Here is a 72,089-nt window from a genome sequence, read left to right as displayed (position 1 = left end):
TGTGTCTTATTGGCTTTTGAAAATCTCACTTGTTCCACTCTTTATAGGATGGCTTGCACACGCGCTAGAGGTAGAGGTACACCACGGGGTTGTGCCATGGCGGTAACACCAGCCCGAACTGAGAGAAGACTCTAAAGGCAGAGGTGGAGCCACCAAAAGCTCCATTATATCAGCATTCGATGGGCTCGGTACTAGCCCAACCACTGCCCGAGCCAGCAGCAGGTCTAGACCTACAGGCGATATTCATCCACATATTTGCTTCCACTAGGGACATGCGGCAGGCCTTATCTCTAGCAACTCCAGTACTGCAGGACCAACCTATACCAGTGGCATTGTTTGTTCAGCAGCCACAGTTATTGGCTGCTTATCATGGTGATTTGGAGGGAATCATGTAACTCTAGGAGAAGAAGATGCTCGGGGTGTTCCTTCGACTATCACCTCTGAGATTTTTTGTGGCTATGGGTAAGGATGCCCACGAGTTTCTGCTTACTTGCAGCGAACATCTACATACCTTTGGTTTGGTGGAATCAAAGGGAGCTGACTTTAATGCTTACAAGTTCAATGGTCTTGCCAGGCTGTGGTGGCGTACCTACCTAGAGACCAGGCCATCTTGATATCCATCGGTTGCTGGTTTGAGTTTTCAGAGGCCTTCTTGCCCAGTTTATCTAAGGACGTCAGAGATCAGCTCCAGGATCAGTTCCCACAATTGGAGCAGGGCTCTATAACAATATTAAAGTATGAGGCCCTATTCCACAAGCTCTCAAGGCATGCTAGTATGATATTACCTACAGAAGAGGAGAGAGTTTGGTGCTTCATCAGGGGTTTAAGACTCAAGCTACGGATCGAGACTCAATCTTTAGTCTCAGCAGGCCGCTCAATTCGGGGGGGTGGTAGACCATGCCTACACACTAGAGCAGCTCTATTGCGAGGCCTAAGGGGGAGCAGTAAGAGGGCTAGGCAGGAGGATAGCTATGATAGGCGCCGTTTTAGACCCCGGGAGTCCTATGATAGATCTCTCTGGAGATTTCAGTCAGGTTTGTCCAGCCGCCTATTCTACACTTCTCTTCAGACATCGAAGGTCGATAAGCACCGATAGAATCATTCTAGTGTCGGTCCAAGTTAGGGTCGAGGTGGTTCACAAGTGAGTTTTTCGGGTCGAGGTGGCCGACCTCCAGCTTTCACCAGACATGCACCGGGGTGCTATGAGTGTAGGGAGTTAGACTGGTCTCGTGCATGCCCTTAGTGTATGCTATCCTTACTAGCTCCAAAGGTAGGTAGACCCACGCCAGTACCAGCACCTCTAGTTATAGGTAGAGGATAGGGCCAAGACTGTAGGAGTTGTCATAAGGGTACATGAGGTGGTCCCTTGGGAGGTAGGTTAGGAGCTATAGTCAACGTGTAGGGTATAGGAGCCCAAGCTCATTTTTATGCAGCTTCATCTAGAGCAGATACTTAGTCCTCAGACGATGTGATCATAGGTACAGTTTTAATATGCCATCAGCCCACATCCACAATATTTGATCCATGCTCTAGATATTCTTATATATCTGTATATTGTGCCCCTCGGCTATATATAAGTCTAGAGCCATTAGTTGACTCATTATATGTTTCAACCCCGGTAGGTGATTCTTTTATAGTAGATCTGTTCTTTAGATCCTGTGTGATGACTATACAGGGGCGTGACACTAGAGTGAATCTCATTTTACTTGATATAGTGGATTTTAATTTGATTCTGGCATGGACTGGTTATCCCCTCACTATGCGGTCTTGGAGTGCTATGCCAAGACCGTTACCTTACCCATACCTGGTATTCCGCCGATGGTTTGGCAAGGCTCTTATAGTCACACACCTATTAGGGTGGTCTCTTTTTTTTGGGCCAGGAGGTTAGTGGCTAGCGGGTGTTTAGCATATTTTTCATGTGTTAGAGATGTGAGTAGGGAGGAACCTACAATTGATTCAGTACATATCGTCTGAGAGTTTGCAGATGTGTTTACTATTAATCTACCTAGTCTCTCTCCTGACTAAAATATCGGCTTTGCTATTAATGTAGAGTCGGGTGCTTGTCCTATTTCTATCCCACAATACCATATGGCCCCTACAAATCTCAAGAAGCTCAGTTTTCATCTTTGATCTCTTGGATAAGGAATTCTTTCAGCCTAGTGTATCGCCTTGGGGTGCCCAAGTCCTCTTCATTAAAAAGAAGGATGATACTATTCGGATGTGCATTGACTAAAAGTAGTTGAATGAGGTGACGGTGAAGAACCGTTACCCCTTGCCTAGGATTAATGACCTATTCGACCATCTTTAGGGTGTCGTGGTGTTTTCTAAGATTGATTTGAGATTCGGGTACCATTAGTTGAGTAATAGGGTAGGAAATGTCCCTAACACCACATTTAGGGCTGGTTACGGCCACTATGAGTTCCTAGTGACTTAATTTGGGTTGACTAATGCCCCAGTCGCATTCATGGATTTGATGACTCGGGTGTTAGACCATACTTGGACTCATTTGTCATAGTCTTCATAGATGATATTTTGGTATACTCGCGGAGCCGAGAGGAGCATGAGCAATATTTGAGAGTAGTGCTTCAGACTTTGAAAGATCAGCGGCTTTATGCCAAGTTTTCAATGTGCGAGTTTTATCTTGAGTCTGTAGCATTCTTGGGGCATATGGTGTCCAAGTATGGCATTATGGTGGATCCGACGAAGATTGAGGCTATTCGTGATTGGGTTAGGCTACCTCTATGACTGATATTCATAGCTTTGTCAGATTGGCAGGGTACTACAGGCATTTTATTGGGGTGTTTTCTACTATAGAGGTGCCTCTGACTAGGTTAAGTCACCAGGATGTACCATTTGTGTGGTTGGAAGAGTGTGACAGGACATTTCTAAAGCTCAAGGAGTTGCTTACCACCACACCTATATTAACTCTTCTAGTAGAGGGCGAGGTATTCACCATTTATTGTGACGCATCCAGTGTTGTTTGGGTTGTATACTGATTCAGAAGGGCCAGGTATTGCATATGTATTGAGGCAGCTTAAGTTACATGAGCGTAACTACCCTACTCATGGCTTAGAATTGGCGGCGGTAGTGTTTTAGCTTAAGATTTGGAGGCACTACCGGTATGGAGTTCGATGTGAGTTTATACTGATCACAGGAGCCTTCAGTATATTATTTGCCAGAGGGATCTTAATTCGTGGCAGCGCCGTTGGATTGAGCTTCTGAAGGACTATGATTTTTCTATTCTCTACCATCTGAGCAAGGCGTATGTAATAGCGAATGCCTTGAGTCGAAAGTCAGTGAGTATGGGTAGTCTAGCCTTCTTTTCTACTATGGAGTGACCCTTAGCTTTGGACATCTAGTCCTTAGCTAACCAGATGATTTGAGTTGATATTTCTGATTCCCAGTTTATGTTAGCTTATATGGGGGCTCGGTCATCTCAATTGGATTGAATTCGTAGCTTTCAATTTGATGATGAGGATTTAGTTTCACTTAGAGATCGGGTTTTGGGAGGTGATGCTGGCCTAGCTACCTTAGATTTAGATGGGCCAAAACATGCCTCGGAAGTTCTTCTAGTGCGGCTAAGATGTTGTGGCTGTTTGTTGTCCGCTTGGTGCTGATAAAAACCGTAAATTTACATTATTAACACCCTTATAACATTTCCAAACCCTTACCAAAACGTGGGAGAAGATAACCAAGTCATACCTTGCTAAAACTTATCTCGGAAGTTCTCTTAACATGCTGAAAATTGGTGGGGCTGCTCGCTGCACTTCCTGCTGCCCCAAATAATTACTTTACACTATTAAACACCATTAGGTAATCGTAGGATACCTTAAATAATTAATTCACGGATAAAAAATGGAGGGCCTACCTTGTTCTTGTGGCTGCCATGACTCTCTCTTCTCTCCCTCAAGTTTTCTCCAATTTTCCTTAAGTGTAGATGCTGAAAATTGATTTCCTTAGTCATAATTTCAGCATATATATCCCACTTTTGGAGATGACATGTGGCATCCCCTAGGGGTGACACGTGGCAGCCCCCCTAGGGCACCACCTCATGCCATGCCGCCACCCATATGCTGCCACATGGCAGTGGGGTCCACCCCCAAGTAGGTGTGTCACCTACCTTGCTTCCGAGTAGGTGCATCACCTGCTTGCTTCCGAGTAGGTGCTACGCCTCCTTCCATCTCTTCCATGGGTTCGTAATCTCATCTCACTTTAAGAACCTATGCAATCCTTGCTACGTAAACTCGACATGCACTCCAATAGCTTAATATGTAAAATGTCCCAAGTAATAGCTTTCATAAGTAAGTCGAGTCCTACGACTCACTATTTGACCTTCAACTTCTTCTGGATTCTTGTAACCCTATTTTCAATCTTCTCTATTATGGAGTATCTCATTCTCCTTTCCTTAGGATTAGTTGATAGAGTTATAGATTATCTGACTCACATGACGACTTCTAAGAAACTTAAAAGCCTTCCCAGCACTTAAGAAGCTTAAGAAGCGTTCCAAGGTACAAAAGTACGGGGTGTAACATCCTTCCCCTCTTTAGAATATTTATCCTCGAATATGAACCAAAACCTTCCTCCGGATCTTATACCAATTATATGGAGAGTTTCTCTGTCCCATTGCCATAACATATACTTTCATCGAGCAATCAATATTAGAGTTCCAAAGGTTAGGATTACTTGTAGACATAGGAAATAGGTACGGATACTTGTGTTTCATTTCCTCTTTCACTTCCCAGGGGGTCACCCATCCTAGTACTACTCTCGTCCAAGCATGCTTAACTTCGAAGTTTTGATGGGATCCGATGCGTTAGTGATGGTATGATCGCATCCATCCCCTATAGGATCTTGTTTGAAGTTTAAGCATTCCCATTTACATATGATAGCGTCAATTGATTTTCTCTTATGTTTGTAGTTCTCTTGTTCACTTCCCCCCTTTAGGGTGTACCCACGTCACTATCTGTTTGTGTTCTACCTTATGCCCTTATTTTCAATTTTCAAATGCGTAAGATTCTTTTTCAACACCTTTGGTATACCGCACCCTATCTATGCCCTCCTTTATATCACCCATACCTTTAGTTGCCCATGTACGACATGTTAACATAATCGTGAGGTACTAATCCAATCTAATCGTTGGTACTCAGTCATGTATACACAATATTTCTTTATGCTTTATGAGCTTTCATCTTTGTCGTGCGCCCAATGCTCACTTTCTTAACAGCATATCAAGTTTTCCCCAATAACTGGTCTACCTTAACACCATGTTGTTGTACTACCCCACTAACACATAACTATACGTTCTCTTTTCGCTCCGTCCTTGTATTCAGTTACTTATGTCTATCTTGGGTGCCTCTATTAGAACTTCCTTATTATTCCTTACTTATTCTCATAATGACCTTCATTATATTCACATGGTATCCTGTTAGCATTCAGTCCCATAGTATAACACTGCTTGACCTTCTTCACGATTCTTACTATGGGTTACATATCCTTCTTAGTTAGTCTTATCCCTAATATCTCACAAGCTAACTTATTAACACTTCATTTCCGTCACAATTCTTTTTCCCTTGTACTCTTGTCTTAATCATAATGATACTTCTTTCAACTCGTCATAGTTTATCCTTGTGTATCAATTCAGGCTATGCCTTAATATATCATTTTATCCGGATCTATCAATCTTCTCTAAATCATCTTCTTTGGCTTATAAGTCTTTTCCAACTTTGTTTTACCATACCAGTATCGACCTTCTAGTTTCTATATACATTAATTTAGCAATTAACTCATTTCTCGAGGTCAGCCACACTCGTATTTTAATCAAATCTCATCATTGTTATGGACACAACCTTTCAAGACATACTACAGCCCTATATCTTATTCGCTTCTTATTTCTAGGAAAATTTGGACAGAGTTTCCTCTATATTTCTTACTACCTCAACACCTGCACGCAGAAAATGCCAACAGTGCCTTACAGGGCACGCATGTATATATTCAGATCATATCATTAGCAGCCATACAGGGCGCACATATATAGTCATATCATCTCACATCGCAGCCACACAGGGCGCCCAATAGAAATAATAGTATGAAATTATGTACTTACCTCGTATATCCTCTCGAACTGCACTAGTTAAACTTCTCGGGCTACTTTTCGTTCAATTTCAACTTTACATTCCAATCCTTAATACCTTGCCTGACGTATATCTTTCGTGCCTTTGCTTACTTGTGTGTTTTGTACCTGCTAATATCATCAATCCCTTTCTTCCATAAGTGTCATTTTTCTGTTGCAGTCATAGGTTAGTATAAGGAATCTCATTGCCTATGACTTAGCTCTATTGCACAATCTTAGATATGTTCAATCCATTCACTGGAATGTGTTCCACCCTCTCTCAATCCGGTATATCCAGTATATATTAGTTTTATTGTTTTTCTTTCCATTAACACACCGATAAACAAGACTCTACTTGACACAGTCTGTAGACACTCCAAAGACGAACTGCTCTGATACTACTTCTATCATAACCCAACCCTGTAGGCCGTGACTGGGGTCCGACCTGTACCCCCTATATATAATTGTCAAATATAAGAACTATACACAAGAACCCTAATGGTTAATAACATTTTCATGTACATGTAGCCTCTTTCATTCATATCATATCATAAAAGAGCACGCAAGCAGATAAGGCTGTCATAACATAAAAACATTTACAACTGAACAAACTCACAACAACCCACATACAAATGTCTACAGACCTCTAGGAGTATCAATTGTATCATATGGTGGGACAGGGCCCCCGCCGTACCCCTGAATAAATGAATATATACATTCAATGACCAGCATCCAAAAGTTAGGCTCCGGAACAGTGAAGCAGTTCTAACATAGTTGAGCAGAAATCCTAAGCTGGCGGATCTCCAAAATGAACATCTATACCTGCAGGCACAAAATACAACCCCCCCCCCCTCCCGAAGAAAGAGGGGTCAGTATGATATATATACTGAGTATATAAAGCACGGACTGTAACAAGTAAAGCCATTACCAGAATAGAAGGTGCAAAAATGAGCAAAATATCCAGAATAATAAAATGTTTTTCATAACCACAGATAATGTATGCAGAAAAACATATGTCATATTCGGCCTCGTTATGGGACTCGGTGAACAAATACAAAAAGTGGTCGCTGCCCCTTCACTGGCGCCACAGCACATCATAACTCCAGAGTAGGGAATATCTCCGTAACAGATCATATCATATCAGATGGTCATATCAGATCATATCATATCATATGTGTACATGGAATATCATAACTCCACAAAACCCATGTACAAATCGTACCTGCCCTCTCACGTCAGGCACGGCGAACAATGAAGAGAAGTTTTCACGATAACAAATCCTGACCCGGGCTTGGTAAAGGAAGCATTTAGGCATCCACGAGTGGAGTAGTGAGAAACTATATGCAATATAAAATACAAAAAATTTCTAGAGACTCAATAGCGTAACTCCGATGCCAAGTCATATAAGAGAAATTGAGCGATAATCATAGTGCATGTCTTTCAGATGTCACGATGGTCTATGTCAAAATAGTCTTTCTGAAATCGTTTTCATACTTCAAGATATATTATGGGGCTCAATGGAATAATTAAAGTGAGCTATCATTCAAACTCAAGACAAGAATCATATTAAGTAGTTTTGAAAGTCACTATGGATTACATCAAAATGGAATTTCTGGAATTATATACTCGTATCAAAGCGCAATAAAACGTCCTTTGGAAACCAAGAAGTTGGCCATCCTAGTGGCTCTAGGAATAGGAATTCCTTGGAACCAAAAAAAAAGTCATATATTTGTTTCATAAAACCATGCCGAAAGAAATATTAGCTTTGCATACTTATGTCGAAATATTCCAAGAGAAAGAATAAGCTTTACATACTTATGCCAAAAGGAGGAAACGTTAGCTTTACATACCTCTTATGGATTACTCTTAACATGTTCGCCTCATCGTCTCTTGTACCTATTTAACATGAAAGCAATATGAGAATCAACAACCCTCGACTTTCTAGCATCTTAAGTTACATACGAGTATTCATAGAACTCATCTCCTCGCTCGCCTTCTCGACTAGTTCCTTAGTTAGTTAAGGAGTTAACGGAAATCGGGCAGCACCTCCCCTATAACATGCCCTATCTGAATTTCCAATTACATACCCAATAACTACATCCAACCAAAAACAAAAAAATATATCATATATACAAGAAATTCACTTCAACATTACACAATACAAACTTCAAACGACTCACTCAAAACTATGATACCAAAATAGGGTTTTTAGTCGTTATTTCATAAAACCTTTAACCGTACGGAATGGAGGGCCGTGTGGATGCAACTAAAATCTCCCACACACCTTTTGAAACGTGTTCCATCCCTGCAACACACAATAAAAGAACCTGCAATCCCAGCACAACAGCCACAACACCCTACTCGATATTCGATTTAACAATGAATGCCTTAGTTTAGTTTGTTTCCAATGTCAAGCATCCTTGTGAAATTTTTATAGTTCCAGCCACATATAAGATGTGTAATACACTCTATAACCACACAATAAACTCCAAATTGAAAGGAAAACCCTTACCTTACCCCCAAATTGGCTAAAGCTTGCCAAAACATGCCTCAGAAGTTCTTCTAGCGCAGCTGAAATGTCGTGGCTGTTTGTTGTCCGCTTGGTGCTGCTAAAAACCTTAAATTTACATTATTAACACCCTCATAACATTTACAAACCCTTACCAAAACGTGGTATAATAGAACCAAGCCATACCTTGCTAAAACATGTCTCGGAAGTTCTCTTAACATGCTGAAAATTGGTGGGGCTGCTCGCTGCACTTCCTGCTGCCCCAAATAATTACTTTACGCTATTAAACACCATTAGGTAACCATAGGATACCTTAAATAATTAATTCACGGATTGAAAATGGAGGGCCTACCTTGTTCTTGTGGCTACCGTGACTCTCTCTTCTCTCCCTCAAGTTTTCTCCAATTTTCCTTAAGTGTAGATGCTGAAAATTGATTTCCTTAGTGATAATTTCAGCATATATATCCCACTTTTGGAGGTGACATGCGGCATCCCCTAGGGGTGACACATGTCAGCCCCCTAGGGCACCACCTCATGCCATGCCGCCACCCATATGCTGCCATGTGAAAGTGGGGTCCACCCCCAAGTAGGTGTGTCACCTACTTGGTTCAAGTAGGTGAATCACCTGCTTAGTCCAAGTAGGTGCATCACCTGCTTGCTTCCAAGTAGGTGCATCACCTGCTTGCTTCCAAGTAGGTGCTACGCCTCCTTCCGTCTCTTCCATGGGTTCGTAATGTCATCGGGTTCGAACCAGGTCCTATATAAAGATATAAGATTACCGTAGTGGTTTCAGAGAGTGAGTAGCCAAGCCGATGAGAAAATTCAAAAATGACCTCGAGGGTCATTACAACATCCACTATCAAAAGAAATTTTATCCGTAAAAGTAAGAATCAAAAAGTACCTGAAGGCTCGAATAGGTTGGGGAACTATGCCCGCATCTCATGCTTGGTCTCCCAGGTAAACTGTTACACCCCGTACTTTTGTACCTTGGAACGCTTCTTAAGCTTCTTAAGTACTGGGAAGGCTTTTAAGTTTCTTAGAAGTCGTCATGTGAGTCGGATAATCTATAATGCTATCAACTAATCCTAAGGAAAGGAGAATGAGATACTCCATAATAGAGAAGATTGAAAATAGGGTTATAAGAATTCGGAAGAAGTTAAAGGTCAAATAGTGAGTCGTAGGAATCGACTTACTTATAAAATCTTTTACTTGGGAAATTTTACATATTAAGCTATTGGAGTGCATGTCGAGTTTACGTAGCAAGGATTGCGACTTCTCGCATCCCTTATAGTCCTCTCTAGCCAGTGCACAATTAACTAAATAAGGGAGTTGTATGGGTCCGACCTAGTAAGCCGAGGGCCAGGATGGGTCATTACACTTGTTATTAATGATCTCTGAGAGCCACCAATGATGTTACTAGATTTTACTAGTAACTTGCATTCATTAGCATTGCCTATCACCGATATAATATATCTTGGTGTGGGATAGAACTTTTAACCGATACTTAAAGACTATGCGAGCTATAATATGGCCCACGATCACGGAAGGAAATGGTCTAGACCACCGCAAACATGGAGAGCATCATGAGAACATGGAGGGAAAGGAGACATGCTTTGCAAATGCGGCTCCTGTCCCGCCAATGCGGAAGCTTATCAAAGTTAACCTCCGCGAACGTGGAAAGGGTCTTACGAATGCAGAGACCAGTTCACCTGGCCTTCACAAATGTGGCCCTATGCTTGTGAATGCGAAGGGTAAAATACCCTTGCACCAGAAGGTGCTGCAGCTATTTTGGCAAAGTCTAATTCTCCGATGGGGTGCTCAAAACTTATTCGGAATCCCGTGTACAAATGAGATATGCTACCCTACAAAATTTAATGTTACGAACTCAATAACATATTCAAAATTCTTATACGAGGTCATTTTTAAAAAATAGGTCCCACACCCAAGGTGCCATATTTAGCCAATTTCCACATCAAGCCTCGAGATTGGATCAGAAGCCTCAAGAAGCGGATGAAGGGTTGTTTTAGACCAAACATGACATTTCGAAACCAATCGCACTAGCAAATTTTTCATCTGAGCGCATTTTTCAAGAATGTTGACTAAAGTCAACCTTAGGCCAAATTTCAAAGTTTAAAGCATCAAATAGCCCTATATTCATAACAATTGCCTTGATACTCATGCCGACCATACTACTAATCTAATTTGGTCATTCCAAAGTTGATGGTACTGTCAGAATTCCATTCTGAAGTTGTTTACCTAGTGTTGTGCTCAAAGTCAACTTTTTAAGTTATAAAAGCTCCAAAATAAGGAAACAGGCCTAAAACCAAAAAGAACGACCAGGCAACCAACAGTCAGTGCAAGAAAATCATAAATGACTTCCGGTTACTACAAGAATGCTCTAAATGATGAAAATGAGGCATTAAAGCTAAAATAACCTAAAGGGTCATTACAACATCCATTACTAAAAAGGACTTTCATCCGTAAATGTCAGAGTCAAGAAGTACCAGAAGGCTCATAAGCCGGGGAATTGCTCTTGCATCTCCTGATCAGTCTCCTAGGTAGCCTCCTCGACTAAATGGTGCCTCCAACAAAACCTAACAATAGGAATGGCTCTCGATCACAATTGCCTAACATCTCTAGCTAGAATAGCCACCACTACTCTACAAAGGTTAGACGATCATCCAACTCAACTGAATCATACTTGAGTACACGAGGCTCATCTGGAACATACTAAGTGCAGCATCGAAACATGAAAGACTGGGTGGATATTTGATAGTGCTGGAGGTAGGGCTAATTCATATGCAACCTCTCCAACTGTCCTTCAAATATCAAACGGCCCTATATACCTGAGGCTGAGCTTGCCCCACCTCCCAAATCTCATCATGCCCTTCATGGCCGATACAGGAGAAATACTCAATCACCAACTGCAAACCTCAATGGTCGATGCTCGTGATCTGCATAACTCTGATGTCTACTCTGAGCCATCCTGAGCCCATCCTGAACCACCCTCACCTGATCCAAGGCCTAGTGAATCAACTCTGTACCATGTGTCCTCGGCCCTATTGACTCAAACTAACCAACCGAAGAGCGACAACGCTTATCATATAAGGACTCAAACGAGGCCATCTGAATGCTAGAGTGGTAGTTGTTATTTTACACAAACTCCATCAAGGGCAAGAACTGGTCCCACTGACCCCCAAAATCCATAAGACAGGCTTGCAACATATCCTCAAGGACCTAAATAGTGCACTTTGATTGGCCATCAGTCTATGGGTGAAATGCTATGCTAAGGTGGACATGGGTGCACAACTCCTCTTAAAATGCCCTCAAAAAGTTGGAAGTGAACTGTGAAGCACAAATTTTGTACAAAAATATTCAACCTTAATTAATTATTTCAAGGATCCTAAGTTCAAGTATCTAAAGTTGAGAATTTATACAAACCAAAATAATTTCAAACTACTTAATTAAAAAATCCTAAAGTTCAAGTAAAAAATCCTAAAGTTCAAGTTCTAAATTCAAGTTTAAAGTTCACAACTTAAAGTTTACATGCATATCCTTCAAAAACTCAAGAATTCTGAAGTCCAATATTTCTAAAGTTCAAGTTGGTTTTTTTCTAACTTAAAGAACAAACTTTCAAATTTCATGTATAATTAAAGTTCAAGTATCTAAAGTTGAGAATTTATACAAATCAAAAAAATCCTAAGTACTTCAAAAATCCTAAAATTCAAGTTCTAAATATAAGTTCAAGTTAAAAAATCCTAATATTCAACTTAAAAAATCTTAAATTCTAAGTTCAAAATTTAAGTTGAAAGTTCACAACTTAAAGTTTACATATCCTACAATAATTCAACATTTCTAAAGTTTAAGCTTAATTAAATCTTAAAAACCACAATTCAAGAAACCAAAGTTAATAACTTCATAAAAAATATAAATAATTCACAATTTCTAAAGTTCACAACCTAAATTCAAATAAGTAAATGTCACACCAAAAAAAATTCTAAGTTCAACTTAAAAAATCTGACCTAAAGTTCAAGTCCTAAATTCAAGTTCAAAGTTCTAAGTTCAATAAAGTTATGATTAAGTTCTAAGTTGTAATCAGAAGCTCTAAAAAGTTCTAAGTTTCTAACTTCTAATTAACTTATATAATTACTTCTTAAATCTAACTTGTAGCTTCAACAACACTTCAATTCAAACTAAAAAATACCCAAATTTACAATCTAATTCAAAAAACTCAATTCAAGTATTCAACTAAAACCCAAAAAAATTTATTCACTAATTCACAATTAAATACACAAATTAACAATGTTAATAACTTTATAACTTCAAAAACACTTCAATTCCAACTCAATAAAATCCAAATCACAAACAAATTCAAAATACCCCAATTCAAAGTAAAACCCTAAAATCAAAACTATAACTTTTTATTCACTAATTCCCAATCAATGTTACAAATTGACTATGTTAACAACATATATTCAACAACATAAATAAAATAAACTAACTAACAATTTAAAGTTTTCTCAATTTACAAAAAAATAAAACCCTAAGTTTAACAAGGAGAGAAAAAGAGAGGCTGGAGTACCTGAGAGAGAGGGAGGGACGACGATGACGGAGATGTCGGTGAGCTGTAGCAAGGGTGGGGGTGAGCGTCGGAGTTGGGTTTTAGGAGAGGGGATTGAAGAGAGAGAGAGAGAGTTAAGAGAGTACAGAAAATAAAAAATGGGAGAAGTTGTGACTGATATTTAGTAGGGGGCGACGGACAACGTTGCAAAGTCCATCGCTCCATTTAAAAAAATTGACCAAAAAAGCGACGGACTAAGCGACGCCGTCCTTCGCTATTTTTTTAAAAAACAAATTATAAATAATAAAATAAAACTTTAGAAAAAAAAATATTATAAATTAAAATTAAAAATAAGAGAAGGACTCCGTCGCTTATTTTAAATTAAAAATAATTAATTTTATTGGAAACGACGGACGGCGTCGCCGTTTATATTAAAAAATAATTATTAATTAAAAATATTTTTGGCACAAAAATTCGCCAAAAAAGAGACGGACATAGAGTCACTGTCCGTCGCTTTTTAAAATAAAAAATATAAATAAAAAAATAAAAAATATAAGAGACGAACGGTGTCCCTTTGTTCGTCACTTTTTACCATTGACGCAGTCCGTTGCTTTTCTTTCCATCATTTTTTCACCATTTTTTAGTAGTGTCTTAGAACACACAATCGGCCAGAGAATCTCAAAACCCCATCTAAATCTAAAGTGAGTCCATGAAGGTGGAAGGATCATTAGTGAACCCAAAAGACATCACAAGGAGCTCATAGTGGCCATAACAAGTCCTAAATGGGGTCTTAGAGATGTCTGATGCCCAATCCTCAACTTATGGTATTCGGATCTCAAGTTTATCTTAGAAAACACTGCGGCACCCTGAAGCTGATCAAAGGTGTAATCAATGCAATGCATGGGGTAACGGTTCTTCACCGTCACCCTGTTCAGCTTTATGTAATCAATGAACATCCTCATAGTCTTGTCCTGCTTCTTCACAAATAGAACAGGAACACCCCATGGAGACACACTAAGATAGATGAACCCCTTACCTAAGCGGTCCTCAAGATGAACACTGAGCCCCTTATGCTCTACAGGTGTCATCCGATAAGGTGGAATAGAAATAGGACGGGTGCATAGCATGCCTTGCTCCAAATCTATGGCAAAATCAATATCACACTCAGGGGGAAAGCAGGTAGTCACATAGGGAAAATATCCAAAAAATCTCTAACCATAGGAACTAAGTCAACTAAAGTTCTCTCTCTACTAACATCACACACATAGGCCCAGTAAGCTAGACAACCCAAAGCAACCAACCGCTAAGCCCGCATAAAAGAGATAATCTCTATTGGTGTGTGACTGTAAGCACCCTGCCACAATACCAGAAGAATGCAGGCGTGGCTAAGGTAACGATCTTGGCATAGCAATCCAAGACCTCATGGTAAAGGGATAGCCAGTCCATGCCCATAATCACATCAAAATCTAGCATATCTAGCATAATAAGGTCAACTCTAGTATTATAACCCTAGATGGTCACTAAGCAAGACCACAACACCTGATCCACTACTAAGACTCACCACCAGAGTCGAAACATAAACTGACTCTGCCAAGGACTCGGACCTTATATCGAACTGTAGAGCATAATGGAGTGATACATATGAAAAGGTGGATCTTGGATCAAATAAATATGTGGAAGTCTGGTGGCATAATAGAAGTGCACCGGTAATAACATCGTCGGATGCCTCAGCCCCTACCCTCGCTGAAGACACATAGAAATGGCCCTAACCACATCTTCCTAGTGCATCTGAACTACCGCCTGACCAGCCTCCCGTGCTCTGCCTCTAGCATCCTATCGGCCACCCAGACGATCCTGATCCTGAACTCCGCCTCTAACTGGAGGAGGCAATTCTGTCACTGGTCTAGCTGTTGAGAGAGTTGGTATAATCACCCCTTGCCCTCGCCAGGGTTACTCCCAAGACCAATGATCTAAGTTGCCACTATCATAGTATCCCTAGGAAGATTGACCTATAAAAAGATGGTCACATCCTAAAAAAACCACATCCAATCCCCTCAAACTCTGGCCTGTGCTAGGACTACCCTAATGATGTTGGCTATTCTTAAAAGTGGGTAATGTCACCTGAACTGGCCGGATGGACTGACCCTACTGAAATCTTAGGCGGGGCCTATCATAGGATTCCCTCCCTCTAGTCTGAGACCCACTGTAGTTGTCATGGTAGCGAGGCCTCTTATCACTACCCCCTTGGGCCTCGCGATGAATATGCTCCATGGATCAGGTATGGTCGACCACATCTAAAAATGAATGGCCTGCTGGATCCATATGCTTTATATCAATCCTCAGTCTATATCGTAACCCACGCACAAAGCAAAGAACTCTCTCCTCCTCATGGGTAAGATCATGATGGTGTAGCGGGACAGCTCATGAAAATTCGCCTCCACTTTGAAATGGTCTTAAAGCCCTGCTCCAATCTGGAGAACTAATCACGAAGCCTGTCCCAGATGCTCCATAGTATATGCCTAGCCAAGAAAGCCTCTGATAACTCATCCCAAGATAACGAGGACACCCTACTGGCCTGGACTACAAGTACGTGCACCACCACTGCCTGGCAGGCCTACAGAACTAATGTGCGGTGAAGTTGGCTCCTCTCGAATCCATAAGGCCTAAGGATTGAAGCTGCTCCTAGCCTGTATTCAAGAACCCATGGGCAACCTCCCCAGTCACCTCAGTAAACATCGGTGGTGAAAGTCTCTGAAATACCCCAAGCATCTTCTGCTCATGGTGGCCATATGAGCTGGTAGTGGCTGGCCCACTTGGGCTACTGATGCAGGCTGACCCTGTGGTTTTGGGGCTGGAGCTACAGATGGTTCCTGTCTCATTTCATAAATAGCCACTAGAATCTGGGTGAGGATATCATAAAGCTCTAGTGCTACAGCTGGTGCGAGTGGTGGCTGGAATGGTCCCGGCCCTACCGATTATGGAGGTACATATGTTGCATGTGGCCCCTAATTGAGCTTAGGAGCCTCCTCTTTGTAATTGGCCAGTGTTGCAGACCATGCACGGCCTCTAGGTTGGCCTCTACCCCTAGCAGGGGATTTATTTACAGGCCCGAGTGCATCACCCCTGGACGTTGTGCCTCGCATGTGAGACATCCTACGAAAGAGTGAAACAAGTGAGATTTCAAGGAACTAATAAGACACATGCTGCATGAAAGTGAGACAAAATAGGAAGTTTTCCTAACAACATCCTGTAGCCTTTCGAAGATAAGTCACAGACGTCTCCGCACTGATCCGCAGGACTCTTCTAGATGTTAGCTCTATATAATATAGAACGGCAAACTTGGGGCTCTAATACCAATTTGTCATGAACCGATTCCTCAAGTAATACTGGTACCTACTATAACCCACCAGTAGGTTAGTCAATCTGTAACCCAGAAAGACTAGTAATAGGCTTAAGGGTAGAAACTAAACAGGAATAAGTTATTCTAACATAAATTACATAGATAGGGAAAGACAAAAAAATAAATATATACAACTGATCCCTCCTAGAACCTAGACGTCACTAGTACAAAGCTGACTAAAAAAAGAGTACAAGTCCCAAAAGTGGACCACAGAGACCGGAATAGTACAACACGCCAAGTGCTCACCTCCGTCTCTAGATCAGACTCCTCCATCTCAAATCAACGCTGGTCATTGGTTGTCGGACCTACATCACAAAAATAGATGCAGATTGCAGTATGAGTACCAAAACAACAGATACCCAATAGGCATCATAGGCCGACTAAGCTTGATAAGTAAAAGCAATATGAAGATAAGGAATAGGACAAAAAAAGGTGAGAGCGGAAGTCTAAAATAAAGAAAGGTGATGCACACGAATGTAGAAATAACTAACTAAAGGAATCTATAGCTAAACTACACCTAAATAGACCCTCATAAGTATAGAAGGTACACTAATGCGCAAATTTAAATAAAAACCTGATCAGACCCTCATAAGTCCTATGAGTACATAGAATATCTATAACTACCAAGAACTGAAATTGAGAACCCAAGACCAGAGAATATAATATAGAACCAGAACCTTAACCCAATCTAGTTGAATTAGAAAGTACAGAGGCCGAACCTCTAACTGGATACTCATCAAAAGAATCCAAGTAACAGATCAAGTATCAAGTAACTAAGGCTGGAACTCTAATTGGATGCTCATTATAAGGATTCGAATATTCAAGGTCGGACCATCAAACCAGATGCTCATCAAAAGTATCAATACAGTTGAGGCTGGAGATTAATTCGGATACCCGAAAAGGTGCCAAATATAGCTATTGCAAGTGCTCTCAAAGAATAATAGTTTTTGATCTCTGTAGATCATCGTCCATACCTTCTCAATCAATTAAATCACTGGAGATGAACCCCAAAAGAACACAGTGTCACCATTAAAAACTCGTGAAGCCGCAGGTAAGGATAGAATGTCATCAGAGCAAGCACACTACCTAGCTAAGGCTCAGACTATTAGACTTAAGTCTGCTATACCAATTTACAAGGATCTACACCACCAAACCAACGTCAGGGAAAAACTAAGGCCTATTGGGTCGGAATCATGCATTTCTATGAAAGGCTCAAGTCAAACCTAGGCTAAGCCTAGACATGCTCCAAGTAGACAATAAAACTAGTATACAAATATACCTCAAGGCATGGATGATCAACAAGGCGAGTAGCATGCTCACAAATACCCGATAAAATCTTGAAAAGACATAAAACATCATTTCTAAACATTTAAGCATGATTCAATACTACCCAATTCCAAATTCCAACTAATCAACACGCAATCACCTTCACATGCTCAATCTAAAGAGGAAGAAACCGTAGCCTATCTGTAGGCCGATTACGTATGCTTCAAAATCACATAACCAAAGCTTTACTCTTCCTAATGGCCTTTGAATGTTGCTATGCTACCAAAAATAGGTACACAATGTTAATATGGTCATTTAAACACTAAAATTAATAAATTTAGAGATAGACTAATTTCGGAGTCAAAAATAGAAATGTGGGACCCACTCTAGTAATTCCAGAATTAACTCTATAAAATGGTCATAAATAGTACCTCGAATTTATGTTCCAAAATGGAACATAATTCGGGGCTCGAATCATCCCAAACAGCAACATACAATAAAATCCCATTTTAAGCTTAAACACCCAACAATGGCAGCAGTTATAAGCAAGATTTTACCTCAAAATACAAGTCCCCAATACTTTCCAAAGTCCTCAGTCGTTCTTCCAGCAATTCTCCAAAATCTAGCCTTCCAATCACCTAATTCTGAGCTAAAACGAGAGAGATATTGAACTTTGAAATTGCCAACAATGGTTGGAAATCAAACTTGGTCTTTTATTGAAAGACCAAGGATTTGGCCTTTACGAATATAGCCTAAGAGTCCAACGATCACAAAAGGAAATAATCTAGATTTCTGCAAATGCGGAGGGCATCCCTCAAGTGCAGAGGGAAAGGAGACAAAGCTCCACAATGCGATAGCTTACCCAGCTGACCTCCGCGAACGCGATATGGGTCCAGTGAATGCAAAGACCAGTTCACATGGCCTCCGTAAATGCGTCCCTATGCTCGCGAACGTGAAGGTTTAAATACCCTTGCACCAGTAAGGTGTTGCATCAACTATTTTGGCAAAATCCAGTCCTCTAATGTAGTGCTCGGAATTCATTCAAAATCTCATGCGTACAAACGAGATATGCTACCTCACCAAATTCAATATTTTGAACTCAATGGCACATTTAAAATTCCCATAAGATGCCATTTAATAAAAAGTGAGTCCCACACCCAAGTGGCATACTTAGCTCATTTCCATAATGGGACTCGAGATTAGACCGGAAGCCTTGGAAAGTGAATGAAGGGTCATTCTAGACCAAATTTGACCTTTTGGAACCAACTGTGCTGATGGAATTTTCATTCGGTTGCTTTTTCCAAGAATGTTGATCAAAGTCAACTTTATGCCATATTTCAAAGGTTAAAGGGACAAATGGCTCCAGACTCATACTGATTATCTCGACACTCATGTCGATTATGCTACTAGCCTAATTTGGACATATCAGAGCTAATGAAACCGCTAGAATTCTATTTTCAGTTTATTTACCTAATGTTATGACCGAAGTCAACTTTTTAAGTTATAAAAACTCCAAAATAGGGAAACGGGCGTAAAATCCAAACGAACGACCAGACAACTGAATAGTCCATGCCAGCAAGTCATTATGACTTGCATCACTATAAAAATGGTCCAAATGATGAAAAGGAGGCATTAAGGAAAAAAGTACCTAAAGGGTCATTATTATGTCGCATTTTTCTTATTATGTATCCCTATTTAGTTTATTCATAAAGATTGTATATTATGATATTTGGGGCAACTAAATGTTTCAAAAACGATATACACATCCTTCAAACGTTAGGCTTACCTTTGGCGTAAAAGGTCACGTATATATTAGGACGTGTTATATATTATTTATGTACTAAATGCTATATAATTTGCTTTGTCTGTATTGCTTGTCTTGTGTGTTTAAATACATATGTTTTTCTTTAAACATGATTGGTCTGTTACTCCATTCCAAAGTCTTAGAACGAGTATTCTTAGAACTTAGTACGCATAGAACTTTTCTAAAAATACTCGTTGAGTCCATTGTCAAAATATGTGTACAATTACTCAAGTTCTATGTTCAAATAAATTTTCAAAAATTACTAGGTCATTGCTCAAATTCATGTTAACCTCATTATTCTCAAAATAAAAATTTCATACCTAATTATAGCCAGCATTACCAAAATACACCATCAAGTCAAATTGTACGACTTCGTTCTTCTCAATCTACCCTTTTGAAAAATTAAATGGTGAACATTTGAACCTTTAAGTTTGCTAGGTTTAAATTCCTTATTATCATTAAAATTAGAGTCCACAAAATGGTCAAATTTCTATCCATTTGGTTACCCTTTTAAAGTCTCCTGTTCTTCGAATTTTGGATCAATATATTTTAAGCAAAACAAATGTTATTTTGATTTATTATTATGATTAATGGACTAACTCTTTCACCTTTTGAGTTTTTCTTTTTCTTTTTCAAAGAGAGAGACTGATTTGTTTTTGTCACGAACTAATTTTTTAGGTTGTGATGACACCTTCCAACACCCACCAGCAGGTAAGCCTAACCCTTCACCCATAGTCTGTCATAGATGAAAATCAGCAATTCCGAATGCCACGAACTCACCAAATCTCCAAACCAAGAGCTGCTCCACACCATTTTAAATCAATGGCGAAACCCATACTATGATATGCAGGGGCAGAAGTGTATTATGAATAACAAATGAATGGTACTTAGTACGCATAGGCTGACTGAGATCCACAGATAAAGAAAGTACAAATAACATATAATCGGGTAAATATTGCATATGTAAAATATCAGAAATTATCACAATAATGTCAAGAAATAAGACAAAGAGACTGGAGACAAAGATAAAGGAGAAAAGTCCAAGAACTCACTTGAAACGCAATCCAACAACCTACTAACAGGAAGAAGGCATCATGGGAGTCTACTAAACGAGAATATAATGCTAGCAGGCAATGCTAACCATGTAATCACCTAGGAACTAATCCAATTGAACCTAGCAGGAAGTACCAACCATAATCCAACACAAATACCACGTAGACCAACTACAAATACAACCAAAGGTAAGTATAAGTAAGATTAAATAATAACCGATCGGATGCCCATACCCTCGGAAGGTACAAAAAATGACAAATATACCCCCGTCCCCCATAAAACTAGGGGACCACACTATGTAAGTATATTGGTAATACATGATGCTAATGAATGCAAGTAACCAGTAACATCATCAATAGCCTCAGAGATCAACAACAACAAGTATATAGACCCACTCCGGCCCTTGTCCTGCCAGGTGGGACCCATGAGACTCCCTCATCCATTTCAGTGGTGCACTATCCATAAGGGCCCATAGGGGAAGTAAGAAGTCTGTATATAGTGTCTGCGCCCGAACCAGGTCTTATATAAACATATAGTATCCCCGTAGTGGTACTAGAGAGTGAGTGCCAAAGCCAATATAGAAAGGGCGACGCCATGCTAGATACTAATAAAACAGTAACCTCAAACCATAAGCACCCTAAACAGGAGCCGCCCAGCCAGCTATAAACTCCTAGAGGCATCGACCCATCTAGCAAGAGTAAACCCGAGGACATCGAAAAGTCAAGAAAGGGCGTCGACACACTGAATATCCAAGTAAAACTGAGTACATCACAGATGCCTCTAACACCTCAAGTAGGAAAAGAAGTACGTCCCCGATGCCTCATAAGTTTCAAAACCAGTGACCAAGTAATCCAACTGGGATGACTCCTGTTAAAACCAGTTTAAAAATAGTAAAAGTGTGAGAAAGCCTTCTAAAAAATAATAGTGAAATTCTAATGAAATCACCGAGGTCGTACCACAAAATGAGTGAATATGCTCAATCAAATGCAAGCATGCCATCACCTGTATCCAAACAAGGTACACGCAGTCATAAAGGAAATATCAAGTCTTAGCACACTAAGAAGTCAAAAGGACTAACCTGGAATCCAATCGCTCCTCGGATACGGCCTCGGGCCCAACAATAGATAACAAGTAAGATGACATCATAAGCCTAATGCTAAATAAAAACAAAATAATCGAGACATGGCTCAGAATCAAATAGCGGCGAAATATCTCAAGGAATGATGTCTTATAACAAAATATGTCATCTCATCTCCTAACGAGCACAGCTAAGCCCAACCTATGGCTATGATGAGCCTCAAAGGTCTCTAGCACTAGCACTAAGGTACACCAACCATCATAAGCCCTACCGGAAGCTACACCTAGCTACAAGGGCACTGGAACACAAACTAAAGCATCTAAGGCTCAAACCTAGCCTAAGGCCATTATTTTTTATCCTAAGAAGGACAATCTCACCCAACCATAATGCAACCGAAACCACAAGCCTAAAATAAGGATCTCTAGAGGCTACACTAGCCTAAGGTCTAACCGGAGTTAAGAAAATGAGATAAAAGGATGAAGGCCCTAAACTCAGCCAATATCAACCTAAATCATATGTAATATATACTAAATGATATCTAATAGAACTCAGTCAAAGGGGAAGATTGTAGCCTACCTAGAAGGTGACCACGCGCGGTCCAAATCCACTTCACAATAGCTATCCACACCCGAATCACCTCCAAATGCTACCAAGATATCAAATTATTGGTCTACACAACAATACGAGTGTTTTGACACCAGAACATAATTTTCAGAGTCGGGCCCAAAATTAGGTCAAAATGAGATTGTGGGACCCATGATGAGAATCCCAAAATCAACTCGTAAAAAGATTATAAGAATAATAAGATATTTTACCCCAAAATGGGGCACAATTCAAAGCTCAGAACGGAAGAAATTAGTACATGAAAAAGAGTTCTTCAATATCGGAAAAAAATTAAGAAAGAGGGACAACAGCTAAAAATTGAGAAATTACCTCAAACGAAGGTCCGAAACCAACCACCTATGATGATCTCACCAAAAAAACCACAACTTGGAGGTTTGAATCACCCAATTCAGACCTATATTGACCAAGATATGATTTTTCAAAAAATCCCTCAAATTCCAATCCGAAAATGGACAATGCAGCAACTAGAATTGAAAAACTCACCCCCAAAGAAGCTCCTAAGTCACTTTTCGATCCTACCAACGCGTTCATTGCAAAAAATCCCATAATTTACACCCAAGAACCACTCAATTCGGACCTGAAATGGCCTAGAAATCAACTTCCCAAGTTCCAAAATGATCAACTTAAAAACCATCTAAAGCAGCAGCAAAAACTCAAAATTTACATTGAACGGAGCACCTACGATCAATTTCGACACTACCACATTGTTCTCCTTGAAATTCCACGTAAAATGGGATTTTGAATCATTCAATTTGAGCTCAAAATAAAGAAGACATTGTCACATGAAAATGGAACCAAGTGCTGAAAATGGCCATATTTACGGTGCACCAGCGTACCAGATACGGTGCACCAGCACACTAGCAGATCTTTCCATTTTAAAGCTTAGAAGATGCTATGAGAGGTCTTCGCAGGTTCAATAGCAACCCGCAGTTTGAAATATAAGAGTTGTGCACATTTCTATAGGTTGAGCTGCCACTTGGCTACAAGATTCCAAAGTTTGAAAAGTTTAGTGGATCAGGAAACCCTTTCTTCCATTTGAAAGTTTACTGTAAAAAATTGATTGGTGTTGCAAAATAATGAAGGGAAAAAATCAAATTATTCAATTAAAGTTTGACCGGAAAAGCTTTGGAGTGGTACTCCAAGCAAGATGTGACTAAATCGAGTACTAAGGATGATTTAGCGAATGCTTTTATGGATCACTACAAATTTTATGTTGAGATCGCTTCTAACAGAATCTCTATTACAAAGCTAAAACCAAAGTCAATTGAATGCTTCTGAGAATATGCCATACATTAGAAGGAAGAAGAATCTAGGGTGTACCCACCTATGGAGGAATCGGAGATGATCACCTACTTCATTCAAGATCGAGACTTAGAATACTATGAGCGAATGGTGACAATGAGTGGAAAGACATTTGCTAAAGTTATCAAAGCTGGAGAAATGATTGAAGATGGTCTCAAGACAGGGAGAATAACAAGTATTACCACATCTCAGTTCACTAACAGAGCCTTCCAAACCAGTTCTCTCGGTAGTGGAAAGAAAAAAGAAAAAGAAGTTATGATGACAATGACTCGAGGATCTACCTCATATAACCACCAACCACCTTCAGATTATCCTGCTTCATAATATCCTGTATACAACACACAAGCAACGTATTGTTTTCCGCGATAAATGCAAAATCTTTATAAAAATGCACCTCTTCCCAACTTCGAGAAAAAGCCTTCTCGAGTCTTCACTCCATTGATGGAATTATTGACTCATCTTTTTGAGAGGTTGAAGGCAACAAGAATACTCCATCCAATAAAAGCTAAGAATGTGAATACTTTGACCGATTGGATGACCCAAGTAAATGTTGTGCCTATCACTTAGAAGTTATTGGGAATGATACCGAAAAGTGTAGAACACTCAAACACAAAGTTCAAGACATGATTGACAAAAAGGTGGTTAAGCTCACAGAAGCTCCACCAAATATGAACAACAAAACGCTGCCCAAGCACAAGGGCGCAAGGAGTAGTCATTAGTATAACCAGTCGCAAGGAAGAATGAAGTTTTCTAGAAGTCGCACTTTTGGCGTCTTTCAATCATACATTTAGAGTTTGTCGTTTTCTTTCTTTGTAATCGAACTTTGTCACTTTCTTTCTTTGTAATCGCACATTATGGTTTTATTTCCTTTGTAATAGGACTTCTTTGTTTGTTTGTGAACTATATTCGACCTGATTTCCCTAGTGGAATATATAAGCAGCCTTCATCGTCTTTAGTCACATTAACAAAAATATCTTAATTTTCCTTCGTAACTAGAACTACGTTTGACTCTATTCATGCGGGATATGTAGGCGCCACACCGGGTCGGTCATATTCACTATAAAATATTCATTTCCCTTTATAATGAATATTGGGTCTGAATTTTGAGAAGATCTCAAAATTCTTTAGAAGATGGATTTATCCAACAAGTCAAAATCATAGATCTCATTGAGGTTGCAACTGGGCAAAAATTTTGAGATTCTCTCAAAAATCAATCAAAAACTGCGAGAAAGTTCAAGAGTTCTCATATATCTAAACTAGGGCAGAATTTTTGAGGAGGGTCCTCAAAAATTCTATCAAGCCTACATTTCGAGATCATACAAGCTTGCAAGACAGACGCTAGAGGAGCATCAGGATGGCAAGGCAAAGCCAACACGAATCAGTCTATCAAAAACTAAGAATTTTTTTTTAGATGCAGGAACTATAAAATCACTAAGCATCATTAGACCCACAATGGCCTCATCATAATTTAGATGATTCCTACTCGTACTCATCTTCTAAATTTATTTCTATTGCTTTATTTGTGATTTATAATACATTATCTGAACATTGCAGGTTAAATAGTCCAGCACAATGGCTAAAATGTTATCCAGACCAATGTAAGTTGAACAACTTCATTTTTAAACTTATCTTATGTTATACCATTTACTTTGATAATTTTATTTTGTTACTCTTTATATTGATCTTCACGGGTGTCGTCGTTATAATTAGAGGCAAAATTTCAAAGATCCTCCTAAAATTTTAAATAATTAAGCCAGACGTTCACCAGAAAAAGACACAAGCCAATCTTTTTAAAGATGTTATTGAATATACTAAGAAGTCCCGGCTTCAAGGATCCAAGTTATATGATATTAGGTCGTCACAACCCTCAACATAGCGCATTATTATTATATTGGGCCATCACCACCCTCAAAGTGACATGTTATTGTATTGAGTCGTCACCTCCCTCAAAGTGACAAGTTATGACTATATTAGGACGTCACCTCCCTCAAAGTGATATGTTATTATTACGTTGGGACGTCACATCCCTAAAAAGTGACATATTGTGATGTCACCTTCTTAAAAAGTGACATATTATGATTTCACCTCCCTAAAAAGTGACATATTAGGATGTCACCTCCCTAAAAAGTGACACTATGAATGTCACCTCCTTAAAAACTAATATATTGGGACATCACCCCCCTAAAAAGTGACATATTGAAACATCATCTTCCTAAAAAGTGACACATTGTGATTTCACCTCTCTAAAAAATGACATATTGAGAAATTGCCTCCCAACATATTACATTATATTCAAATTGATGCAGCACTTAGGATCACCATTTTCTTCAAAATCAGTATACTTGAAATTGGATCGTCATCTCCCTCAGTATGACATGTTAAACCAGGTTTGCACAAATTATATTTGTATTTATATTTCATTTGCTACTGAAAAGTTTTTTTCAGATTTTGCACTACACGATTGTGGATTACGTCAAAAAGAATGCAGCACAATATGGAACTTTTTTTTGACAACGGATTGGGACATAGTCCAAAGAGGAATATCAAACTCTTAGGACGCGAGCTGAGGAGCGACTTCCACCACATTCAAACAACACCCCTATCAAAAGGCACGTGGATATTTTCTTTGGGTTTGTCGATTTCAGTATTGCATCTAAAAAACTTCTACTCTTACCGTAAGCAACTTTTCAAATTTGAGTGACAATACACCAAGAGCTTTGGAAGTTATATCCATGTAAGTTCTTATCTATGGGTATGAAAGGCCCCATATTCATAGTTGGGATGTGTTGCAAGCCTCTTTTTCACGCTCAACTTATTTTTCATTCATCCTTAAGCTAAAGGTTATTTTCGCGCAAGAGATTTCAGGTTCAACTAATTGAATTGAACTACAAGAAGTCTAATTCTCATGTCTAGGGATGTAGGCATTCTCTATGTTGAAAGCTCGACTGTACTCCAACAATCAATCTTAATCTTATTTCCGAGCATTCTGTCCCTCTATTATTCTACACTAGATAGCTTTTGTATTTTTCAAAATTTGTTATTAAAATTAAGCGTTTCAAACTTCAAGTGGCCTGAGTTCTCATATAATCTGAGATATGTAGGAAACTCAATACCATGGTCCTGCCATAAGTCCTTAGAAACCTTACATTTCACTATTCAGAAGAGATGAATTAGTGGATGGACAAAATTGGATTTGTCAAGTTTTTTTGCCTCGGATCTCTTTCATCGATTCAAGACAAACGAGGGACAGTTGTTGACACTCAATTCTGACCCTCCATAACGTAAATTGGTTATTGAGCTTCTTCAATTTGAAATAATTATTTTTTATAAAATTCAAGATATTTTCAAGTTCTTTTTAAATGATTTTTTCATTTTTTAAAATAATTTTCTAAATAATATATATGTTTTTATATTTATTTTTATATATAATTAATATCTTTTATAAATATTTGAAAATCATGTCAAAATATTTTATCTTTTATTAAATATTTTGTTAATTAGTTTAACTTAATTAATAGATTATATTTTTGAGTTAGTTAGTTTATTATTTTGTTAGAATTAAGAAGCTCGTTAATTAATTAATGTTAATTTATCTTTTTTAAATTTTTTTTAGCCGAATTCATTAATTAAATTCATTTTGGTTAATTTCATAATTCAATTGGCTATAATCGAAATTCATGTGACCATTTCTTAATTACAATTCTAGCCATTTATTCCTTTTCTCCCAATTTTCCCCCTAAAGACCAACACCCAATTTCCTACACTTTCTACATTAGCTACAACACACACAAATTCCTCTACCCACAATACACAAATAGAATACATCCTCCTTCAGCAAACCGACCGATCCCTTTCCCAATTTTCCAAACCAACCAATTTCCAATTTATGCAATTAATTACAACCTCAATTCCCAAAACCATATGTCCTACAACAATATACTCCTTGACCCAACCGACCCAATTACTCATTTCCCCAAATGACAATTACAACCCCTTTACCAATGACCCGCAGTATACCGGCATACATAGTACACACCAACCTCACCCCGCGTCATCGTCTTCTCCAACAAGAACCAACAACCCCGACAAGCTGTAAAGTCTAGTTGTTGCCTTCGTCCTTAGCTCACGTTATTCAATCACGTCTAGCTTTGGATAGTTTCGAATCGATCTCTACCATCCACCTCATCTTCCTTCATCCGAATTTGTTAAGCATTTGAGGTTAATTCTTCTGGATTTTGGCATATTCCTTATCCTCTAGGAAAGATTTGAATTTCGAATTTGGAATTCTATTTTACCCTCCCCCCTCCCCCCTAAAATTAATCCCGTTTCTCCCCCCCCCCCCCCTTTTAGCCCAAATCTTGCCTCATATAATCCCTTGGCCCATCACTGTTGAGGGGGTTGTTTTTTGGAGAATAGATTCTGGAGAATACATTTTTTATCAAAGGAAATACAAAATTCCGTAATCCTAAATTTCGAGAAGACTATAATCAAAATCTTGGCTTGTATTTTTATTTCTGTTTCTTTAATCAAGACTTAGTGTCGGTGGAAAGCTTTGTACAACTCGTTCGTCCCAGACGCTGCTCCAAAAAAGGTAAACCCGTTCCCTTTTAGTTACCTTCTGTAATAATCTTGTTCAACTCTTTTCTTATTTGAACATTCTATTTTTAGTTTGTTTGTTTCTTCGCTAGACTAGCATATATACTAAGCTATTTGTATATATTCTAGTAGCTTAGATTGTTGGGAATGTTTTAGCTAAAATACGTTGAATCAATTTGGAACTACTTCTATTCTTATTTTTCTTTTCAAGGGTGTTTAAATTATATGGCTATTCATCCTTTTGTTTATTTAAAATTCTATTTTTCTTTACATTTTCCTACTTCCAGTTCAACAACCTATGTTTTCTGTGTTTATTTATATATTTGTTATTATTAGTTTGTTTGACATAATTAGAGTACGAAAATATTTTCATAATAACACATACATTTTGCTTCTGTTTGAATTTAGCAATAGGTTGCTAATCAATCTACTTTTCTAACTTTGATAGAGTTTCCCTTTAGATTTGCTTTTGATTGTCTTACTCTAGTAAGTGTGAGAATAAGAAATACTTGATCAAATATGGTTTCCTATTAAATTCAATGTAGCTTCAGTTAATTTCTTTCTCATCTAAGCTATATGTTCATTACTTTGACTGGATGATGTTGTTGCCTCAGTTTCGTTAGTGTCTGTAAGTTTAGCTTGGATTTCCTTTATTGTAATCTAAAAAAACTCACCCCTGCCCCATCTTGTCCAGTATGCCTCCGCAACTTCCAATATAATTTTATCTCGCCTTGGTTTGTCGTTCTTTGCTGTCCAGTTTGTTACTGGATCTTTTTAAAAAAAATGTGTTTGTTTAAGATTGATTAAACCTTATCTTGATTTCTACCCTTGATATAATGTAGTGATTTATGTGTGGATTGTTGAAATGAATGATTATTGCTAAGCTTTAAGACTAATTCTTCATCTACTGTATTGATGTAATCGTTTTGCAATAGAATTGAATTCCTTTTTCACGTTGGCACCTGTAGCTAAAGTAGTATGGTTATAAAGGAGTGAATGGCTATTTTTTCTAAGGCATATTTATTTGAGATTGACCAATCACTATTTCTAACATTAAAACATGAAGAAATGAATGAAATTGCATGTGTTTGGGTTGGTTTTATTTTCCCTCAATTTTGTTCTTGCCTTGTTAATCGATTACAATAGTAGAATGCTATGAAGTTGATAAGTGTTTAGAACATATTAGTTCCCCCTAATTTCTACTTACTTGCTAAGTCGCAAATATACGTGGTAATCTTTGATGTTAGCTGCCCCGTTTGTTTGACCGAGGTGATTTAAAGTATTTGGAATGATATTTTTTGTGGAATATTTGGTTCTGCCAACTATGCAATATTTGGTTGTCTAAAAAATAGTAATAATTGATCTTGGTTGGTTGCTGGTTAAGTTTAAATCCCTAAGTTTCTTCAGTATATCATTCTTTTTCCAATTATCATTGGTTTACTACTTTTGTCTAATCATTTTAGCTTGATATGCATAGTGCTAATCATTCTCTCTTTTTCTCGCATGAAACCTCAATGTGAGTCCATTGGACTCCACTCCGTCTCTTGCATTTTGAGTTGCGTCAAAATCCAACAAATAATTCTCTCCGAGTCAGCCTCGTGATCCAAACCATCAGGAGAATATTTGAAGCTGATGTACTACAATTATACATGCCGAAACAGGGAAAATGAAAGCAAAAATAAGGCTGATATACAATTACTATACAAAAAATATATCAGAATTTACACTGATATATAGAGCCCGTTTGGATGAGCTTAAAAAAAGTAATTTTTATGTATGAAGTGATTTTAGAATTTTGAAGTGCTGAAAGTTATTTTTATAAATAAGGAGTTGAGTGTTTGGATAAAAGTGCTTATGATGTGAATTTTAGGGTTAAAAGAATAAAAAAATGTAGTTTGGGAATTTAGTTAAGATATAAGGGATATAAAAGTAATTTCCATGGTCAAAGAAAATGACTTTAAGCACTTTGGAAAAAAAAGTTAGGAATCCTAACTTTTCATTTTTGACTGACTTTAAGAACTTTCTGGCTTAAAGTCAGCATTAGGCAAACACGTCCAAAAGCTGAAAAGGGGCTTTAAGTTGGTAAAATCAACTTAAAGCCAATCCAAACGGGCTCATAGTGTGTATACATTTAGTGTATACAAAATGGAAATTGGGCCGAAGCCCAAGAAGCAGCAACAAGAAGGCCCAAAAGTCTGTTCAGACGCACAGAGCCTGATTTTGGGCCCAAAATAGTCCACTTTGTACATTTGTTAAATTTAGATATTTATTTCTTACTTTATTTAATTGTTATTCTTTAAATTCTAAGTTTTGCTTTGGTTTTACTTAATTCCCCTAATGATGAACTATTTCATGTTAGTTTATTATTTAAATAATTTTCAATCTTTTCTTAGTCATTTTGATAAACTTTTACTCTCTTTTCATATTATTTCCAATATTTAAGTTTGATCATTTTTTCAAAATAATTTTTTCAATCTTTATTTCCATTTAAATTATTTTTCCAAAAAAGTTAGTCATTAGTTTCAAATCTTCGGATAACCGCGTATTAGCGGACATTTCAAGTGTGTAAAACCTTCTTGGAATGGAAATGAGAACCTCGTACCCATTCTTTAGATTTTGAAAAGATTTTTCTGTTTTAAGTCTTTTCGAAATGAAATTTAAAAGGTTTCTTGATTTTTCCTTAAAAATTAAGTGACGACTCTTTTTTTCTCAAAAATTTGGTTTTTTTCTAAAAGCGATTTTAAATTGTCTTTTTTCACCAAAACATACATCATCTGTGGAGATCAAACTATCATTTTCATCTAACCTCAAAATACCATTCAATATTTGGTTTAATTCACTATTATCATTAATAGGATTCATTTGATAAAATTATATGATTTGAATTTGGAAATGGTCGAAGAAAAATTAAAGAGCTAAAATCGTATGACCAGAATTTAGAAAGAGAAGTGCAAAGTTTGTATGAGTAAAAGATGTAATAATAATGTGAAATAAAAGAAGAGAAATAAAAAAAAAGTTAAGATGATTTTAATTTTGGAGGGAAAGATTGGATGGTTTTAGAGCCAAAAAGGCATAGATGTCCTTTGACAATGTAATGTCAATTCGTGCCAAAATTTGTCATGCCAAATAGCACTGCTCAAAGTTAAATTGTGAAGAGTGCACAAGCACTATTTGAAAGGCTGACTTTTAATACTATTGCAAACTGACAAGAGAAAATTTTATAATTGACATATATAAAACTATGGATTACTAGTTATGACATTATTTTTTATGTTTCAAAGTTTTAACAGTAAAACACTTATCGGATATAATATTTGATAAATAAAATTAAAAATTAAAAAAATATATAAAATATATTAACAAAGATATTAATTGGAATAAAATAAGGAGAGTATAACTGGAAGTATAATTCTCTTCCTTAATTAACTCAAAACAGTTCGTATCATTTTCTCCCACCTCTTTAATTATCTATCAAAATGGATTTCTTTTTTTCCCCTCAAATATTCGTTTGTCTTCTCTCTCTCAATTTTTTTTGGTATCCTTTTGTATACTTATGAAAAGGTGGAAGTTTAATATCAATATTGGTAAAATATGATAGTAGATGAGATTGTTCAGGTTAGTGTTTTATATTAAATATTTTATATTATTGTGTAATATTTTGACTTAAAATAAGTCGTATATTATTTCAAATATATTCGTCTCTGCCTCTATAAAAAAATCATATTAATTGTATATCAAAAAAGGGCAGTTACTTAATAGCTAAAATGGATAGGGACAACATGCAAATTTTGCTCTAAATTCCTTAATAAATATATATGTTGTGTGTAAAAATACAATATGTAATTTGGATTTCAATGTTTAATATTTTGATGGATGTACTGTCATATACAAATATTTAATTTATGTAATTGGATTTCAATTTTTTAAGATTTGTGACAAACACATGTTTTGATATTACCATTGGTATTTTTTTGGTATGAATTAGTGTTTAATTTTGGCACGAAATTAATATAGAATTTTGCATAATAATGGTATGAAATTGGTATAGATATTGAAAAAAAACTTGTATATAATTGATATACTATTTATATCACAAATTTTTTGAAGATGTATATGTAATTCTTGTTAACCTCTCCCATGCGAGAGTATGTGGAATATATCATGTTATGTGTCGGAGCCTAAATTGTTGTCGCCTGATTCTAAGATAAAGGTAGGGAGACCACAACTTGAACGTTGGAAGGGGTTTGTTGATGTGGAATTCAAGAGGTCTAAAGTTATGTGCAACACATATCGTAGGAAGCGACACAACAGGAAGACATGTTCAAATTACCCTGCTAAAAATTAGTCATAATTTATTTTTATTTTAATATAGTTGTTTAATTGTGACAAACACATGCTTTGATTTTCTCGATCGTTTAATTTAATGAATTCTGATTTCAGAACATTTATTGTGTGTACTACTTACTCCTTTGTGTATGCAGTGTTTTTCAAATGTAGAGTCAAAAATTAAAATTGAGTATTGCTGGTATCCACATGGTATTCAATTGGTATCCACTAGAAAAATCAAGTCCATTAGTGCATGCAACTAGTATCCAACTAATATCCCAATGTAAATATTAAATGTAACCATGTATGCAACTGGTATCTAATTAATTAGTATCCAGTTGAAAAAATACAACATATAAGTAAGATTTCAACCGAGTAAGCCAATCTAAAACTAGTTAATGTTGTGTCAAATTGGTATCCATTTGGAACGCTTAAGTGTAACAATGTATGCAATTGGTATCTAAATAGAATTTGAAAATGATTAATTCTTACTACTTTGTTTATGCAGTGTTTTTCAAAAGTAAAATCCCAATCTAAAACTGGTTATTGCTGATATTCAATTTGTATCCAATTGGCATCTAACTTGAAAAATTAAGACTAACACTGTATGCAATTGGTATCCAATTGGTATCGAACTGGAAAAAATAAGTCTAACAATGTATGCTTTTATATTGAACATAAAATATACTTTTGATTTTCAAAAAATATGAACGAAATCATTAAAATTTATTTAATACTGCACAGTAAAAATAATAAAATAATGCATAGTATATATTATTGTCAAAAACTAAAGCAAAAAATATACATCATCATAAAATCAAGCACATGTAATTAACGTCTAAGCTAATCATCTATCAGACAGCTGATCTCCTTAATCTTAGTGTAGGAGAATTGGTAATATTAGGAGCATGTTCTTTTGCTATACATGGTTCACTAAATTTGCTAACAACATTGTCAGTTACTTTGCTCTCATTAATTGCGTCATGAGGGTTCTTGCTTCTTCCATACTCCCAAAGGATTGTGGCATACCTTTGACGATGGTATTTTGCATCAATGTCAATGTGACCCATATTAAAAGCTCCATTGCTAATACATTCAGCAAAAAGATATGTGTACCGGCCACAATCACTAAAATAACATTAAAAAAAAATTGAGAAAGAAAGTGAATTAATTATTATGAACAAATTACAATAAGTTAGGAATACACACTTTGAAACTTGGAAGCTCTATTTCAATATTAGATACATCCTCTACAAATCTCGGACTCTTTCTAGATGTATGATGAATTTTTTGATTCTTCAACATGTTTGTTTGTGAACCGATTGATTCTGCGCAGTTTGTCCTAAATTTGGGAAGGTTTTCGTTTGAATGGAGAAGAAGAAAACAAGGAAGAGCATGAAAGAGAAAAAGTAACTGTGGGTTGAAATTGAAACGTGGGTATGTGGGAGTGGGGATGGGAGTGGCATGTGATAAGTTAAAAAAATTCCTTAAAAGATGTAAATTGATAATTATCAACTGATTCTCTTTCATTAATTCTCTCACCTATTAATTATAAAATAGCATTATATAATTAATTTATAAAATGTAGTTAATTAATTTATTAAAACTGATATGTTAATACTTGTAATTAAAACTTTATAAGTAGTAATAAGAAAAAAAGTAGATATAAAGATTGTAATATTAATCCTTAAATAGATGTATAGTGTGATTTTTCCAAATGACAATTGGTGGAAATATTAAAAGCTGAGGATAAGGAAGGGTTGAATTACAATTGGTGGAAATATGAAAAGCTAAAGACAAGGAAGTTGAATTGCACTCTAAACACTAATAGGGGTGACTTTATAAGTAAAAACTTAGGGCACATGGCTTCGTAATTTTTTTCATAAAATTAGGTATTTTATGTGTATTTAAAAATTAATATAATATTATCTTATGACACTCATATTATAAGAAAACTAAAGAGATGCAATTGATATAAAGTTGTGATATTTATTTAGAAGACTAGGGATTAATTCCTATTAATTTTTTTTATTGATGCACACATATAGAAATTCTAGATTTGTAATTGAGCATGATGGTACATTTTGCATGAGACTTTTGTCATATTTTGATCATCAAGAAAGCATCTTGTTTATCTTTTATTTCTAAGATTCTCCACTAGAAAGTAGTAGCTCTACGTCTATTAAGATTTTGATTTGTGTAAAAATGTAAAAAAGTAAAATAAATATTTGATGTTCACGTATTACAAATGACAGTTGTTGTAATGACCCTCCAGATCATGTTCTTCATTCTCCGATCTTTTCAGTGTTTAGAACTTTCTTGCAGCAACCCCAAGTCATTTATGACTTGTTGGCACTGACAGTTCGATCGCCCGGTCTTTCATTTGGGTTTTATGCCTGTTTTCCTATTCTGCAGCTTTTATAACTTAAAAAGTTGACTTCAGTCATAACTTTAAGAAAACAACCTCAGAAAAAAATTATGACGGTTCCATCAGCTCCGTAATGGCCAAATTAGGTTAGTAGTATGGTCGGCACGAGTACAAGGTGATCGGTACGAGTTTAGGACCATTTGACGCTTTTGCCTTTAAAATTTGACATGTAGTTGACTTTGGTCAACATTCTTGGAAGACGCGGTTGGATGAAAATGCTAATAGCATGGTTAGTTTTAGAACGTTGGTTCAAAATGGCCCTTGGGTGTGGGACCCACTTTCTATCGAAACGACCTCGTATGAAAATTTCAACTGTGCCATTAAATTTGGAATGTTGAATTTGGTAGGGTAGTATATCTCGTTAGCGCGCATGGGATCTCGAAAAAATTTTGAGCATCTCTTTCGAATATTTGAACTTAAGAAATATCAGCTTTTTAGCTGATATCTGGGCAAGAAGTTTTGTTCTCCGTGTTCGCGGAGGTCCTGGAAGTTACTCTCCTTGTTCGCGGGGCCTTGTCCGCATTCGTGGAGGTGTTAGAGCTTTGCCTCCGTAATCGCGGGCCTCTGGCCGCGTTCGTGAAGGTCAAGTTTCTTGGCCTTCGCGTTCGCGGAGCACTGTAGTTGCGTCTGCGAAGGCCATTGACTTGGTATTTTTAATTAAGACCAAGACGAATTTCAGCTTGTCTTTCAAACTTTAAACATTGTTTTCTCCATCATCTTGAGGTCAAATTGGACGATTCAAAGGTCCAATTTCAAGAAAATTTCATGAGGAATCTGGTGGTGAGCTTGGAAACGCTAGGATAAGCTTTGGGTGAGGTAAGAATTTGTTTTAGTCACTACTATAGTGATTTTCGGAGTTGTATTTTATTAAAATTGTGAATGTTGTAACTTGATCAATTTAAATCCGATTTAAGTGATTATTGAGGCTAGATTGTGGGGAGTTTCGTAAGGATCGTGTAGGATAATTTGTTTGGGTTGAAAGGGTCTCGTATTTTCGGAATTAGATGATCAAGAAGCTGCCATTTTCTTCTTTTGTTCGGAGTTTTACGAATTTTCATTGCATGCTCATTTTACGTAGGTTCCCAACTCCAAATTGTGTTATAATGTTGATTTATGAGCTCAGGGTGACGTTTAGAACCTATTTTGGGGGTCAATTTCAAAATTTTGGACACGAGTTCTACTTTTCTCATTTTAGACCCCAAAATTGTCCCTCTCTGAATTTGATAATTTTAGTTTCATAACGATCGCATTGACGATGTGATTAATATTTTGTTAGTGTGGCGGCGATTAGATGTGATTTGGAGGATGAGAACTTCATTGTGGTAGATTCGGAGCACGCATGATCGGCTTTGAAGTAGGCTATGGTCTCTCCATTTTGACTAAACTCTATTAAATATTGTGTAGCATACTTTACATGTGACTTAGGTGAGTATTTGCCGAGATTAGCATTCTCCTCACCCGATCCCCTTTTCTTGTTCTCGGGTGAGCCTTAGGCTAGAATAGTCACGTGAAATCCTTAGATTAGGTTGTAAGCTTTGGTTGTGGTGGTGACTTAGCATTTATTATCCCTTTTAGGATCGATATTGATGGCCTTAGGTTAGGTTTGAGCCTTAGGCGCCTTATCATGTCGTTGTTGCCCTCTTAGCTAGGCGTAGCTTTCGGTAGGGCTTATTATGGATAGGATACCCCTTTTATGCTAGTGCCTAAGACCTCTGGAGCTCATCGTAGCCGTAGATTTGGCTTAGCGGTGTTTGTTGGGAGTTGAGGTGGCTTATTTTGGGGTAAGGCGTTGTCCCTAGAGATATTTCTCCCTCTTTATGATTTGAAGCCAATCCTCGATTATTTTGCTTTTGTTTAGCAGTAGGCTTATGATGCCATCTTATCTATTATATATTATTGGGCCCGAGGCCATCTCTGATGAGCGATTGAATCCCAAGTTAGTCCATTGACTTGTTGTGTGCTAGGACCTAATATTTCCTTATGGATGTATGTATCTTGATTGGATGCTGGTGATGACATACTTGTATTGTTTGAGCATATTCATTAGTTTTGTGGTACGATCTCGATATTTTATTGATTTTTAAATACTGTTTTAAGAAGGATTTCTAACACTTTTTCTACTTTTAAACTGGTTTTAACGGGAGTTGTACCACCTAGATACTTGGGCATTGGTTTTGGAAACTTATGAGGCATCGGGGACGTGCTCCTTTATCTACTTGAGGCAATAGAGGCATTTGGGATGCGCTTAGTTTTATTGATATTCAGCGCGATGACGCCCTTTCTACATCGACTTGGCTGCTCACTCTCCGATACCACTACAGGGATACTATTTGTCTATGTAAGACCTGGTTCGGACCTAAGTAGTGTATACAAACTTCCCGCGTTTCCTATGGACCCCTCTGGCCAGTGCACCACTAAACTGGATGAGGAAATCACATGGATCCCACCTGGAAGGCCGAGGCCCACGGTGGGTCTATACACTTATTGTTGTTGTTCTGTGAGAGCCACCGATGATGTCACTAGTTTTTACTACAGACTTGCATTCATTATCATCGCCTATCACCAGCATACTTGTATGGTATAGTCCCCCAATTTTATGGGGGCCGGGGGTATATTTGTTATTGTTTGTACCTTCTGGGGATATGGACGCCCGGTCGGTTATTATCTGATTATACTTGCTCTTATCTCTTGTTGTACTTGTAGATGCTAACTTTGATTATATTGATAGATGGTTTACGTGGAGTTTGAGTTGGATTATGGTTGGTAATTCTTGCTAGGCTCAATTGGAATAGTTTCTAGGTGATTATGTGGTTAGAGTTGTCAGTTAGAACTGTATTTTCATTAGTAGACTCCTATGATACCTTATTCCCGTTAATAGGTTGTTAGATTGCGTTTCAGGTGCGTCCTTTGACTCTATTTCTTTATCTATATTTCTAGTCTTCTTGCCTTATCTTTCTGTCATTCTTGTGATAATTCCTGATTAGTTACTTGTGCAATATTTACCTGATTATATGTTAATTAAACTTGCTTTATCTGTGGAGCTCAGTCGGCCTATGCCTACTGAGTACCATTCGTTTGGTACTCATACTATACTTCTGCCCCCTGCAGATCATAGTACGGGTCATCGCTGTTGATTTGGACTGGTGCAGAGCACCTTCTACTTGGAGATTTGGTGAGCTCCTAGTGTTCGGAGTTGCTGATTTTCATCTATGCCATATTAGGACTAGTCTTTACTTGCTTTTGAAGACCGTCTGTACTCATATTGTATTTGTAAAGCCTTGTACTTCTATTTTAGTTTAGATGCTCGATTACTGACTGATGTCAGGTCTTGGGGTGGTTTCTTGTAATTGTTTCAGTCGTCCTCTTTCTTCTCATTATTAATTACTTTCTTCCTATTTATTCATCTTCCGCTTGATAGTCCATTGCCTTTGGTTTCGGGCTAAGGTTTAAGGGTTAGGCTTATCTACGGGTGGGTGTAAGCAGGTGCTATCACGGCCTAAGAAATTTGATCGTGATAAGTTGCACACTCTCGGTATTGGTTGTCTAAAATGTAATATTCATTATAAAGTGATTAACCTTTAAATAGTTATTAAATATAGGCTAAATTGTAAATAGTGACATCAAACCCTTGTCCCATGTTTGTGACTTACTCGATCTGTATCTGAATCTAGGGGTGTCAATGGTTTTTAAAAAACCGACTTAACTAACCGAATCAAATCATATCGAACCAATTTTTAGGTTTATTTTATAAAATCGGTTGTTTTTATATAAACTTATAACTGTATCGAATAATTGGATAGGTTTTTTATTTTATAAAAAATAATTAAAAAAATATCAAACTGTACCGAATAATATAAGTGTAAAATATATTTTATATATTAAGTTTAAAAATGATAAAACATTAAATTTTTTGCTTTAGGCCCAAGATAATGGAAGTGATTACAAATGACAACATAATTAGCACTCAAAGTCATAACACTAAAACTTCTCATACTACTCCGATTGAAACTAAATTAATTCTAACATCTCAACTCTCGAGCAGTAACTAGTAAACTACAAGGTATTCAAAAGATCTTGGATAATAAGCTACAAGTGATTAGACATTTTTCTCTCTTATAGTTTAATTTTTTCTTATTGGATACTTAAATCAAGTAAACTCAGTTTTTGAGTTTCATCTTAATTGAGTTCTTTCCTCTCGTGTGATGTAAATTATATTTTTTTTTTGTCTTTGGTTAATATTTTATACTACTATATAATGGGATGATTCTCTATTTTTGTTTTCTTAATCATCACCTTTTAAACAATAAAAATATTTAGAGAATTTTTTCCAAAGTCATACACAAGTATATATGGTAGCGTGTTCTAACTTTTATATTATTTTTAAAAAAATACTAAAAATTAATTGAACTGTACCGATACGGAAGAAAAATCAAGATAATGGGACATTTTTGAAAAATTTAATTTTAGTTATATAAAATAAAATAACTGAAAAAATAATATAATATAAATTTTATAAAATAACCATTCAAACCGTAGCATTAACATGCTTATCTAAAACCCAACTACCCTTTTGACCAGTTTTTGCTCAGATGGGCCATGCACTAAAATGATGAAACATTCAATCTCCTGCAGCCTAACCCTTCCTCGAATTGTAGTCAAAGGAAGAAATTATAAAATTTTACTTCTCTCAAACACCCAATGGGACCAGTTTCCACAATGCTGACTTCTGACCATGACACATTCATCATTTAATTTTACCTTCGCACTCCCACCTTTCAAATAAGGAAAATTAAATAAAAAAGAAAGTAAGATGTGTATTGATCAATTCGATTTTATGTATTACTGATATAATTTATCAATTTTTAATTTATTAACATGCTGATTTGATAATCAAACTAATAAGATATTTATTATTAATTTTTTTTTATCCGTAACGATTCTATTTTCGATTTAACTAATAAGAAAATGTTCATATAATTATATATACACAATGTTCATAGAATAAAAATAGTAGCAAAAATAGAAGTGAAACACAAATTTTTACGTTGATCACTTTTGTTTAAGAAAAAAATGTTCGAATTCCTTCTAAAGACTCATGCAATAAATTGTGAAAACAACATTAATTGTATGTCTTTGTCACAATCATATCTAAAATTAAGAAGAGACATATAATACCAGTTTGTGTCGAGAAGAGAGAAGGTGTCGCAATAGAATGGCAGAGAGGCTACTTTGTGTTGCCTACGACTGAAAAAAATATTAAAATTTAGAAAATATGGTTAGTAAAATGATAAAGCCATTGTTATATAATTAGGAGTAAAATAGTAATTTTAATATAATCTTATTGGTTTATCAATTTTAACCATTAACCAAAATCATAAAATAAAAAATCGAACCGATAACCCAATAAATTCTTTTTTACAAAACCATTAACCAATATCCCAATACTAATAAATCAATAGTGCTTTTTTATTCGATTTATCGGTTAAACTGATTTTCGCACACCCTTAAAAGAAAGGCATCACTTGATTTGGACACTAAATTATTTTGAGATTATAATCTTAGAATTGGTCCGACCGATTGATGTTGAAGAATCAGCAGATGACTTATAGTTAAAGGGTGAAATGTCACTCGCACCCAGAGCTAACTGGTTTTCCCCGAAATGAATTGATCTAGTTATGTGATTATAATTTTAAAAGGTAAAAAATTTCAAATAAAATAAGATATTTAAAATTAATTTTAAATTAAAATTTATATTTTATTTGATTAACGGTATAAAATTATTTTGAGATTTATTTATAGCCTCGACCAAAAATAGTATACAAGTTTATACAAAGAGTATTCATTTCGCTTGATATTTTAATGACTATACAACCCATCAAGGGAAAGTAGGTGAGAGAGGATCTGTTTTAGGGTTTGGAGGAGTAACTACTACTAGTAAGACTTGACCAAAAAAAATTTATACTTGACCAAATAAAAGAAACTACTACTAGTGAGTAGTTAAAATTGAATGATTTTTGCCTGAAAATAAAGAAGATACCAAATAGTAAATGGCTATTTATCCATAATAATTAATACACCATTATCTCAAATAAAAGACACAACCCCTCCCCCAGGCCACAAACCCAACACACACGAAAAAAAGAAGAAGAAGGTATTCATCATAAATATATTATTATTATTACAAATTAGAGAAATTACATTTTTAAAGCAAAATCTATTCAAAAGCGTTTTTCCTTTTGGTTGAAACAAATTACTAAATAAAAAATAACAGATTCTGGGACAGAAATAAACAACTAAAATCTTACACTAAATCCCTAGGATTTGAAAACCTCTTCATGTTTTTTTTCGTTTTTCTTGAAAGTTTCAACTTTCATTTTGGTTTTTGTTTTCTCTTGAATCTTTTCCCTTCCCTTTCCCGTTTTCATTTCTTCCATCACTCCCCAAATTCCCCTTTTCGCAAAGAAAGGAAAAGATAAAATCTTTTCATTCTTCTTTTGGGACTTTCAGTTCTTGTTTCATTGAATCCAGCTTCTTCTTTTTTTGAGTTTCTCCATTCTTTCTGATCAAATCATGATTTGAGCTCTATAATAAAATTGAAAAAAAAGTTTTTATTTTTTGTGATTTTCATGGGTGTGTTTAGGGAACCAAACGACGGCGGTTCAGTCGAGGAGCAGGAGATGCTGGTACCATCACTGCCACCGTCACCGTCCTTCTTGTTATCTTCTTCATCTTCTCCAGCGATACCGTCGAACCTAAATGTTACCGATATTGGGTCTGAGAGATGGGCGATGGCAGAGAAAGTGACTCAGAACATTCTTCGGAGAGTCCAGCCCACTACTGTATCGGAAAAACGGAGAAAAGATGTCATTGACTATGTTCAGAGGTTGATCCGAGGTTCTCTTGGTTGTGAGGTAAACTGTTTCCATTTTCGTTCCTTGTGTTTACTGTTTGGTTATCTTTGGAGCTTTAGCAGTTTTGTTTAGTATGTTTGTCTTAGAAGCGTAAGCTTAATGTTATTGGTTCAATTTGCTTTTCTTGTTTAAATTCCCACTGAAAGATAGTGGGTGCAGGTGAACATGCTGCTTATATGCAAGATCCGCCTAAGCTCATATTTGAACTACTCATGTTTATCTTACTGTATTTTGACCTACAGCTCATGAATTAACAATTCTCACTACAACAAGGTCTACTTGACACGAATTATTGAATGAAGAGCAATTTAGGGAAGTAAATTTTCATGATTGTGAAGTAATACGAGTAGGTCTACGTGGATGTTGTGTTCATTAGGGAAGGTATGTCAAGTAACAAAGTGATAAACTTGGTTAAGCATGGCTTTGTAAGTTAAGAGTCATTAATGCTGCTTGGCTTAAACAATTTAGAGTTATTTCAGTTTTTCGAGTAGTAGGTTTTCTAGCGTGAAATTTATTTTAGCTGGAAATAAATCTTACTCAACAACAACAACAACAACAACATACCCAGTGAAATCACACAAGTGGGGTCTGGGGAGTATAGAGTGTACGCAGACCTTACCACTACCTCATGGAGATAGATAGACTGTTTTCGAAAGACTCTCGGCTCAAAAGTATCAGTCCCAAGAAAGAGAGAACAACAACAATATATATATACCATATCGGCTAAAACGAAAAGCGATGCAAATTCTAGAAGACAAGAAAAATACCAATAGAAAATAAAGTGATAATCACAGGAAGGAAAACAATGTTTGGTTTGAATACTAGTTTATGTAAGTGATAATTTTGATCAGTGCCGTTCATCCATTAAGTGCTATATTTATTGACTCGGTGTATTTATGATCAGGTTTAGGGCATGGTTTTGCTTAGTAGAAGCTTAGCTTGTTGATTGTCCATGCCGTTGCTATAATTTATTGAGAGTAGGAGCAGAATAATGGTGGAGTGAAGTCATAGTATTAACAAAAAGGGTGGGATGGTGGGTGTAGAAAGATCAAGAGGAGAAGGAGAGTTATATGCCAATACTACCTGATAAGTAGATCACTTCAATTTATGGAATGGCAACAAGGTTGCAATTTTTCCATAGAACAAACCATAAAGAAATTCCAACTTTAGCATGGTTTGGAACTTGGTGAATAATGGGTCTGTCCTTTTACCCTTCTCCACTTACATACCAGAATCTTGGTCCATGAAAGGGAACATGCACCTAACTTTCACATCACACACTAGGCTATTATCATTGAACAAATGCCCTAGGGCATTTAGATCACACTTTTCTTAATTTGATGGATTTATTTTTGAGTCAATTTAGATGGAATATTTAAGGTATAAAATTGTAAAGTTGTTTAGAGAAGATGGATAACATCACATTTCTCTGAAGGTTTGATTTGTATTTAAAGCCAAAATATGTTTGTAAATGGTAAAACATGAGGATAATTATTTAAATTGCTAAATTTAGCATTCCAAAATCGCTATTGAATCATTTGATGAGGTCACAATTTTAATTTGCTAGTGCATCTGTGAATCATGGTTTAAATGGTGGTAGATCCATGGTTCAAGTGTCTAAATTATCTATCCATGGTTAAGGTGTCTAAATTATCTATCCATAGAAAAACTTCCTGTCAAATGCACTACTATAATGAAGAAAGTAAAATTAGAGTAGAAAGCCTCCAGACTAAACCTAGATTACAAGATACACAACTTCTCAACAAAAAGAAGATAGTTAGGCAGTATGAATAATAATATTCTAACCACGTTAGGTGACTTGCTTCCATTTCTAATATTTTATTAATGTTTAGCATGTTTGTCTCAACCACCTGAATCTACGAAAAAAGTGCTTTTGAAAAAAAAGTGCTTCTAACCTAAAAAACGCTTGGCCAAACAGGCTCTATATTTATTGACTCGGTTTATTTATGATCAGGTTTAGGGTATGGTTTTGGTTACATAGAAGCTTACTTGTTGATTATCGATGCCGTTTCTAAATCTTATTCTTCATAGGAGCAGAATAATGGTGGTGTGAAGTCAAGTATTAATGAGAAGGGTGTGGGGCGGTGGGGGTTGAAAGATCAACTGGAGAAGGAGAGTTATATGACAATACTACTTCTAATAGGTAGAACACTTCAATTTAAGGATTGGGAATAAGGTTGCAATTAGTCATAGAACAAACCATCGAGAAATTCCAACTGAAGCACGGTTTGGAACTTGATGAATAATGGGTCTGTCCTTCTACCCTTTTCCACTTACATACTACTCGACTTTTGGTCCATGAGAGGGAACGTGCACCTAACTTTCACATCACATACTAGTGTATTATCATTGAACTGAAGCCCTAGGGCATTATTTAGGTCACAGTTTTTTCTTAATTCAGATGGAATATTTAAGGTATAAATGGTGAAGTTGTTAAGAGAAGATGGTTAACATCACATTTTTCTGAAGGTTTGATTTGTATTAAAAGTCAAAAGATGCTTGTTAATGGTAAAACATGAGGATATTGATTTAAATTGCTAAATTTAGCATTCCAATATCGCTATTGGATCATTTGATGAGGTTACAATTTCAATTTGCTAGTACATCTATGAATCGTGGTTACGCGGGTGCATGCATGTGCTAGATCCATGGTTCACGTGCCCAAATTACTTATCCTTAGCAAAAATTCCTTTCAAATGCACTACTATAATTAAGAAAGTAAAATTAGACTAAAATGCCTCCGGACTAACCCTAGATGACAAGATAGCCTATGTCGCATGGACTCTTTAAAAATGGCGACGGGTGCATTTCTGATCCTCCAAAGGTAGTGCTTTTTTGGAGGATCCGACACGGATGCAGCATCAACTTTGGAGAGTCCGAGCAACATAAAAGATAGCTAGGCAATAATAACAAAAAGAAGATAGCTAGGTAGTATGAACTGTAATATTCTAACCGTGTTTGGTGATGTGCTTCCATTTCGAATATGTTATTATGTAGACCTATTTATCTATATCTTTTGATGGGTGATTGTACCATGGTTAACTAGAGGTAGTGGGACATGGTGGCATATCTATTTTGAGTTGGCCTTTTTGAAGTATATTATCAGGTCAGGTGGAAGAGGAACAACTTCTGTGGAAGCAAGAGGACAATTAGTGGTAGGGAAATTGGTGTTAGGAACAGTAAATCTCTCTTCATTCCTTTGCTCAGTTGGGACAGGGAGTTGTAGACAATGTTTTTTTTTTAAATGCGAAGATTTGACAGGTATTCATATTCCTACAATTTTAATTTGATGCATCTGTGAATTATTGTTACGCTAGTGCATGGATGGTGCTAGATCCATGGTTCAGGTGTCCTAATTGTTTATCCATAGCAAAACTTCCTTTCAAATGCACTACTATAATCAAGAAAGTATCATTAGACTAGAAAGTGTCCAGACTAATCCTTGATGAGAAGATACACGACTTGTCAACGAAAAGAAGATAGTGAGGCAGTATGAACAACAATATTCTAACCGTGAGGTGACTGCTTTCATTTCGAATATTTATTAATGTAGGCCTATTTATCTTTATGTTTTGATGGCTGATGGTAGCATGGTTAATTAGAGGTATGGTGACATGGTGGCTTGTCTATTTTGAGTTGGTCTTCTTGAAGTATAATATTAGTTCAGGTTTAAGGGGAACAACTTCTGTGGAGGGAAGAGGGCAGCTAGGGGTAGGGAAATTGGTGAAAGAACAGTAGATCTTTTTTTTTTTTTTGAAAATAAAAGAACAGTAAATCTCTTTTGACACATTTTATGATAAAATATTTCCTTTACTCAGTTGGAGACAGGATAGTTCAAGACAAATTTGTTTTTGGTTTTTTGTTTTTTTTTCCCCAAATGCAAAGATTGCAGATAGGTATTTCTACAATTTTATTGTTTTCATATTCTATATTTGCAGTCAATGTTAGTTTTGTGCTTTGAGTCCAAATCTTAAATAAATGTTTTCTTGGAACCAATTACAGGTGTTCCCTTACGGTTCTGTCCCATTAAAGACCTATCTTCCTGATGGAGATATTGATTTGACCACATTTGGTGGAACAAATTTTGAGGACGCTTTGGCTAATGATATGGTGTCTATACTTGAAGCAGAGGACAAAAATAGGGCTGCAGAATTCGTTGTAAAAGATGTGCAGTTGATTCGTGCTGAGGTGCTAAATTTTTTTAGTTGTACTGTTCAATATGTTATACTATCTCCGTCCCATTTTATGTGATGGTGTGTTATTGGGCTCAAAGCATCTTGGAAGACTGATATCTGGTCTGTATGTTCGATGTTGTTTGTTTACTTTCTAAGCTTTTAGTAATGTTTTACTTATGAAAAATATCTTATTTTGAGGTGTGTCCCTCTTTTTAAGGAAAGATAAGGTTTGTTAGTGGTACTTAAATGTTGAAATTTTGAAAGCCCTTCTGTTCAGGAAAATTAGTAAACCTTTTAATTGGCGCGTGCAATCTCAAGCGTTTGGCTTTGATTGCTAGAGGCCTAACTCTTTGATTGTGTTGCTCTAAAATGATTTTATTTCTATAATGTTCTTACTGAAGAAGCTGGAAAATCTAGGTTGGCTGTGGTTGTCAGTTGTGAATTAAATAAGGTTTGTTGACACACCATTTAGTAAATTAAAGTGTGCTCTTTCTAACTGCTAGATGAGATGGTCACATACTTTAACATGGTATTAGAACCGGCAAAGGTCTTTGGTTCGAGTTTCTCCGCCACCCATTAATCAAAAGAATTTTCATATGCTTGGCCCCTGAAAAAAGAATCAGGCCCGCACATGAGGGAGCGTGTTGAAAACATAATTAAGTAAATTTAATTGTGCTCTCTAACAATTGAAGCTTTTAAATGAGATGGTGACATATTTTAACAAGGTTAAATGAACTTCAGTTGTTTGTATCAATGATTGATTTAGTGAAGTATTTGAATCGTAATAATCATCAACTTTGATTTCCATGTTTATTCCCATGATATAACTTATCATCACGTGAGCTGTATTTCCTGTGCTTGCATTAGGTTTATAATTTTGCCTTTCCTTTTCCTTTCTCTTTCTATCCTTTGATCACTCTTTCCTTTGCTTTTTCACATAACACACTGGAAACATTAAATTTCTACCTTTACTTAGCTAACATCATATTTGGCATGTTTTTTTATATTTTTTATATTTCTCTAAAAATTCTCATATTTGGCATGGTTTTTATTTATTTTATATTTCTCTATAAATTCTCATATTTGGCATGATTAGAGTTTCTTTTTTGATGAAATCCAAATACATCTGTTGCCTTGGTGACCTGGATTTACTAGTTATGCTTTAGGGAACCAAATTGAGGGAAACCTATTCGACTTGCAAGTTTTTTCCCCCTCTTGGTGGTGGTGGGGTAAATCAAGATCTTTTTATCAAGAACACCAAGACTATGTCACCTTAGACAGTAATACCTCTTAAGTTTTCGAAGTACAACCAACCATGGATACAAAAGGAATCTTTAAACTAAAAGTATAAGTGGAAAAAAAGAACAATGTTGACTTTCTACACTGGTTTCTCCACTCCTAAAGTCCTGGCTGATCCTTTTTCCCTAAATTGTTTGAACCATGCAAAGAGGATTGCCTTTTGTATCTCTTTCCCGCACTTCATTTCTCTACCCTCCAACTAGTCACATCATGCCAATCTTTCAGAGAATTGCCAAGTTGTATAAAAAAAGGGAATCTAGCAAGGCCCAAAGCTCTATTACAAATTTGCACTGTACAATCATGTCCTGCATTATCCCCTGCAACTTATGCATCTTGCCAACTTTATTCTCCTGTTCCTTGCAAATTTGTATCTTTAGTTTATTATTGTTAATACTAAAGCTGTTTCTTGTCTCCCTGATGTCTTACTCTCATATGGCAGGTTAAGCTTGTAAAATGCATTGTGCAGAACATAGTTGTTGATATTTCCTTAAACCAAATAGGTGGTCTTTGTACTCTCGGCTTTCTTGAGCAGGTAGGTATAATCTTTTCTGAAACTTATTTCTCTTCTAAATATTAGAAATTGGTCATTGAACTGTTGAAAAATACACTCTATATGCAGTTGATTGTGTAGTAAAATATTACTCTGGGCATGTTGTCTTTTTGCCTGTCTTGTTCTGCTAAATGTACAAGTACTAAAAGATAGTTTTTGCAATCTTGAATTCAGGGTTGATATGTTATTAAAATTATATCAGTTCTTTCGTATGTCACTGGTTGTGGACCTTTTTTTGGTAAGTAAATATTTTATTTACCAAAGTGAACATTTCAAAACATCAAAACAACAGGCTTTGACATGAAACCCCAAGTTCTGCTAAGCATCACATTCTAATAATTGTCCCTACGCACCTATTACATCAATACTAGGGATATTCATTAAAATAAAAAAAATGTGCTTTATAGCAATATCACATAGACATTTCAACCTGAGTTGTTGTAATCTACTACCTAATCTGGCTTGTTGGGATCCTCTTCCATGCACATCTCGTATGATATGTCTCCTAAGGTGTCTGTTTATGTTGGAAAATTCTGTATTGTGTACAATCCACAAGCAATAAATGGTTCCAGCCAAAGTCATCCTATACACTTGTGCTACACTGTTTCGACCTTTCATGCGTGTGACTGCCCACTGTACTTCTTCATGCCAAAAGTGTTGAATCACAAGAATGTTCCACCAATCCCAAGTGCAGGTTTTTTCAATTACCAAGGGTTTGCAGAGAATGTTCTTAGAATTCAGCAAAGTGTAAATTTAATCAATCACTCCTCCAATTGTATTTATACTTCAGAGAAGGTATTCACAAATTTGCCATCAAAGCCATTTTGGCGATCTCGATCGAACTCGCCAAACCTTTCGGCGATGTGCCGACTTGGGTTTTCACCTCGTCGTTTTGTCTTGTGCAATTGATTTTTCCTTTAGGCAATTGTAATTTTAGGCGATGCATTTTGTCTTCGTCAAAACACTTCGGCGATACGTCAAGTGGTCTTTTGTGTCGCCGATCGTTGATGCAAAGAAGTGGATTGAACTGTTACCTTCCGCTAACCCCAGGCAGATTTGCGATACACCAAACCCATTAGGCGATGGCTCATTGAAATTTGTTCATTTCTTTCCTTAGCTTTTCCTTCCATTTGATGTTTCAGTACCCTTAGGACTCCATGATCTAAAACATAAGCAAACATTATAAAAAAGGCATAGAGTGACATCGAAGACAACATTTTCATGCGGAAGATAGACAAATTGAGTTGTAACCCCAATCCATCATAGCTACAACAAAAAGTGTGATAATCAAAGTACAAGATATAGAGCCCGTTTGGATGGGCTTAAAAAAAGTAACTTTTATGTATGAAGTGCTTTTAGAACTTTGAAATGCTGAAAGTTTTTTTTATAAATAAGCAGTTGAGTGTTTGGATAAAAGTGCTTATGATGTGAATTTTAGGGTTAAAAGAATAAAAAAAGGTAGTTTGGGAATTTAGTTAAGATATAAGGGATATAAAAGTAATTTTCATGGTCAAAGAAAATGACTTTAAGCACTTTGGAAAAAAAAGTTAGGAATCCTAACTTTTCATTTTTGACTGACTTTAAGAACTTTCTGGCTTAAAGTCAGCATTAGACAAACACGTCCAAAAGCTGAAAAGGGGCTTTAAGTTGGTTTTGACCAACTTAAAGCCAATCCAAACGGGCTCATAGTAGATAATGCCTGAAATCTGGGGACAAACACTATAGAAGAAATACTACGACTACTAGTAAGGTAGGATAAGCAAGACAACACTCTACTACCAACTAACCTTCTACCTCAATCCATGTCCTCTACAACCTCCTAAGGTTATGTTTTCGATAAGCTGCAACTGTGTTATGTTGTGTTGCTTCTTTGGCCTACCTTTACCTCTTCTGAAACCATTCGTAGCCAACCTCTCATACCTCCGCATTAGGACATCCATGCATCTCCTATTCACATATAAGAACCACTTCAACCTCACTTTCCGCAACTTGTCCTCCACCGATATCGCTCCTACCTTGTCCCAAATATTTTCCTTTCTAATCTTATCATTCCTAGAATGCCCACACATCCACCGTAACATCCTCATCTTTTGAATGTGAAAGTGCTTGTCTGCCAACACTCTGTCCCATACAACATAGTTGGTCTACCCACTACTTTGTAAAACTTGCCTTTAAGTTTTGGTGGCTCCTTCTTATCACACAATACTCTGGATGCGAGCTGCTATTTGATCCACCCTGCATCAATACGATGTGTGATATCATCGTCAATTTTCCCATTTTCCTAGATAATAGACCCAAGATACTTGAAGCTTCCTCTCTTTTTGATGCCATTTGAATCAATACTCACTTCCACGTCAACACCAGGCGCTACGTGACTGAACTTGCATTCAAAATATTTTTTCTAGGTCGTACTCAACCTGAACCTTTTAGACTCCAGGCTCTGTCTCCAAACCATCAATTTAGCGTTAACCCCACCACGGGTCTTGTCATCAGCACTATGTCATTTGCAAATAACATACAACATGGCACCTCACCTCTATCACCAAAGCAAATAAAAATAAGCTAAGAGTTGATCCCTATTGCAGCCTCATCACAACTAAAAAATGCTCCGAGTCTCCTCTAGTGTTCTTACCTAGGTCTTGGCTCCATCATACATATATTTGATCGCCCTAGTGTGCACCACAGGGATACCGTTAGTCTCCAAGCATCTCCATAAAACCTCCTTTGGGACTTTGTCATATGCTTTTTCTAGGTCGATGAACACCATGTGAAGGTCCTTCTTCCTCTCCCTACACTCCTCTACTGGTTTCCTAACAAGATGGAGATTTCTACAGTTGATTGTCATGACATGCATCCAAAATTGTTCTCGAAAATAGACATGCCCCTCCTTACCCTCAGTACCACCACTCTCTCCTAAACTTTCATAGTGTGACTTAGTAGCTTTATACCCCTATAGTTGTTGCAACTCTGAATGTCACCCTTGTTCTTGTTCAATAGAATCATTGTACTCCACTTCCTCTCCTTGGGCATTTTCGTCATCTTAAAAACTTCATTAAATAATCTAGTTAGCCACTCCATACATGCGCTGCCTCCGCTCCTACAAAATTCCATCGGGATCTCATCTGGCCTAGTCGCTTTTCTGCTGTGCATCCTACTAATAGCACCTTTGACCTCCTTTACCTTTATACACACAATGTCTCTTTCCTCATCTTCATTCCAGAGTTTATGGAAGTACGACTTTCAGCTTTGGCGAATGAGCATCTCCTCTACCAGTATATTGCCTTCGTCGCCCTTGATGTACTTCACTTTATTTAGATCGTGGCCCTCCTTTCTCTCGCCTCGGCTAGCTTGTACAACTTCTTATCCCTGCTTTTACCCTGTAATTCTTCGTACAAGCATTCAATGGCTGTTTTTGCTTCCTTAACTGCCATCTTAGCCTCCTTCCTCACCCCTTTATACTTTTCCCTATATATCTGCTTTTCCTCCTCATCCTTACTATCCACCAGTTTCGCATACGCCACTTTTTTTGCCTCCACTTCCCTTTGAACTTCTACATTCCACCACCAGTCCCCTTGATGTTAATTCAACTACCTCTCGAGATCCCCAACACCTCTCTAGCCATTTCCCTAATGCAACCGGCAATATTATCTCACGTACTATTTGCATCTCCACTACTCCCCCAAGCCTCCATAGCCATCAACTTCGTTCCCACCTCTAGGGAATTGGCCATAGTCAAATCTCGGGAGCTCAATTTAAACAAACTATTTCGAGGTTTAAAATGATTATAAATTGATGAAACCATGACTACTGGAATTGAGAAGATGTTGATGTTCCGATAACCCGAAGTTTCTTCTTTTCTTGGTCATCCTTTTGTTTTGTAGCTGTCTTTGATCATTTTATTTGTGATATTGGAAGCAAACTTATTCACTTATTGGGCTCTGCTTACTTTACAGGTTGATCGCCTCATTGGAAAAGATCATCTATTTAAACGCAGCATTATCTTGATAAAAACTTGGTGCTATTATGAAAGCCGGCTTCTTGGTGCTCATCATGGCTTGTTTTCTACTTATGCCTTAGAAACTTTGGTTCTGTACATCTTTCATTTTTTTCATACAACACTAGATGGTCCCTTAGCAGTGAGTTCCCCTGGCGTAACTGATGATATTTCAGATTTCCATTTGATATTTGTGAGCCTAATGACTGATATGGTGAATTCTAGGTTCTATATAAATTTTTGGACTACTTCGGCAAGTTCGATTGGGAAAACTATTGTGTTAGTCTAACTGGGCCTGTTCGCATATCCTCTTTACCGGAATCTGTTGGTAAGCAACATGTTCTGACGTTGGAGTTTGTACTGATCCTGTCACTTTTTTGTTTGGTTCCAATGATTTTGTTTCCTATCATGCAGTTGAGATGCCTGAAAATGATGGTGGTGATTTACTGCTCAGCAATGATTTCGTTAGATATTGTCTTGAAAAGTTTTCAGTGCCTTCTAAAGGTGGTGATTTAAATTCCCGGACAATTCTTCAAAAGTATCTTAACATAATTGATCCTCTAAAGGAAAATAATAATCTTGGTCGCAGTGTCAGTAAAGGTATAATGTCTCCTAAACTTAATTCTCTATCCTCTTTGATACTACAATATAATGCTCATGATAATCAATGTATTTTATGCTGGTATCATATACCATCGGATATGTGGTATTTCATAGTTGTTGGGGCAGGGTTAAAAGGTTCCAAATTAGGTATAATTCAATCAAACTTTTTGCATTCATAATGTGGTTTTGCATCATAGTCAAACCAAATTATATCCAGTGGGTTAGGATTATTCTTTTTGCCAGTTGAGAATGAAATAACATAATCAGATAATTCCTAGTGTTTCCTGATTATGACATTCCAACAACTAGCTTCAGAGAAAAAGATAGGTTTGGTTATGGAAGCGAATTTGGACATTGGACCAGTAGTCATCCAAGACCTTGTTTTCCTTGTCCATTCAGTGATATGCTCTATCATGTCTATCTGTTATGCAGGGAATTTCTACCGGATACGAAGTGCCATCAATTATGGGGCTAGAAAGCTGGAAAGCATTCTTCTACAATCCGAAGATAATATCGTGGAGGAACTTTATAAGTTTTTCCCTAATACTATGGATCGGCATGATAGTGGAGAGAGGCCTGATGTTCAAGATCGGAGCAATGACTTCTCTCTTGCCTCTCCTGCTCCAAATTTTGAACCATCAAAAATAGAGCAGGGAAAATTTGAATTAAGTTTTGCTAGTGATGGTGGAACACATGGAATTTGTAAGCTCAATCCCGATGGATCTTCTTGCAGAGAAGATGGACATCAGAAAGGCATTATCGAGGCACATCAATCTATGCTGCCGTTGGTGGCAGAGAGGCATGGAAAGGGAAGCCAGTTGGGTTACCGTCTTTTTGGTGATGCAGCAGATCTTGCTAGCTCCATTGAGAATGGCCTTTCAATATCTACAGATATGCCTAAACTGACTGATTCAAGTAGCAAAAAGTGCCAATCAACTCGGGGTATGCCTTATCATGCACCTCATCTATTTTTTGCCAACTCCCTGGTGTGCAATAGGGAGATAAAAAATGAAATTTCCCATACGAAACAGTTTGGCAACTCTGAGAAGAGTGTTCCATCTGGGTCATCGCGGCCTACTAATGAGGGAAAGGATTTTACTGTCCATGGCTTGAAGCAGACTGTATTGGATGTTAAAGAAGCTGCCTCTTCTATTCCAGAATCTTATGGTTGCTCTGGAGGAGATCATTTGAACTGGGATTTGGCGTCAACAAATGGTGCTGAAATTTCTTCGAAAGCTTTGTCTGATCTAAGTGGGGACTATGATAATTACTTGAAGTATTTGCAGTATGGGCGCTGGTTTTATGAATATACCTTGAATATTCCTGCTATGCCTGTACCTCAAGCACCACCATCTCCGTATCACATTAAGTACTCATGGGAAGCTGCTCAGCAGCCGTCATATATGAAAACAAATGGGTTTTCTCACGGGAGTACAAATGGTGTTATCCCAAGTCAAGCATTTTACCCCATAAATCCAATGTTAATGCATGGTATGCCTTATGCCTTGGAAGAGATGCCAAAGCAACGGGGAACTGGGACATATTTCCCGAATTTGGTATACTCATGTTCTACCTGTTGTTTATTGGCATTTTAAATGTATGGGGCTCATGTGCAATAGTCGTTGTACATGTGGGTGTTAGTCCCATGCATACATTTCTTTCTGCTGTGAGCAAAATTATCTTCCTTGTTTGGTAAGTTCTTTATGGCTTAATTTTTGCAGAATCGTCCTCCACAAGGTTATAGGCCATCAATGGTGAAGGGTAGACATCAGGCAGGATTGAGATCTCCCCGAACTAATGGCCGGGCAACTTTCACAGAGATGCACACACTTGAGAGAAGCTTCCATGAACAGCTGCAATCTGAATCTTCTGCTGATCAAAGTAATGTCCACCCTTTGTCATCCCCTCATAGGAGGGGACACCATAGCATGACTGGTATGGTTTTACAGACCGAGGGAGTCGTTGAATTTGGTTCTGTTGGCTTGGTGCCTTTGGGAACAAGTATCTCTGAAAGGAGTAGGCAACAAAAAGCTGTTTCTTCTCCTACTCAACACTCCAGCTCAGTATCTCCAATATCTGCAATACAGAGGTCAAATTCTGTTTTTAGTGAGGAACTTGATAGGTATGAGCAACTTTGATTAGTAGTAACTCCTATAGTATTCAATCTCAAACTCCTAAGCTATCTTTTACACATTCAGGGTTATCCTCAAGTCATCATACCATCTAAAAGATGAAGATGATTTCCCTCCTTTGTCTTTCTGATTGTGGGTTCTGGAGATTCTCCTGGTGTTCTGCTAGAAAGGAAGTATGATCAAGGCGTTTCTGCCTCATGGTCATCCTGATTTCAAATGCATGATGTACCATTAGTTTTTACAATGTGCAACTTCATTCAAGGTGTTTGTACATTATTACAGAAGATGTGTTTATGTGAGTTGCACTTGTATAGGATGTTAAAATCATAGAATTTCTTTATGTGGCTGTGCTCTTGATTATAAGTTGTAGGCTTGTCATAAGATGACTTTTGGTTAAGTGCGTCATTTGTAACAACAGATAGGGGAGTGAATGGAGATATTTGGGATGAAAACATCCCTTAGTTATGCTGGTTTTAGAAGATTGCTTCTATATCAAAAATCATGAAGCTTGAATACATTTCTGGTTGATAGCATATTCTCTCTTTGATTTTACAACCTCTGAGACTCTAGAATATTAGATGAAGATTCTAATTATAGCACAATTTTTTTTGATTCCAAATGAGGTTCAGATTCTAAATTAGCTATCACTAGTGAATTTGTCCACGCTTTGCCTTATTATGTCTTATTATTATTTAGTAGATCAAAAATATTCTTTTTTAAATAAATATATATATTTTTTTTGAACCCAATTTTTTTCTAATAAATATTTCTTTTATTAGCAAATGTTTATTCTACTTCAATTAGAAAAAAATTAAAAACTTCAAAAATATTTCTTATTTTATTATAATTATTTTCTATCATTATTTGAATAAAAATTAATGATAGATTTATTATGATCTTATATATATGACATATATTATTTGTTAAATCTTAGAATACATGAAATTATTCTATTCTAATTGATAAAATGAGATTACGAAGAATAAAATAATTTTCTACATTTTTATTACTTAAAGTGGTTTAAAAAGGAAGAAAACAAGAATAGAGTTCCTTAAAAGTAATATTATTTTATAAGGAACACGATTTTTTTTTCCTTTTTAAATATTTATTCGGAAAAATGCATTTTTGACCCATTAAATAACAATAGTGATATTTCTGGATCAAAGTATTGATGATAAGGGTATTTTTGGATCAAACTATCAACGGAGGGTATTTTTGTTCATTTCAAATAGTTTAAGGACCTTTTAACCCTTTTCCCTTAAATATAATATAGATACAAATATATCTCTCTCTCTCTCTCTATCTATCTATCTATCTATATATATATATATATATATATATATGCATATATATATATATATACACATACATACACACACACGTATAATTGATTTCATAGAGGAAAATGTTAGTTTGTAGGTTGGCACACTTTCGACAAAGTCATAAATTATATTTAAATCAATTTGGTCATTGTAGTCGGACTCTATAATGGATTTATGACCATTTATGACCACATTCACCATAGGGCCCTCTTATCGCTTACTTCTCCATGCTTTGGTTATGGAAGAAGTGTAAGACCTCGGAAGATGAAAAGTCGAAAAACAAGGAACAAAGGGTAAAATCTCAGAAAATTTCTGATTTTGGCACTAGGTGATGACAACGAAGGCCATTATGGGTCGTGGTCCACACCACGCCTCGTGGTGTGCCATCGTGGTGGAGTCCTTGAACCTCAGTCCTTCAGGGAAGGGACCACGGGTCGTGGTGAGCACTACGAGCCGTGGTGCCCTCCGTGGTGACCCTTCCTCTAAGGCCCTCAGAAAATTTCCAAAGGCAGGGACCACGCTGGACCACCACGGGCAGTACAACCCTTCATAGACCATGGTGGGTCCCATGGTAAGCACCCCTGCAGACCCTCCTGCACGTCCTGCACTACGCTTGTTATTCACGGACAGCGATGACCTTCATGGTCTCCGTGAAGGAAGTCCTGAAACTATCCCTGCAAACTCCAATAATGTTCGTCTAAGGAAACCACCATGGAAAATCACCACGGTCCGTGGTGCTTTTCACGAGCCGTGGTGGGTCTCGTGGTGGGTAGCCTTCCTAATATTTTTTTTAGAATTTCTAAGTCCATCTTCACGGAGGGGACCACAGACCGTAGTGCCCTTCACGGTCCATGGTGATGGTCCGTTTTGATCCCGGATTTAATTTTAAGTTGGGGTTATTTTGATCTTTTTTTAATACTTCATTAATGAATGTGGATGGAGTTCATACCTATTAACTATCCTAAAGCATTCGAACTCTCTCATTCTCTCCATAACTCCCCAAACCCCAAAGCCTTCTCACCCAAGTTTTTTCTCAAGGTTTTCTTCACTCTCAAGCAAATTCGAAAGGGTTGTTCAAGGTAAAGCTTTCAATCTCTACAATCTAGGGCTAATCAAGGTTAAGGTATGTGGGACTTCATCCATGGGTACCTTTCACCCATGGACTCACAAAGATTTCTTCTCAATTCTTATTATGATTTCTTCAATTAAAAGCCCTAATTGCATGATTTTCATTGGGTCTTCTCAATTATGATATTCTTAAATGTCATTAGTCTAATTATGCATAATTCACATCATATTGCATCATTTCAAGTTGAATTTTAATGACCCATGATATATGTTGTTTCAAGTATGATTTATGATATATGATCATGATTTTCAAATTATATTCTATGAAAGTTTGATGCTATGAGTTAAAAATGCTTTATGCAAACAAGTTCATGAATAATGATTCTATGATGTTTCAAGCAAAGTTAAAGATAGGGCAAGTTAAGTCTCTAAAGATATGTAATGATGGAAGACCCTACACCCATATTGCATGAGTGATATGATAGATGAGCAAATCCTATGATTTACTATGATGATGTTATATGAGATATTCTTATGATGTTTAGTTATTATCTTTCCCTATGATGTTTATGATTATGTTTTATGAGTTTCGTTGGGATATTGACTAAGCACCGAGAGGATTTTTAGGTGGGGTTCGGTCCAATAACGCAGTTAATTAGCCAAAGGAATCCTAGTATTAATCTTTAATCTCAAAATACATTGTCCGCGTAGGTTTACATATGCCTAAATGGCAAAGCTAGTGGATCCACATAGCCCAGTTAAAGGGTTACTTATGGAGTATGCCCTGACAAGGTAGCCTCCCCTGTCTCGACGCAAGAGTTATCAAATTCCATATATTAGCTTGCATGATCTTATCTGTCTGTTAAAGGTCCTATCCCACACAGTTTCAGTTGAGGTATGAGTTCTTATGATGATTATGAGATTCTTTTGATGCATTAACCAGTGATATAAATGTTTTAACGTTTACATGATTTTAAATATTTTTTAAAGATATTGGTCTTACATCTCATGATTTATATTGATTATGTCCTATGTTTATTGTTCATGCATATTTTCACATACTTAGCGCATTCCATGTACTAACACATACTTTTTGCCTACATTGTATCATAATGTAGGGATCGACGTTCACGCTCATCTTCATCCCGCTCGTGGCTAGAGTCTACTATTAGCTTCTTGTTGGTGAGTCCTCATAATTCGAGGACATGACATTTATTTCTCATTTGACAGTCATACTTCATTACTTCTATGTTGTTTATTGGGTGAACTAGGAGATTGTCTCATGCCCATATCTAGTATTAGAGGCATGTGGGATAGCAAGAGTCTATGTTATCTCTTATTCTGTATTTTTGAGACTTATGTTCTTATTGAGGATTTTGCTTCCGTATTTTTCTTTAGTTTGAATGCTTATTACCATTGTATGCTCATGAATATTATGCTAAGAGGCTTGGTTGGAGTCCTCTGGGATTCTAATCGTCGTGTTATGACTAGGTCCTAGTACGGGTCGTGACAAACTTGGTATCAGAGCACAAGGTTCAAGTATCCTAAGAAGTCTAACATGCCGCGTCGAGTAGAGTCTTGTTCATTGGTGTTAAGCGCGCCACATCTATGAATATGAAGCTGTAAGACGTCTTAGGAAATACTTCACTTCTTTCATGATCTCATTGTGCTATAGAGTTGAACTTTAAGGTTTTCTCCTCTAGCGCTTTCTCTTTGTGATTACAAAATCATGCCTCTATGAAGAGCCCCCATTCGAAGGAATGTTGTTGATAAGGAGCCACATGCTCCAAATGACCATGTGAATGATCAAGTCTCTAATGCGGAGATCAGAGCTGCTTTTCAAATGTTAGCCCAAGCCGTGACTATTCAAGTGAATCGAGGGGTAGTAATTCCTCAAAATGTGCCTACTCCGGCTTCAAGGGTTAGGACTTCACGAGGAAGAATCCTTCCGAGTCTTATGGGTTCAAGGTTGATAAGGATCCACAAGACTTTATTGATGAGTTGTACAAGATTGTGGAGATTATGGGTGTGACTTTGGAAGAAAAGGCAGAATTGGCGTCCTATCGACTAAAGGGTTTCGCTCAAGTATAGTGCAATCAATGGAAAACAAAAAGGTTACAAGAGGGTCCCATAGGTTGGGAATATTTCAAAGTTGTCTTTCTTGATCACTTCTTCCCACTTGAATTAAGGGAGGCGAAGGTGTTGCAGTTCATCAACCTCAAGCAAGAAAACATGAGTGTGAGGGAGTATGCCCTCAAGTTCACAAAATTGTCCAAGTATGCTCCATCCTTGGTAGTCGACTCTCGTGCCCAAATGAGAGAGTTTATTTTGGGAGTGTCGGACTTGGTTATGAAAGAGTGTCGAACCGCTATGCCTACCAAGGAGATAGGCATCTCTAGGCTCATGACTTAAGCCGAGCAAATTAAAAGAGAAAATCTTAAGGAGAGAAATGCAAGGGAGTCCAAGAGGGCTCAGTATGAAGGTGGTTTTCTCACAACAAATCCGGTGGTAGAAATGGTCATTTCCGACAAGAAAAAAAGTTTCAAGGCCAAGGTTCTTCAAACACCCCAGCTCTAAAATTTGAGAAGGACAAGGTGCCAAATCCTAAGGCATAAAGTGGAGTTTCGGGTGGTCAAGTTGTCCCTCTATGTAAGAAGTGTGGGAAAAACCCTATAGGAGAGTGCTTGGCAGGTTTGGATGTTTGTATCAACTGTGGAAAGCCCAATAATCATGTTAGAGAGTGTAGAGGTGGTGCTAGGCCCCAAGGTCATACTCAGGATATCGGTCATTCAGATCAACGTGCTACTACTTTGGGTGGCGGTCAGTGCCAAAACAGACTTTATGCCTTTCAGACTCGTCAAGAGTTAAAGGATTCCCTCGATGTTGTGACTGGTATGTTGAAAGTCTTTCATTTTGATGTTTATGCATTATTAGATCTGGGTGCTACTTTATCATTTGTTACTCCTTATCTTTCTATGAGATACATTGTTAGTCCCGAAACCTTGCTAGAGCCTTTTTCGATATATACTCCGATTGGTGATTCAGTTGTGGCTAAGAAAGTCTATAGAAATTTTTCAGTTTCAGGTTTTCATAAAGTCACCTCCGTTGATCTTGTAGAGCTTGATATGACCGATTTTGATGTTATCCTTGGTATGGATTGACTTCATGCATGTTATGCCTCTATATGTTGTAGAACCCGTGTGGTTAAGTTTCAGTTTCCAAATGAGCCAATCCTAGAATGAAAAGGTAGTAATTCCGTGGTTAAGAGTCAATTTATCTCATGCCTTAAAGCTCCCAAAATGATTTCCAAAGGTTGCATTTATCATCTAGTTCGGGTTAGAGATACTAACTCTGAAACTCCTAGTCTTGAGTCAGTTTCAGTTGTTAATGAGTTTTCAGAAGGTTTCCCCAATGATCTCTGAGGTATTCCTTCTTTAAGACTTCTTATTCGGCCGAGCATTATGCTAGTCTCTACATTCAGGAGATGGTCAAATTGCATGGTGTTCCTTTATCTATCATTTCAGACCAAGTTACTCAACTTACATCTAAGTTTTGGAGATCGTTTCAAAAGGGTATTAGTACTCAAGTTAAGCTTGTTACAAATTTTCACCCTCGACCAATGTTCAAGCGGAATGGACTATTCATACTTTGGAGGATATATTGAGGATTCTGTGATCGACTTCAAAGGTAATTGTGATGACCATTTGCTATTAATTTAGTTTGCCTACAATAACAATTATCATTCAAGTATTCAAATGGCTCCATTCAAATCTCTCTATGGTAGTATATATAGATCTCATATTGGGTGGTTTGAGGTTGACAAGGTCGCTTTTATAGGGCCTGAGTTGGTTTTTGAAGTTATGGAGAAAGTTTGACTCACTAGTACTGCCCAAAGTCGACAGAAATCCTATTCAGATGTAAGGAGAAAAAAATCTCACCTATATACAGTGCGATGTATTTTGGTAAGAAAGGGAATCTTAGTCCCCGTTATGTAGACCCATGTTAGATTGTGAGGCATTTTGGTAAAGTGGCTTATTTGTTGGATTTGCTTTTGGAATTGGTATCGGTGCATCCGGTGTTTCATTTCTCTTTGTTGACAAAGTGTATTGTTGATCCTACTTCCATTGTGCCATTGGAAAGTGTTTGTGTGAAAGAGAGTGTATCTTAAGAAAGAGGTTCCAGTTGATATTTTAGATCGTCAAGTCAAAAAGATGAGGAATTAGAAAGTTGCTTCCGTCAAAGTCCTTTGGAGGAACCAACTAGTTGAGGGTGCTATATGGGAGACCGAAGTCGATATGATGTCTCATTATCCTCATCTCTTTCCCTTTGCTCTAGATTGAGGTATTTAGTTACCTTATGTTCACTCTTTTCAAAGTAATGCATTTCAACTATTCCCATATTTTTGTATGCATGTATGTTCATGAAATCGATTTAACTCATGTTTTAGTTTGGGGTTGATTACTCCTTGGTTTATGCATTTTAGTGTGTTGTTGCATTCATGTTGGGTTGATATATCTCTTTTCCTATTCTATTCTTACTATCTTGAGTCCCATTCAGGACGAATGTTCCCAAGGGGGAGATATTGTAAGACTCCAGAAGTCTGAAAGTTGGAACAAGGGACAACCTAAAGAAAACTTTCCTCTGGTGCAGTTCAGACGTGGACTCCTGCAAACCGTGCAACATTCAATGGTCTATAGAAAGGCATTTGTAGGGGAACCTAAGAATTGGAATATTTTTTTTGAAGTTTATGTATTGCCTACGAGGACCATCTACGGAACGTAAGAGGTCCTACAATCCGTAGAAAGGGTACCTAGGAAGACTCTTGAGAAGTTGCAATTTCTAGTAGCTAAAGTAAAATTCCATGAGAGGGTCTTGCGGACCATAGAAGGAGATATGGGCCATAGGTGGCCCCGTACTTGAGAATTAGAGAGTTGAAAAGAAGTTGCGATTTTAAGTTATATAGGAGGAATGTTCCTATGTACCATAGATAAATTGACGGGTCATAGGATGACTCGAGAGTGAGATACGGAGAAGTTGACTTTTAGGTTTTTGTAGTTGTGTAGGATGAGAGGGTTGATGACCTATAGGGTCTTCAGTAACCCATAGACAAGGGGTCAGAGGGTCAAGCGCTAAATTCCTGTAGCCTCAAATTTTGGTCATGGTTTCTATGGATTCTTCTGATGGATCGTGTACGGACCATAGGTCCCATTTGTAGGTCACTCCACAACTTTTAATTCAGGGATATTTCAGACATGTCCCATTCTTTTAATTCCTAAATTACATCATTTTGGACTATTTTGGACATCCTATAATTACCTAAACCCTTCAAATGTTTTCCATTTCCTCTCATTCTTCTAAAATCCTCAAAGGCACTAAAAAGTTTTCTCTCAATGGTTTTCTTCTCCTTCAAGCTAGGGCTTCAAGTTCAATTCCCATTTATTTTTAGGCTTTAATTTTCAAGGTATGTGGGAATTCATTAATGGATTATTTTCATCCATTGAGTCCCGAAAGATCTCTATCTCAAGTTCTATTTCACTAAAATCTATTAGGGTTTATGTTAAATCTTCATGGGTCCTTTTTACTATAATTCAATTGATGTTATTATACTTTATTATTATTTGACTTAAATACATGATTTATAATTGATTTCATATGGACCATGGCAGTATGCTTTCCATTTCACTTTTGAACTATGAACTATGATCATGAATTTGATGAAGGAATTATGCATGTTTTTAAGAAAATGAGGAATCACGATTTAGATGCTTAGAAAGGTAAGTTTCTATATGAACTACTTTTATGAATCATGATTTGAAAGGAGATATTCTTATACAATTGTATGATGTGGATTGGTGAATGATTATTGCCTTTGCTAATGTTATGTTTTGATAATTGACTTAGCACTACGTGCCCTCATAGGTTAGCTAGTGGATCCACATTAGAATTGATAAAATAATACGGAGTCTAACTTGGAAAGTAGCCTCTCCTTTTTCAATATAGGAGTTACACCAGATTTCATGTTATATCTCACATGGTCTTAATATCAATTAAGGTTAATATCTCACAAAATAAACTATATTTTTCCTTAAAGTTTTTCACTATGTTTTTTTGTAATGTTCTGACCTTATCTCACGATGTATGGCTTACTTTTGAGATCTTAAAGGATTCTTGGTCATGCATTTCATGTGTATGCCCACTATGATTTCTCATTTACGTTATGCATATTTCTCACATACTTAGTACATTCTGTGTATTAATGCATACTTGTACCTACATTGTCTCATAATGTAGGGTCCAATGCTACTCATCACTCTCATAGCTAGTACAGGTTGTTGTTTACACCACACTGCTGGTGAGTCCTCATGATTCGAGGATGCAACCATTTATGTTGTTGTCACGATCCAAGCTAGATCCTAGGTGCAACACGATGATCAGAATCCTGAGGGACCCCAACCAAGACTCTTAACATATCATTCATGAGTATACAAAGGAAAGTAAAGTCATAAAACAAAGATATAAATGCAGAAATAAAGTCTCAATAAAAGAGCATAAATATCAAAACTGGAACGAAAGACAATATAGGCTCCATAACATCTAACATGACTCTATTAACTAGGTGGGGGCATAAGAAAAACTCCTAGCTCACCCATGACAATGTATAAAGAGATAAAAAGTCATACGGCAAAATAAAAATAAAGTTTCTTGTCCTCGAATGATGAGGACTCACCAAAATAAAAGTAAACAAGCTCAACTCTACTCATAAATAAAAGGTGCGCAATGATCGTCCGTGCTTACATTATGATATAATGTATGCAAAAAGTATGCGTTATTGCATGGAATGCACTAAACATATGAGAAATATGCATGAACAATAAATATAGAACATAATCAATATGAATCATGAGAAGCACGACTGATATCTTAAAACATGAGTAAAACCTTGAAAACCTTAAAACATATCATCATATGGTCAATGCATCAAAACATCATCATGAAAAATTTATACCTTTTCTTTTACCTTGATGTGGGATAGGACCTTTAACTAACATATAAGACCATGTAAGTTATAACATGGAATTCGATGTACTCCTATATCAAGAAAGGGGAAGCTATTTTTCCAAGGTAGACTCAGTGATGGTACTTCCTCTAACTTTATGCAATATGTGGATACACTAGCTACGGCATATTGACATCATAAACCTACACTGGAAACTTAGTTAGGGACTAAAGGTTACTACTAGGATTTCCTTGGGTAGCTACAATGGCTACCAGACTAAACCCTACCTTAAAGTCCTCTCGGTGCAGAGTCATTATCCCAATGAAACTTCATGAAAACATAGTCATTAAAATCATTAGGAAAGAAAATAATAGATATCCATACTCACCATAGGAAAATCATAAGAATAACTCATTAAAATGATTGATTCATAAGAATCCATGAGTTGGTGAGAATATCCTTTCACCTCTTTTAACATGATTGTGCAACAATTACCTTGTCACACCATAAATTCTTGCTTAAAGAATCATTCAAATATAATTCATAATCTTTAATGAGTCATTCATAAACTTTGGTTATCATTCATAAAGCTTTCATTGAAATCACTTGAAATTCATGATCATAGTTCATTGAAAACATACTTGAAATTAGCATATAGCATGGGTGATTGAAATTCATTGTGAAATAATTCAATATGATGTGATTTATGCATAATTTAGTCAATAGTCATAAGTAAGAAAACCCAATGCATGTTCATAAAACTAGGGCTTTTAGGAGAACAATTCATAAGAGAATTAGGAGAGAACCTTGGGATAACATGGGTGAAAGGACCCATGAATGAAATCCCACAAACGTTTGATCTTAGAAGCCCGAATCTTTCTCTTGATTGGAGACTTGACTTGATTTCTCTTGAAGTTAGCTTGAGGAAGAAGAAGACTCTTGAGGGAAGACTTTAGAGATAGTATTTTGGGTTTTGAATGTTAGGGTGAGAAAGAGAAGGTTATAAGGGTTTAGGGTAGTTAATAGGTTAGTATAAACCTCCTAAAACTGTCTAAATTCATTAATGAGATATTAGAGAAATCAACAAAACACCTTCGAACTTAACTGAAACTTCACTTAGATGGAAGCCCCACCCGGTTCGTGAATCTCACCACGGCCCATAGTGGTGGTCGTGGTGAGGGACTCTATCTTGGTTCTGAAGAGGTGACCTCCATGTATGCCACCACATCTTATGATGCTCACCATGACTCGTGGAACCCCTCGTGGTCCTTGCCCTGACTCAAAGGTCTTGGAGGTTGAGTTCACGAGAGGCTTCACGATCCATGAAAATCTCCACGGGCCGTAGAGCCCTTATTAGACCTCTCCCCCCCTTAACTCCCCATATCCATGACACTTACATGAGCCTTCTCCATAAATCTTGATGTTGAGTATGGCCCGTGAAGGCTCTCGCGGTCAGCATCTGGTGCAATGTTTTTTTGCAACTCCCTTGAATACCTCTCTTCTTCACTTTTCAACTTCCGAGATCTTACAATATCTCCTCTTTTGGAATATTCATCCTCGAATTGGACTCAATCTAACTTGAATGGAATAGGAAAGAGATATAACAACCCAACATGAATGAAAAACACCATCGAAAATGCATAAAACACGGAATATTCAATCCCAAGCTAAAACATAACTTTAAAACTCATTTCATGAACTTGAATATATATGAAAACATGAGAATTACTTAAACACATGGTTGGGGATGAGTGGATCATGTAGAACCTTGAACCTATTGGTTCCTCCACAAAACCTTAACTAAAGCTACTTCTTTGTTCCTAAACTATCTAACTTGCCGATCTAGTATATCAATCCTCCTCATATGAAAGACACTCTTTCATACCAATATTGTCCAATGGAAAAATAGAACTAGCATCACCAACAAAATTCCTTGACAAAGACAATGGAACACCAGATGCACCGATGCCAAATTGTAAGACAAATCCAACTCATATGCCACCTTGCCAATCCGCCTCAAAATATGATATGGACCTACATAGATGAGACTAAGCTTCCCTTTCTTGCCAAAACACATCACTCCCTTTATGGGAAGAATTTTCAAGTAGACCTAATCATTTACCTCAAATTCAAGTTCCCTTCTCCTCACTTTTAAATAGGACTTTTGTAAACTATGGGAAGTCTTCAATCTTTCTCTAATCATCCTCACCTTCTCCACTGACTTATGAACCAATTCAGGTCCTATTAAGGGAAGTTCACCAAATTCAAATAAACCAATAGGAGACCTACATCTCCTACCATATAAGGCCTTAAATGGAGACATCTGATTACTGAAATGATAATTGTTATTACAGGCAAACTCTATCAATGGCAAATGGTCATCCAGTAAACTTTAAAATCAATGAAATATGCTCTCAACATGTCCTTCAAGGTCAGAATGGTATGCTGAGCCTGACCATCCATTTGAGGATGAAAAGTTATACTAAGCTTCACTTGAGTACCAAGACCCTTTTGGAAAGATCTCCAATACTGAGATGTAAACTGAGTACCTAGATCCAAAATGATAGACCATGTGACACCATGAAGTTAAAACAACTCTCGGATATACAATTTAACATAGTCCTCGGCTGAATATGAAGTCTTTATAGGTTAAAAATGAGCTAACTTAGTAATTTGGTCAACAACCACCTAACTAGAATCATATTGCGTATGAGTACGAGGCAAACCTATAATGAAGTCCATATTCAAGGCTTCCCACTTCCAAGTAGGAATCTTAGTATCTTGAGCCAAACCTCCCAATTTTTGATGCTCAACCTTCACTTGTTGACAATTAGAACACTTATCCACAAACTCCGCAATATCCCTCTTCATGCCATTCCACCAATATACTTCCCTCAAATCATAATACATCTTTGTGGAACATGGATGAATAGAGTACCATGAACTATGAGCCTCAGAAAATACCATTTCCCTCAAACCATCAATATCGAGAACACATAATTTACCATGAAATCTCAAAACACCATCTCCCCCTTGGTAGAAAGCCTCAATGGCTTTTTCGGAAACCTTTTTCTTCAATTCAACCAAAGTAGGATCATTTTCTTGCATGTCCTTAACATCTACCACAAGAGACAATTCAAAACTATTTTGAACAATAACACCACCATCCTTGGAATCAACCAATCGAATTCCCAAACGGGCTAATCTATAAACTTTCCGAACTAACTATTTCCTTTCTTCTTCAATGTGGGAAATACTATTCATCCAAAATCTACTAAGAGCATCGGCAACCACATTTACTTTTCTCAGATGGTACAACACATTCATATCATAGTCCTTCAATAATTCAAGCCATCTCCTTTGTTGAAGATTTAAATCCTTTTGAGTGAATACATATTGCAAGCTCTTATGATCGGTGAACACATCAACATGGACACCATATAGGTAGTATTTCCAAAGCTTCAAAGCAAAAACCACCACCGCTAATCCCATCTCATGGGTCAGGTAGTTCTTTTCATGCACCTTGAGTTGCCTAGAAGCATAGGCTATTAGTTTACTATTTTTCATTAGAACACAACCAAGACCAACTCGTGAAGCATCACAATAAACAACAATCCCATCAGAACCTTCTGGAAAAGTCAACATTGGAGTAGAGGTAAGCCTATCTTTTAACTCTTGAAAGCCTTTCTCACATGCCTTGGACCATTAGAATTTCACCTTCTTTTAATTCAAAGTGGTCAAAGGTGATGCAATGGAAGAGAAACCTTCCACAAACCATCTATAGTAATCGGCTTAGACCAAGAAACTCTAAATATCAGAAGGAGACAATGGTCTAGGCCAATTCTTAACTGCTTCAGTTTTCTTAGGATCAATCATAATACCTTCAGGAGACAATGTGGCCAAGGAAAGCAACAGACCTTAACAAAAATTCGTACTTGCTAAACTTAGCAAATAATTAACGGCCATTGAGAATTTGCAAGAGAATCCTCAAATGATCAACATGCTCTTCCTTGCCCTGAGAATAGATCAAAATATCATCAATGAACCTAATTATGAGAATATCCAAATATTGTTTGAACACCCTATTCATCAAATCCATAAAGTTGTAGGGGCATTCGTTAGTCTAAAAGAGATAACCAAGAATTCAAAGGGACCATATCGAGTCTTAAAATTGTTCTTAAATGTCACATTTCCTTACTCAAAGTTCATGATAAGTCGATTGAAGACCAATCTTTGAAATATAGCTTTCTCCTTGATATTGATCGAATAAGTCATCGATCCTTGGAATGGGATATTTATTCTTAATGTGACATTGTTCAATTATCGGTAGTCAATACACATATGGAGAGAACCATCTTTCTTTCTAACAAAAAGAACCGGAGAACCTTAAGAAGAGATACTCGATCTAATAAAACCCTTATCCAACATATTATTCAATTGATCCTTTAACTTTTTCAATTCTGTCGAGGCCATTTGATAAAGAGGAGTAGAGAAAGGCTGGATATCAGGGAGAAGGTTGATACCGAAGTCTATTTCCTTTTTGGGAGAGATACTTGGGAGATCATTGGGAAAAAGTTTTGGAAATTCATTAACAATTAAAACTGACTCAAGAGTAGGAGCTTTAGAATTTGTATCTCTAACTAGGACAAGATGGTAAATGGAACCCTTAAAAATCATTTTTTGAGCTTTAAGGCATGAGATGAATTGACCCTTAAACACGAAATTACTACCCTTCTACTCTAGGACTGCCTCATTAGAAAACTAAAACTCGACCATATGGGTCCTATAATAGATAGAAGCATAGCATGTATAAAGCCAATCTATACCGAGAATAACATCAAAATCGGTCATATCAAGCTCTGCAAGATCAACTGAGCTAATTTTATGAAAAACTAAACTAGGGTAATTGTGATAGACTCTTTTATCCACAATTGAATCACCAATATGAGTATAGACCGAAAAAGTCTCTAACATTATCTCGGGACTGACAATGAATTTCATAGAAAATATAAGGAGTAATAAATAATGGAGTAGCACCTGCATCTAACAATGCATAAATATCAAAGTCAAAGACTTACAATATACCAGTCACCACATAAGGGAAATCCTCTAACTCATTATGAGTCTAAAGGGAATAAAATCTCTTTTGGAGCTAACTGTCACCCGAAGTAGTACCACGCTGATCCAGATGACCTGTAGCATGAGTCTGAGTTTGGGGTCTAGCACCACTCCTACACTCCTTTGCCTAGTGACCTGACTTTTCACACTGATAGCATACATCCGATCCCACTAAGCATTCACCCTTGTGATTTCTTCCACACTTCTTGTATAGAGGGATAACTTGAACATTCGTGGATCTTCCTTATGCCTTATGATTAGGCACCTTGTCTTTATTAAATTTTAGAGTTGGACTATTTGAAGAAGCTTTGGTAGGAATACCTTTGATGAAACTAAGGAAGGACACCATTACCGGACTTACCATGCGAGAAATAACCACCATCAGGACTTCTTTCTAGACCTCTCCTTTAGTTTCTCCTCCTCAATTCACTCGGCATGTGTCATAAGGCTTGAAATGTCCATATCTTTGATAAGCATGGCAGTTCTACACTATTTAATCCTTAAATTAAACACACCCAAAACACACTTGCTCATATGGTCCCTTGGATTGATATCATGAAAGGAGCATATTTTGACAACTTAGTAAACTTGAAGGCATGTTCCCTCACCCTCATATTACCTTGTTGCAAATTGATGAACTCTTGCACCTTAGCCTCCCTCAATTCCAAAGAAAAGAACCAATTAATAAAAGTATCCTTGAATTCCTCCCAATCAATGGGACCATCATCTCTACCTCTTTTATTTTCCATTGACCATACCAAACATGAGCAAACCCCTTTGTGTTTATATGTCGCTAAGTCCACTTTTTCCACCGAGCTAGCATCCATAATGTCAATAATCTTATCAATACCCTCCATGACCTCTTTTGGATCCTTATTTGCCTGTACTTTGCTGACATCTCAAATGGAAAGCCAAAACCTCATATATCAGTGTCTCTAATGTATCAAGCTCTCGTATTCTTTGTGAGCTGATCCAAAATTATTGTGGGTTCCTAAAATGTCTTTTCCATGAATGAACTACCATAAGGAGCATCTATGACTGGCTTGGTCATAAAGTTGCAAGACCTATAGGATACTTCCTTCAAGTGCTCATCAGTCAGATTGTGATTTGGACACTGCTTTAACTTCTGCTCGAATCTCTCCCAAGTCTCATGCACTGCTTCAGTAGGTAGCTCTTGTGAGAACCAATCTCATACTTGATTTGTAGCTTCTCAGATGGTGGGAAAAACCTCTCCAAAAATGATTCCTTAAGCTCCCTTCAAGTTGTGATAGAGTTATATGGAAGCTCATCAACCACTTTAACGCCTCCCCAGATAGAGATAATGGAAATAGACCCAGTAGTACGACTGATTGTCTAACCCCAGGGAATTCAGATAACGTATAGGTGGTGATAAATTTCATCACGTGTTGGTTGGCATCATCACTTGCTGCTCCGCTAAATGTTTCTTTTAGATTCAATATTTACAGCATGGTACTAGTGATAATGAACTTTATGCCTTGAGGTAGTGGTGGGAGGATTATAACTCCAGTAGCTCCTGCACCATCTATATTATCATCATCATAAACTAGGGAAAAGTTCATAGGTCTCTGATCTCTTCCCCTCAATGCTCCAATGAGTTTATCCCTATTGATAGCATTATCTCTGATTTGATATTTAGTAAGCTTTCTCATCCTTTAAGCCTCATGCTCTTGCACATTCATCTTTTGAATTTACCTTTGTAGTTCAGGATCGTAGGGAAGTAGTGGTTCACACTTATTGCAGATGTTTGGCATGCACTATCTGTTCTCTTCAAAAACACAAACAAGAAACAAAAAGTAAAATTTGGAAATAGAACTACAAATTGAATTAGCAACTAATAGAATATTTAAAAGTCATATTCTCAAGCAACGACATCATTTTTGATAACTTTCAATTATATTTCTCGAAGAAATATAGACAATCATTAGCAGTGTATTTACCTAACTAAGAGTCGGGGTCAATCCCATAGGAAATAGGTTGAAACAAGTCTATTAGCAAGCACTTTTCAGTTGTTGTCTCTACTTCCTGAAAACAAAAGTGCATAAAGTAAAATGTTTTTTTTTGGATTAATTTAGTAACAATTAATCATGAAATATCAAAGTAACTAATGACTAAGTTGTGAACAATATGAGAATTTAGCTAGGATTGTGGTTCCCATGATGTTAAACTCAGCAGACTAATCGTATTAATGGTAACCTTTCAATGCATTGCATATAACTCTAGCGAGTTATGTAACATCTAATTCACCTCCCGTTCCTTATAGATGCAGTTCATTCATCTCCTCCTGATCAAAGAATGTGAGCTTTACTAACCCTTACTCTGGATCTTAGAGTACTATCCCCTCCCGGACTCAAGCAACTTAGATGAAGTTTTATTCCTCTGAACTGGTATTATGATAATCTTTTCCTAATCACTACCTCCCTCCCAGACAAGCAATGAATACAGGAAGGTTCCCAATGCGTGCACTCATCAAGAAAGACTTATAAATGGGAAAATCACAATACATGCAAGAAAAATCACGATAATCACTTTACATATTTTCCAACTTCATTATTTTTTCATGCTTCCTAATACCCTAGTTATGGGCTTATATACTCATAATTATAAATAAAGGAATAAATATTACGCGAATAAATAAGTAAACATCGAATAATGCACATGAACCACGAATCAAAAATGGATACCGAAATTAGATTTCAAGAATCAATCTCAATAAGTAGTAGAATATGTCTTCCAATGTCATTCAGAATAATAACAAAAACTTATAATAAAAGGTGTAACCTTAAAAACATAATAAATTCAAGTATTTATAGAATTATAAAACT

General features: G+C 36.9%; 1 protein-coding gene across 3 annotated transcripts; it reads left to right on the top strand.

Moving 5' to 3' along the window:
- Positions 1–41,133: 41,133 nt before the first annotated feature.
- Positions 41,134–55,274, top strand: LOC129882479 (uncharacterized). Of its 3 annotated transcripts, XM_055956778.1 has the most exons (10): positions 41,134–41,207; positions 41,697–41,967; positions 45,991–46,176; positions 47,902–47,994; positions 51,966–52,148; positions 52,232–52,334; positions 52,421–52,606; positions 53,042–54,165; positions 54,331–54,731; positions 54,808–55,274. In XM_055956778.1, exons 2-10 carry the CDS (start codon positions 41,734–41,736, stop codon positions 54,869–54,871), a joined length of 2,574 nt encoding a protein of 857 aa, XP_055812753.1. In that variant the 5' UTR covers positions 41,134–41,207; positions 41,697–41,733; the 3' UTR covers positions 54,872–55,274. The 3 variants fall into 3 exon arrangements, with proteins under 3 accessions (XP_055812753.1, XP_055812754.1, XP_055812752.1); XM_055956777.1 differs by lacking the exon at positions 41,134–41,207 and having other exon boundaries at positions 41,372–41,967; XM_055956779.1 differs by lacking the exons at positions 41,134–41,207; positions 54,808–55,274 and having other exon boundaries at positions 41,369–41,967; positions 53,042–54,100; positions 54,331–54,496.
- The last annotated feature ends 16,815 nt before the right edge of the window (positions 55,275–72,089 follow it).

This window comes from Solanum dulcamara, chromosome 3 (assembly GCF_947179165.1).
Source record: "Solanum dulcamara chromosome 3, daSolDulc1.2, whole genome shotgun sequence".
Classification (NCBI taxonomy): Eukaryota; Viridiplantae; Streptophyta; class Magnoliopsida; order Solanales; family Solanaceae; genus Solanum; species Solanum dulcamara.
This window is presented reverse-complemented; position numbering and strand designations above follow the sequence as displayed.

Coding starts and splice junctions, on each gene's coding strand:
- LOC129882479 (XM_055956777.1), top strand. CDS start 41,683: ATGGGTGTGTTTAGGGAACCAAACGACGGCGGTTCAGTCGAGGAGCAG. Junction 52,149..52,231: donor CACTAGATGGTCCCTTAGCA/GTGAGTTCCCCT, acceptor GGTGAATTCTAG/GTTCTATATAAATTTTTGGA. Junction 52,335..52,420: donor CTCTTTACCGGAATCTGTTG/GTAAGCAACATG, acceptor CCTATCATGCAG/TTGAGATGCCTGAAAATGAT.